The sequence below is a fragment of the Cannabis sativa genome, unplaced genomic scaffold (assembly GCF_029168945.1).
Source record: "Cannabis sativa cultivar Pink pepper isolate KNU-18-1 unplaced genomic scaffold, ASM2916894v1 Contig3, whole genome shotgun sequence".
NCBI lineage: Eukaryota > Viridiplantae > Streptophyta > Magnoliopsida > Rosales > Cannabaceae > Cannabis > Cannabis sativa.
In genome coordinates this window covers 2,612,765-2,684,853 of record NW_026870039.1, presented here as the reverse complement: position 1 = coordinate 2,684,853, position 72,089 = coordinate 2,612,765, and the positions used below count along the sequence as shown (strand labels likewise).

Below are 72,089 nucleotides of genomic sequence, written 5' to 3'. Positions count from 1 at the left end.
ATATATATATGTATCTATATATATACTCATCTGACTGAAACACATTCGAGTTAGCCATTTTTTAATGAATTAATATTTATACAATATATGTCTATGCTTATATATTATATATGTGTGTTGATTTGTTTATCATATTATATTGTTTAATCTTATTATCTTATTCTATATTGTACTACATTTTGTTGTATTTTTTTTTCCCGAAATTTATGTATATGTCTAATAATTTACACTTTATATTGATATAGTTTTCTCCATGACAAACCTTGCAGAACTTGATTTTGTGGCACTTGATATTTCTGGAAAAAACTATTTGTCATGGATTCTTGATGCTGAAATCCATTTAGATGCTATGGGTCTTGGAGATACCATCAAAGATCAAAATACTGAAACAAAACAAAATAAGGCCAAGGCTATGATTTTCCTTCGCCATCATCTCCATGAGGGGTTAAAATCTGAATATTTAACCGTAAAAGATCCTCTTGTGCTTTGGCAAAATTTGAAAGAAAGATATGACCATCAAAAAACTGTCATATTGCCAAAGGCTAAGAATGATTGGTTGCACCTGAGGTTGCAAGATTTTAAATCAGTAAGTGATTATAACTCTGCAATGTTTAATATCACTTCTAAATTAATGTTGTGTGGAGAAAAAGTTACTGACTATGAAATGTTAGAAAAAACATATACTACTTTTCATGCCTCTAATGTGCTCCTGCAGCAGCAATATAGAGAGCGAAATTTTAAAAAAATATTTAGAATTGATTTCATGTCTTCTAGTAGGTGAGCAGAATAATGAACTTTTGATGAAAAATCATGAATCTCGGCCAACTGGGTCTGCTCCATTCCCTGAAGTGAATGCTAAAATTGCTGACAATCATAATCGGAGTCGTAGTCGTGATCATAATCGAAGTAATAGACGTGGTCATGACCATAATCAAAGTCGCGGTCGTGGTCGCGATCGCGGTCGAAGCAATGTTTGGCATCGTAATGGTCAAAATAAAAATTCATATACTCCAATGAAAAGGACAACTACTGAGAACAAGGGAAAATGTCCTCAAAATAATAATCATAGAAATTCTGAAAATTTATGTTCCAGATGTGGAATAAAAGGACACTGGGCACGTGCCTGTCGTACGGCAAAACACCTTACTGATCTTTATCAAGCATCTGTGAAAGGAAAGGAGAAAATAGAAGCAAATTTTGCCTATCAAGATGATATTGGTTTTCTCAAAGAGCCTTTGGATATTATGCACTTAGATGTTGCAGATTTTTTTAATGAAGATCTCATTAATAACAACATGAATATCGATAATGGAGATGGGAATGTCCACAATTAGTCACTTTTCTTTGTTATGTTTTTTTTATTATTATCATTTATTTACTTTAAGGTGTTTATTTTATTTGGCATGTTTATGTAATGAACTTTTATTATTCAAGCATTTATATTTCGAACTTATTATGTTTTTTTTTTGGTTAATGAAGTAATGGACATTTGTCATTCTATACATGATTCTACAAATAATAGTGATGATATGTGTTTGGTGGATAGCGCAACCACTCATACAATACTTAGAAGTGATAAATATTTTTCAAATTTATCAAGAATGAAGGCAAATGTTAATACAATATCAGGCACTGCAAATTTAATTGAAGACTTTGAAAGAGCCATTATATTGATGCCTAGAGGAACAAAAATTATTATAGATGATGCCTTATTATCCACCAAATCAAAAAGGAATCTGTTGAGTTTCAAAGATATACGTCGTAATGGATATCATATTGAGACAATAGATGAAAATAATTTTGAATATCTTTGCATTACATCTATTGTTTCAAGAAAAAAAACGCATATTAGAAAAATTACCTGGTTTGTCTTCAAGTTTGTACGTTACACGTATAAGTACAATAGAAACTCATGTTATTGTGAACGAGAAGTTCACAAACCAGAAAAATTTATTTCTTATTTGGCATGACCAGTTAGGCCATCCCGGTTCAATTATGATGCGTAGAATAATAGAGAACTCACATGGTCATCCATTGAAGAACCAAAAGATTCTTTTATCCAGTGAGTTCTCATGTGCTGCTTGTTCTCAAGGAAAGTTAATCATTAAGCCCTCACCGGTAAAGGTTGGAATTGAATCCCCTTGATTTCTTGAACGAATTCAGGGCGACATATGTGGGCCTATTTGCCCACCATGTGGATCATTCAGATATTTTATGGTATTAATAGATGCATCATCTAGATGGTCACATGTTTGCTTATTATCTACTCGTAATGTAGCATTTGCAAGATTGCTTGCTCAAATAATCCGATTACGAGCACAATTCCCAGACTATGCAATCAAGACAATCCGCCTTGATAATGCTGGTGAATTTACATCACAGGCTTTTAATGATTACTGTATGTCAATAGGGATAAATGTTGAACATCCTGTTGCTCATGTACATACACAAAATGGTCTAGCAGAATCATTTATTAAGTGCCTTTAATTAATCGCAAGACCATTACTTATGAGAACAAAACTCCCAATTATAGCTTGGGGACATGCTATTTTACATGCTGCGGCACTTGTATGCATTAGGACAACATCATATCACAAATTCTCCCCACTACAATTGGCTTTTGGTCAGGAGCCAAATATTTCCCATCTAAGAATCTTTGGTTGTACAATATATGTTCCGATTGCTCCACCACAACGAACAAAGATGGGTCCTCAAAGGAGGCTAGGAATATATGTTGGATATGAATCTCCATCTATCATTAAATATCTCGAACCCACAACTGGAGATGTATTTACAGCATGTTTTGCTGATTGTCATTTTGATGAGACAAGTTTCCCAGCTTTAGGGGGAGGGGAAAAGAAACAGTTAGAAAAAGAAATAATATGGAATGCACAATCATTATCTCAATTCGATCCTCGTACAAATCAATGTGAACTTGAAGTTCAAAGAATAATTTATTTGCAAAATATTGCAAATCAATTACCAAATGCATTCACTGATCCAAAGAAAATTACAAAATCACATATTCCAGCTGAAAATGCTCCAATTCGAATTGAAGTCCCAAAAGGACAATTAATTAATGATTCTAAAGCACGTTTGAAACGTGGTAGACCAGTCGGTTCCAAAGATAAAAATCCTCGAAAAAGAAAAGGAGCAAATAATCAAGATGGCCCTAATGAAGAGGCTGAAAATTTCGAGGGAGATGTTGACATAAACAAATCTCTTGAAGAGATTCAGGTACCTGAAAATATTAGAAATAATGAGATCTCAATAAATTATATCAATACAGGAAAAGAATGGGAACCGACTCGAAGTAATTGTCGACAATATTTTTGCTTATAATGTAGCGCTAGAAATTGTAAATGAAAGCGAGGATCTTGAACCCAAATCTATCAAAGAATGTCAAAATAGAAAAGACTGGCCAAAATGGAAAGAAGCAATTCAAGCAGAATTGAATTCACTTGCTAAACGCAAAGTATTTGGACCTATAGTCCAAACACCTGAAGGTGTGAAACCCGTTGGATACAAATGGGTATGTTTACGTAAAAGAAATGAGAAAAATGAAGTTGTGAGATACAAAGCAAGACTTGTAGCTCAAGGTTTTTCTCAAAGGCCAGGTATTGATTATGAGGAGACATATTCTCCTGTGGTGGATGCCATAACATTAAGATATTTGGTTAGCCTGGCTGTGAGTGAAAAACTCGATATGCGATTAATGGATGTAGTCACAGCTTATTTATATGGATCACTAGATAGTGATATTTACATGAAGATCCCTGAAGGATTTAAGATGCCTGATGCATATAATTCAAGCAATCGAGAAATGTGCTCAATTAAATTACAAAGATCATTATATGGATTAAAACAATCAGGACGCATGTGGTAAAATCGACTTAGTGAATATTTATTAAAAGAAGGATATAAAAATGATCCTATTTGCCCATGTATTTTTATAAAAAGTTCAAGTCCTGAGTTTGTTATCATTGCTGTATATGTTGATGATTTGAATATTATTAGAACTCCTGAAAAACTTTCAGAAGCTGTGGAATATCTAAAGAAAGAGTTCGAAATGAAAGATTTAGGAAAAATAAAATTTTGTCTTGGTCTACAAATTGAGCATTTAAAATGTGGAATTTTCATTCATCAGTCAACTTATACTGAAAGGATTCTGAGACGATTTTATATGGATAAATCACACCCATTGAGTAGCCCAATGGTAGTTAGGTCACTTGATGTAGAAAAAGATCATTTTCGACCTATAGAAGAACATGAAGAGCTCCTTGGTCCAGAATTACCATATCTTAGTGCAATAGGAGCATTGATGTATCTTGCTAATTGTACAAGACCTGATATAGCTTTCTCTGTCAATTTATTAGCAAGATTTAGTTCTGCTCCAACATATAGACATTGGAAAGGGATTAAGCACATACTCCGCTATCTCCAAGGTACTATTGATAAAGGATTATTCTATTCTAATAATTGTGGGTCACAACTTATTGGCTACGCAGATGCAGGATATTTATCTGATCCACATAAAGCCAGATCTCAAACTGGCTATTTGTTCACTTGCGGTGACACTGCTATATCCTGGCGGTCAACAAAGCAAACTCTGGTGGCTACTTCCTCAAATCATGTTGAGATACTTGCAATTCACGAGGCAAGTCGAGAATGTGTTTGGTTAAGATCAATGACACAACATATTCGAGGAACATGTGGATTAACATCTAATAAAGAAGTACCAACAATTCTCTATGAAGATAATGCTGCTTGCATCACTCAACTTAAAGGAGGGTACATTAAAGGAGACAGAACTAAACATATTTCACCAAAATTCTTCTTTACACACAATCTTCAAGAAAATGGTGATATCGATGTTCAACAAATTCGATCAAGCGATAATCTTGCAGACTTATTCACGAAGTCATTACCAACATCAACTTTTGAGAAGATGGTTCACAAGATTGGAATGCGTCGATTAAAGGATCTCCATGAATGCCAAAATGAGGGGGAGTAATTTCATACTGCACTCTTTTTTCCTTGACCGAGTTTTGTCCCACTGGGTTTTCTCGGCGAGGTTTTTAATGAGGCAGTTATTATGGACATCCATGTTGGGTTTTATGCCCTAAATAAAACTCATTTCAATATAATCAGATTTACTTATTAATATAGATCAGAAATAACATTTAATGTTGCATGGTTTACATGATTTATTTCATGATTATATGTACATAATGTATAAATTCATCTGAAACCCTTTTCACATACTTGATCCTGTTTATTGTGCCGTCAACACATTGGAAAGTAAACATGACTATGTGAATAAAGTTTTCCTAGATTTATCAGACACAGGGTTTTACTGATATGATAATCTACAATAAGAGTTTACTTGTATTTGGAGAAATACTATGTTCTTTCCAGAACATTGGTTAAAGTAAAGCTCAGGTTGGATGCATGGAGTATGCATCGGAAGGGACCGATATTGAACTTTGACTTAGATTTATTAAATTTACCGTAATATATATTCAAGTCAATATCGCCTAGTTGATCCTAGATCAAATGATCTTAATCCTGATATGATTAGGCTCAATCTTGAAAGGCTATTCGTGTTCTTTGATTTGTTAGTTAAGCCTACTTTTAGGTCAGGGTGATACGTACATTTTGGGAACACGGTAGTGCAATTGAGTGGGAGCGCTAACATAAACATGGAATCTATAGCTTCTATCTGGCGAATAGTAAGCAAAGGATGATCTCCTTCGAGCTTGACCAAACGAACATAAATGGTGGAGTACTCATTTCACATAAGCTGAAATATCATTTATACGGGGTCAAGTGTTTTAAGGAATAAATACATTGTAGGGTGTAACGGTAATTTAATCCCTTTACAGTGTAGATTCATATAGAGGATCATTGATCACATTAGGATTATAACAATGGATAACTAATGATGTGTCTATATGGTGGAACATATAGAGCATTCTATATACTGAGAGTGCAATTCTAAGTTCTATGCGTGGATTCAACGAAGAATTAATAAGTTAGTGAATTTTAGTGCTAAATTCTTGATCTACTTATTGGAAGCTCGGTTATATAGACCCATGGTCCCCCCACTAGTTGAGATAATATTGCTTGTAAGACTCATGAATTGGTTTTGATTAATCAATTATAATTCTCAAATTAGACTATGTCTATTTGTGAATTCTTCACTAAGTAAGGGCGAAATTGTAAAGAAAGAGTTTATAGGGGCATATTTGTTAATTATGATACTTTGTATGATTCAATTAATAAATATGATAAATGACAATATTATTTAATAATTATTTATAGTTATTAAATAGTTAGAATTGGCATTTAAATGATTGAATTAGGAAATTGGCATTTTTGAGAAAATCAGATACAAAAGGTGGTAAAATTGCAAAATTGCAAAGCCCAAGGCCCAATCCATTAAAGGCATGGCCGGCCACCTATTGTAGCATTTTAAATTGATTTTTTCATTATTTTAATGCCATATAATTCAAATCTAACCCTAGTGGAATGCTATAAATAGATAGTGAAGGCTTCAGAAAAACACACTTTTCTTCTGACTTTTTCTATTCAGAAAACTCGAGCCTTCTCTCTCCCTATCTTTAGCTGACCACTCTCTCTCTTCTTCCTTGATAATTTCGAAATCCTTAGTGTATGAGTAGTGCCCACACACATCAAGTGATACCTCAATCATAGTGAGGAAGATCGTGAAGAAAGATCATCAGCAAAGGAGTTTCAGCATCAAAGATTCAGAGAAAGAGATCCAGGTTCAGATATTGATAATGCTCTGCTACAGAAAGGAATCAAGGGCTAGATATCTGAACGGAAGGAGTCATTATATTCCGCTGCACCCAATGTAAGGTTTCTTAAACTTTATATGTGTTTAATTTATCGTTTTAGAAAGTTCATATTTAGGATGTTAATAAACATACTTGTGAGTAGATCTAAGATCCTGGTAAAATAATTTCCAACAACTGGTATCAGAGCCATGGTAATTGATTTACTTGCAAGAAATTTGGACTTTAAAACGATTGTTTGTATGTTCTTTGGATGGTATCTTGTTGTATTGAGTGTTATTTGATGATTGATTGATGTTTGTGAAATTTTCGTGAAAAATAATTGTGATTTCGTTTCTGGAATTATTTTTATTGGATAGTATGGAAAAAATTAAGCAAGTTAGCCTTTTACAGAACTCAATTTGGATTTTATTTGAATTAGTTATGATTTTTTGAAGATTTGACAAAATCGGGGCTGTGCTGATAGTTTCCTGCGATCAGAACTGTCCGTACAGTTTCGAATTTTTCCTTTTTTCTTCAATTTTTCATACTTTTTCATGGAATTAGCTTCCAATTTTTTGTATGGTTTTGTATATATACTATTACTATTCCTAATTCAATTCTAATTATCATTTTGAATTAATTTAAATTTTTTTTAATTTAATTCAAGATATTAGTGTAATTTGAATTTGAATAGAATTAGTATTTATCCTTTTGCTTAAAAATATATCTTATTTTTAAATTTGATTATATTTTTTTTAAATTTAAGGTCAGATTTTTTAAGATATTTATAATATCTTTTAAGATATTTAAAAATATCTTATCTTTTAAGATATTTATAATATCTTTTAAAGATATTTATAATATCTTTTAAGATATTTTAAAAAATATCTTATCTTTTAAGATATTTTAAAAATATCTTATCTTTTAAGATTTTTTAATTAAATCTTTTTAGATATTTTGACCATATTTAAATTTAAAATAAGATATTTATAATCATGTAATTTTAAATAAGATATTTTGCTAATTTTTTAAATTTTGTTATTTTATTTATTTAAATTACATTTAAAATTTGAAAAAGATATTTATTTATCTTTTCTAATTTTTTATTTAATTTTTATTTATAAAATAATATTTAAAATTTAAAAGTAGTTAGCAAATTTTGAAATGATATTTAGGTTGGTTCAAACCTATTTTTTCAAAATTGTAGGTTTAATTTTAAATTTAAATATTTAATTAATTTTCGAAATTTTTTTTAAATTTTTTTTATTTTTTTTCGAAAATCTTTTTTAATGATATTTCAAAATTAATTATTTAATTTAAAATTAAATAAATCCTACATCCAACTATCCAAACCTAACCACATTGCGGTGAGTATGTGTTTTAGCTTGTTTGTAAGTTTTTAAAACCTATTATTACTTGATTGCAAATAGCCATGGTTACTTTTTGCCGCATCTAATGATCCGATGGCTCCCTTGGTCAAGATAATAATTTGTACTGTATATTTACAAACTTCTTTCATCTGTGTATGACCTAGCAACATGATAGGACCCATCCAAAGTGTGCCTGTGTGAGCCTATGTGTTTAATTTTATTATAGATGCATATAGGTTAATGTTGCTAAAATAAATTATCATAGTTTTTGATAGAATTTATTTAGGCCCATTTAGTTTTTGGGCCTATTCAATTAATAACAGTTGTTCTTATTAAGGTTAAATTCCTCTCTTTTGGGCCTTGTGTGAGAGTTGGGAGCCATAGAAGTGGGTACGACATACTGAACCCAAGACTCCCCTCACACAAACCACCCCAATTGTGAAGGCCCATTTGCCTGATTTGAACAACTGTACTAGGTTAATTACACTAGTTTAACCTAATTAAAATTGATTAGCAACATAATTAATTTCATTTATTTTGAAATTAATTTAAGAAAATTATAGTTTAAAGAATTTTTTATTCTAAGCTAAACTATATGTATTTTCTTGTATTTAATTAAATATAGAATTATAACCATCTAGATTCTTTCTGGAACTTAATTTAAATTTTTCATTAAATATTCCTATTTAAGTTGATATTTAGTTATCTACAACTAACCAACTTAAATCTGAATATCTTTTGAATTTCAAATTTCAAAATTAAGTTGAGGAATTTTAGGCATTGGTTATTAAGATTCTTTAGATATTTTTTAAGTTAATATCTTTTCGAATATTAACTTAAAATGGAATATTTTCAAATTAAGTGGTTACAACTTAATTTTTGATATTTAATTAAATTTAAATTTGAAAAATATTTAAGTTCTAGATTTTATTCTAATAAAACTTAAATTAGATATTTTTTCAAATTTTGTGGAAAAGATACTTAGTTAAATAAGATATTTTCTAGATAGTTATTTCTAGACTACTTATTATTTCTAATATTAAATAGGAAAATATTATAAATTGTGAAATTAATTATTTATTAATTAATTTTGGTACAATTTATTTTAAGTATATTTTTTCCTAGCATTAAACTAGAGATTAATAATTAAGCCTTCTCTACACTTAATTATTTATTTCTTGAATTTAATACATTTAATTAATTTGAAAATTAAATATCTAAGTTGATTTTATCATCATACTTAAATATTTCTTTTTCATGACATTTAATTAAATAGAAAATTATTTTTAGTTGAAATTTAATTTTTCAACTAAATTTAAATAATTTTCAAAATATATTTTTTCTTTATTTTATTAATCAATTTTTCGAAATTGCATTTCTTAAATGCTAGAATTTCGAATTTTATCTTGAAAAATAGATTAAGTTGTAAATTAATTATTTTAATTAATTCTTGGATCAACTTAAATCAATGATTTTTTCATTTATTGATTAATTTAAAATAAATTGAATTAAAGTATATTATTAGAAATTGAATTAATTAGTCAAAGGAAAATCTAGATAGGTGATATTTTTGCTTGAAGTATTTTTCTAGTGTATTTAATTAAATAGAAAATTAATATTTAAGTTGATTTTCATCATCATACTTAAATATTTGAAATTTTTCTTATATATTTAATTAAATAGGAAAATTATATTTTTTGTTGTAAATTAATTTTATTAATTAATTTTAGGCCAACATTAAATTAGAATAATTTTTCCAGGATTTATTCTTTATTTTAATATGCATTTTTCGAAAATTGTATTCTTATATACTTTAATTTTTCGAAATGCAATATATATATTTATAGAAAATTAAATTTGAGTTGTAAATTAATTTATATTAATTTTGTAACAACTTAAATTGAATATTTTTCTAAATATTTATTGGAAATTATTAGTAAGATGGAAATAATTCATATTATTTCATATCCATCTAAGTAAAATTTATAAATATTAAATTAAAATTTATATTTAGAATTTTTCATTCTAAATTGGAAATTTTAATAAAATAAATATATATATTTAAAATAAATAGAATAAATAAAGAGAATAAAAGAAAATACAACTTTTTTTTAAATAATGAGCTTTATTATCAAGAGACATTCGATCTCCATTGTGGGTTTTACACCGCGTTTGTTTTAGTGAGTAATCCTCCCTAATGGAGGAACGTTCATTAGCAATTTCGCACCGTTTAACCTCGCATGATAAGTAGTTTGTAAGTGTTTTGTATGGTATGGATCACCCTAATGGTGGCGACCATACTTGACTTGCAAATTATGAAACAATGGTGGAAGCTCATAAGATAGAATTGCCTTGACTCTCGCCTAAACGGGACAACGCTGAATTCCAATCTTGATCGAATAAAAGGTTGCTAGAATGTTTAACATTTTAGACGAGCTGACAACTCTATTCAATGAATGGTAGCTTTGACTCTCGCCTAAACGGGACACTGATATCAGTTTGTTGAAAACCTTGGAAATTATTTAGGATTGTAAGTTTTAGTATTTTCACTTGTCATTCCTACTTGCTATATGTTTATAATTTCTGAATTGTGTATGAATTTATATTGAACCATGTTATTTTCTGTTATTAAGTTGTAGTTTAATTTCGAATCTTCATTGTTGGTCTAACTTGGCTTGTTTATCTAATGAGATAAATCCCTAGTGGATTTTCACCATTAGACATACATAATAGTGTTAGATCTCGAAAGATAAATATTGTATATGCGACATCTAGCTGTTCATCAATTGATGACACCTTAGACTAGTATTTTTACGATATGAAACAAGAAGATTATATAAATAAGATTACTTTGACTTTCGCTAATCGAAGCATCGTTGGATTCTTATTTTAAACGAAATTATCCTAATTCCTCTTAGCTTATTCATTTCGAATTAGCTCAATAATATATCATTGGATGAATGGTCTATAAATCATTTCATGTCATTATATTTTCTCTTAAGAAATTAAATGACGCATATGATTATAATCCCGAAATTCTATTCCCAATTGATATAAATCCTCAATCTTAGAAATCTCCTACTTGTATGGGCAAATCTGACTTAGAGTTTGTATTAGTAGTGGTGGTCCAAGATAGAATTACTCATAATATTTGGTATAAATTTAAGTCTTTGACTTTAATTTTAGATTCCAAATAGAAATTTTCTTATATTTCTAATTCCAGAATACAATACAGTTACACTTTCTCAAGTGTTTAATATCCATCTTCTATTAATGGATTCAAACTGTATGGAATATGAGTTAGGTATTCTGTGACTGTGATCCACTCTGCGCATTCTAAGAACTCTTTGATGTAACTAAACCTATGTCATCAATAGACACTACCATTTTTTTTAATCTATGGCATTTGTATCTTGTTCATAGTGGATTTGACAAGATCAATATCTGCAAAGAGTTAATATGCCTATATCCACTGAAAGTAGTTCATCTCATTCGCAGATGGATGTACATTCAGGGGTGGATATGAGTTTTTTTGTTGTATTCTTAAAACGATCACTCTAGATTATACCTTATGCAAAGAAATTTGAAATGTTTAAACATTTCATTAATTTCTAGCAATGGTTAATACCATTAAGGTAAGTGGTTAAAGATCTTGCGAACTGATAGGGGTGGAGAAATAGTTAGTAGATATGCAGTTCAAAGATCATTAAATTGATTTTTGAATTATATCCAAACTTACCTCCCCAGAAATTTCGAGTTGCATGTTGATGATTAGTTACTAGTCGTTGCCTAAATCCTTCTATGGTAATACAATTTCAGAATGATGTAATGGTTGGCTACTTAATGTAAATCATTACTAAATTCATGGATGACCTAATCAAAATCTTAAGAAAAGCTAGAACTGTTAACCATGTTTTCTTAGCTATTCTAAGTGATTAGGGGTGGACCATCCCATTGTCAATAGATAAGAAAGTGTTTGTTCAAACAAATACTACTTTTCTAAGAAAATGACTAAGTCTGAAAAACAAGTAGCAAATAAAGGAGATATTTAATTCTTGATTCCAAAAGTGTTCTATCATCTTATTTAACATATGATGATCCCACTGCCTCTGTTGTCTTGTCACAACCGAAGAGATCAATACCATTTAGTTTTCTTCGACATAATCCACGGTACCTTGTTGTAGTGGGAGAGTTTCTAGGAACTCACCTTCTTATGACTTGGGAGACACTAGTGATTAAAATCCATTGTGAGTTTAAACAAGTAATGGATTGTCAAGATAAGAAACTAAGAAGAAAGCCAATAGAACTATGGTTTAATCCATTCACATGGAATGACCTAAAGTTTTCTATTACAAGGACATAAAAGGAAATTTTCGTTAATAAGTCTATTCTATGGACTTAACAAAACTTCCTGTTCCTAGTATTATAGGTTTGAGTTTATCTAAACCTATGGCTTGTGGTATACCTGGTAATTACTTACTCTAATGCAAGTAACTTACTTTAGTAAGATGCTGAAGCATTTTCTTTCTAATGGCAATCTATAGAAGCTTCACAACTTCTTAGGTATAGATTTTATTTATCTAAGGAAAAGTCTTAACTATTCCAGAAAAGATAAAGCCATGAAAGAATTTCTTACATCAACAGTGAGAGGTCTTAGATATGCTTTTGTATGCCTTAGACCAGACACCTGCTGTTGAGTGGGAGTAATGAGTAGGTATCAGATTAATCCAGGAGAAGAACATTGGAAGACAATCAAGTAAATCTTAAGATAAAGAAGAGGAACTATATGTTAGTCTATAAGGGTGTGTTTAAAACACTTAGACTACACCATATCAGATTTCGAAATTTGCCTTTGTGCTAGTAAATCTTTCTGATAAGATGGTGATTACTCTGGGGGTGGAATAGTGATTTTGGAGAAGTGTAAAAACCTATCTGAAGTCTCTAGGTCTACCAGAGAGGGACTGAATGTTAAAGTCGCAGAAAGGTACTTATTCAGTCTAAGGAAAGTTCTATACATCTTTGGCACCATTCCAAATTGCCTTAAACTACTAGTGTTAATTTCCTGATTAACCAAAAGTAGTTGCCAAAGATATAGAATCCAGTATCCCAAGAGAGTAGACATATAGAGAGGAATTTCACATTATCAATGATTTTGTGATTAAGGAAGAGTAATAGTGGAGAAAAGGTTGTGGTTAATTCAACCTTTCAGATCCTATTACGAGGAGTTTACTACTACTAAACTTGATTTGTATATCAAGGTGTTGAGATTATTTGAAACGCACTTTTTGTTTTATATTAGTGCAAGTGGGAGTTTGTTGGGTTTTATGCCCTAAATAAAACTCATTTCAATATAATCAGATTTACTTATTAATATAGATCAGAAATAACATTTAATGTTGCATGGTTTACATGATTTATTTCATGATTATATGTACATAATGTATAAATTCATCTGAAACCCTGTTCACATACTTGATCCTGTTTATTGTGCCGCCAACACATTGGAAAGTAAACATGACTATGTGAATAAAGTTTTCCTAGATTTATCAGACACAGGGTTTTACTGATATGATAATCTACAACAAGAGTTTACTTGTATTTGGAGAAATACTATGTTCTTTCCAGAACATTGGTTAAAGTAAAGCTCAGGTTGGATGCATGGAGTATGCATCGGAAGGGACCGATATTGAACTTTGACTTAGATTTATTAAATTTACCGTAATATCTATTCAAGTCAATATCGCCTAGTTGATCCTAGATCAAATGATCTTAATCCTGATATGATTAGGCTCAATCTTGAAAGGCTATTCGTGTTCTTTGATTTGTTAGTTAAGCCTACTTTTAGGTCAGGGTGATACGTACATTTTGGGAACACGGTAGTGCAATTGAGTGGGAGCGCTAACATAAACATGGAATCTATAGCTTCTATCTAGCGAATAGTAAGCAAAGGATGATCTCCTTCGAGCTTGACCAAACGAACATAAATGGTGGAGTACTCATTTCACATAAGCTGAAATATCATTTATACGGGGTCAAGTGTTTTAAGGAATAAATACATTGTAGGGTGTAACGGTAATTTAATCCCTTTACAGTGTAGATCATTCATATAGAGGATCATTGATCACATTAGGATTATAACAATGGATAACTAATGATGTGTCTATATGGTGGAACATATAGAGCATTCTATATACTGAGAGTGCAATTCTAAATTCTATGCGTGGATTCAACGAAGAATTAATAAGTTAGTGAATTTTAGTGCTAAATTCTTGATCTACTTATTGGAAGCTCGGTTATATAGACCCATGGTCCCCCCACTAGTTGAGATAATATTGCTTGTAAGACTCATGTAATTGGTTTTGATTAATCAATTATAATTCTCAAATTAGACTATGTCTATTTGTGAATTCTTCACTAAGTAAGGGCGAAATTGTAAAGAAAGAGTTTATAGGGGCATATTTGTTAATTATGATACTTTGTATGATTCAATTAATAAATATGATAAATGACAATATTATTTAATAATTATTTATAGTTATTAAATAGTTAGAATTGGCATTTAAATGATTGAATTAGGAAATTGGCATTTTTGAGAAAATCAGATACAAAAGGTGGTAAAATTGCAAAATTGCAAAGCCCAAGGCCCAATCCATTAAAGGCATGGCCGGTCACCTATTGTAGCATTTTAAATTGATTTTTTCATTATTTTAATGCCATATAATTCAAATCTAACCCTAGTGGAATGCTATAAATAGATAGTGAAGGCTTCAGAAAAAACACACTTTTTTCTTCTGACTTTTTCTATTCAGAAAAACTGAGCCTTCTCTCTCCCTATCTTTAGCTGACCACTCTCTCTCTTCTTCCTTGATAATTTCGAAATCCTTAGTGTATGAGTAGTGCCCACACACATCAAGTGATACCTCAATCATAGTGAGGAAGATCGTGAAGAAAGATCATCAGCAAAGGAGTTTCAGCATCAAAGATTCAGAGAAAGAGATCCAGGTTCAGATATTGATAATGCTCTGCTACAGAAAGGAATCAAGGGCTAGATATCTGAACGGAAGGAGTCATTATATTCCGCTGCACCCAATGTAAGGTTTCTTAAACTTTATATGTGTTTAATTTATCGTTTTAGAAAGTTCATATTTAGGATGTTAATAAACATACTTGTGAGTAGATCTAAGATCCTGGTAAAATAATTTCCAACAATCTAAGGGGGAGTGTTATAAATATTATTAATTATGTGGATGTCCAAATCTTTTATTTATTACCATTAATGTAATCAACATTTCCTTTTTCTTAGTTTCTCTTTCTCTTAGTTTCTTAATATTTGACTCTTGTATGTGTATAAATAGGAGATCACCTATTGGAATAAAACACTCAGAAAATTCTCATCTCTTCTCTATTTTCTTTCTCTAAATTATAATATTACATAATACTAATATTTCATAATAAATACTACTATTTTTTATGCACTAAAACAACAATTATTTTTACATAGATATACACACATTGATATTCATAGTCACTTATACATATAAATTATTTCTAAAATATATTTATATATAATACTCATTTAATCCATAATTTCATTGTAAATAATTGATTAGAATGTTCTATTATATATGTTTATCATATTTTCAAGTTATATAATCATTGTATAGGAGTATGTATGTATGCATAAATTTTTTACGTTTTCGATCGTAAAATATTTAACTTTTAGTTTTCAATTTTTGGTGTTTATTTTGAATAATTTAAACTTTATCACATTCATGTTATGGTATATATTGAAATCGTGCAAGAAAAGATTTGAAAAACTATGAAAACTTGATTTTTTTTTTAGAAATACACGTTCAGACCCGTAGATGTTTTGTGAAATTAAAGCCTGATTTTCACGTGTTTTCGATGTATAAAATCTACATGGATCTCTTAATTATTGCATTTAGATTATTTTAAAATTAAAAACATGTATTTTGGTCGTTGAAAATGGTATTTCTGTCTGGGTTTTGTTGTCAGGTCCGTGTGAGCCGCAAACCAGGGATCCAGGTCTTCATGCAGGAGGTTGAAGACAATTTTTTCACATAATTTTCATTTATTTTTTATTATTAATTTATTTTTCTATTTTTGTTAATTTGATCAATAAATTTCATTTATTTATTTTATTTTATATTTTTATTGAAAACATATATTAAAAATTTATATGTTATTTAGTATAAATTAAAATTAAAAAAAAAATTATTTATTAACTACATGATTTCATTTAGGTATGTAATAATTGTGCTAATGTGAATAAATGTTGTTTTACGATTAATTAGTGTGTAATTAAATATTTATTACCAAATTTAAGTAGTTTATCATCTAAATTAATTAGTATTTGAGAAATTTGTCATTAATTACATATTATGAAAACTTATAGGAGGGATTCGATTGAGGATCCACACTTTGCACGGCTCTTTGCAATTGCTGGTGTAGAACATGCTAAATATCCTAGGGTGGATGTTGAAATGATTGTTGGGGACGAAAAAATCCAAGAAGTCGACGATCAGGGCGAGGTCCGTGTTGCTTCTTCTCTTGATGGTGAAGATGAAGATGATGATCACAATACAAACAACAACAAAACAATAGATAAAAAAACTTACAGAAGAGAAAAGGAAGCAATTAGGATAGCTAAGGTTGTGGAACTACATCTTGCTGCTGACTTCCTCAACACTAAAACGAAATGGCGGAGATATTTTATCCTTACCCTTACAATACACATTAGTTGTTGTGCTAAAATGATGACAAAAAAATACATCACATAACAAAATAAAAAGCAAATGAACACACAAAAAAAAAAAAAACAAAGATTACATTAAAAAACACCTTTACGTTGATTTTTGCTTTCTAAGCCCTTTACCAAGCCAAATGTCAAACTCAGACTCCAATTAGTGATCAACAGGCTCACCAATCTTGTCATCCAAGGGGCACAAACCACCAACATACTTAACCACTTTAAAAAGAGACTCATCAGGTGAAACAGAAGTAGAACCTGATTTGGAATCACCAAAAGTAAGCTACATGAATGGAGACTTCAAGACTGCTCCTTTCTTCTGATCCCTCTTCTGAGGACTTAATAAATGAGTCTCTTGAAAAACAACCATTTCAAGATTATTCTTTTCAGAAATCTCTTCAGAGCCAGAACCAGCAACAACAGGATTTGAGGAAACCATCTGCAAAAAATAAAACATGAATTTTTTAATTTTAAAAAATCAAGGCAAAACACTAATAAAACAACACCACAACAAAACAAAAACACACAAAAAGAGACTAAAGAAAAAATATACTATTTTTTTTCTACAGCATCAACAGCAGATGCAATAGTTGCAGCAACATTAACTTTGTCATCATCAACAGTAGGGTCTGCTTGTTGAGACTGACAACAAAAATAACAGTAGAAAAATATTAAAACTACACAAAAACCTATCATACAACAAAAAACAAAAAAGTGGAAAATAAAAAAATAAATAAAAGAAACTTGGTTAACATCTGCAATAGTTTCCAATTTTTTAGACTTCTTGGCATCATCAATGGTGGCATCTTTGTAAGTAGAACTCATTTTGCCAGTATCATCATCCTTTAAAACACCTTCAACAACAACAACAGCATCATCATTCCTCACATCTCCAATTCCAGCCTCACCTTGCCCAATACCAACTCCAGCATCATCGAGATCATCATCATCATCATCACTACCATCCCCATAATCATCATCAGCAATATCATCTCCTTTGTCATCCTCATCCTCTAAAATAGACTCTTCATCATCATCATTTTTAGAAGTGCGGAGAGCATCATCAGACTGAGTTCCAGTTTGAGTATGAGCAGCATGGGAAAACTGAAAAAAAAAAAAAAACCAAAATTATAATTCATAACTAACTTAAAAAAAATAGTAAAAAACTATTAAAATAATATAAAAACAAACCACAAAAAAAACATAAACATCACCTCAATAAGAATGTCCAGCTTCTTGATCATTTCAGCAAAAGAATTTATAAGAATATGCTGCTGACTGAGAACAACAGACATATTTTTTTTTTCAATTCCTCATACTCAAGACGGGTGACATGCTCATGAGCATTCGATAAAGATGCACCCATAAAATTAGCTTGACCAAAAGACTTGGAGACACATTTAACTTTAAATTTACTAAAGTCCGGAGTAGTGTCACCGGAAAAGTAGTCATCAAGATTCAAACTTACTCTCTCATCAGATGTTGGAGAGATATTTCTATGTTTTAATTGCAACAAAAAAGAAACAACAAATTATAGACAAACATCAGAAAGTGAATTGAAATAAAAATGAAAACAAATAATAAAATACAAATATAGAAAAAAAAAACCGTAAAACAACAATAAAAAAAGTTTAAAAAACCAAACAAGTATCTCTTTCAATGACCGCTTAAATACGAGGTTGTTCATGTTATCCATCTTCATCTAAGGAGTCTTTGGCTTTGGCAATTTAAGCCAAATCAGAAGCCTTGGAATGCCAATATTTGAATACAATGACAGTTTCCCAATAACATATGGACAACACTTAAAAAACTATAATTGCAACGCCAATAGAAAACCTAATAACCTATAGTACCCACACTCTTCTTCTTTCTGCATAACCTTCCTAATACCAGAATCAATCTTACCCTTCAAAGATTGAATTGTCATATCAAAACACTCCTTACCCCAACCATATTCATTGTAACGACCACTATTAACAACATCTATATCCTTAATTGAAACAACTTTCCCAGAGGAACCACCCAACAAGTAATACTGAACAAAATATAACACAACCAACTTGACTGCAAGATCATCATTATCCTTAAGATTGTCAGCAAAAAAAGCAGTTTGGATAGCACTCTTGGTAATTTTTTTGTAGCCCTTTAAACAGTGTTTTACATGTATATTATCATCTTGCTTGAACTGAAAAAATGTCAGAATCAATATGACAATCCAACCTAGTAATTAAAGAAAACTCCTTAACACTAAACTTAAGATATTTTCCTTGCAAACAAACCCAAATTCCAACTCATTTAGTTGTTGAACCTCCCTTAACAACAAACCATGAATCAGTCGGTAATGAATACTATAGTCTAGCTTTCGAAGAAAATGACCAAACACAGTGCAGACTTTTTCTTCTTATTATTCGAGGACCCGTTGCAAAGCAACGGCGTAGAGAGGGGGAGCGACCACCTAGCTGTCAATGCATCTTCTATCTGGCAGTCAGCACAAACTAAAGAATGAAAAGTTGGGTGATGTAGTCAACCTATTGGTATACTCAGGGTTCAGGCTCTTCAAGAGCATAGCAATTGGATCTTCCTCCGAGGTTTTGAAAACATTTTTAATTGGGTTTCAGTAAGAATTTTTTTAATATCTTCAATAACAGAGTAATAACCAGAGGTTATAACTCTGGAATGGTAGTATTCCGATCGGATGTACTTGGAATCTCAATCCTATAAAAAAAAAAAACAAAAGAAAACACCAATAAAAAAAAACTAAAACAACACTAAAAAAATAAAAAAATAACAAAAACAAGCATAAAAAACATTAGAACTAAAATAATGAAATTACACACCTCTACAACCCTTTTCCCAATTATGTCCTCAAACAGATAAGTTGATTGAACAATCTTCACTGGAGATTTACCCTTTCCCTAAAGTTTAACAAAACAAAACCAAAACAACAACAAGACACACATTCAAACAAATAGAAAACCATAAAATAGGAGAACCGACAAAAAAGAACATGCAAAAAGAAGAAAAAAAAAATATACAGACAAATGAAAAATATGATCAACATGCAAAAAATCCTAAAACAACACAAGATCAATAGAAAAATACCTTATCGGATTTGGGAGACTTTACAAACTCTTGCTCTAACTCAAAATCAGAGTCAGAGTTCTCCACCACAGGTCGAGGGCGTTTTGATCTGGTGTTCTTCGAAGTACCAACACCTAGCTTTCTTTTAGCGAGAACTGGGAAAGAAGGGCTAGGAGGATTATCTTAATTTCAAACTCTTCTTGCCCATCGATGCTCGAGTTTTATTTTTCTGGGGTTGTTTTGGGGGCTTTTTAGCTACAGGGGAGGAAGATGATCGGGTAACAACTATTGTTAATGAAAAAAAAAATAATATTTATAGAAGAATACTAACAAAAGTGGGAGGGAAATGTAGAGGGAAATTTAAGATTAAACCATAATAACTGAACAAATTTGAAAAAAAAAATGATATTACCCACAACACAATAACTGCCTGAAAAAAGAAAAAAAGAATTAGAAGAAGAAGATGAGCACTAGGACATTCGGGAGTGGGATTTATGTAATAATTATTTAAAATTTAAAAATAATAAATAATAATTTTTAAATACATTTAAAACAAAAAAAAATGTCTCAAAAAGTGACATACAACGTCCAATCATATTTTTTTTAAAAAAGAATTATTTTAATTATTGATGTGGCAAAATCCTGTAAAAACACATGTAAGCTACAAAAAAATTAAAAAAAAAATATACGAAAAAGGCAGTATACTGCCGTATAAAACCCAAACATTATACACTGAAAATGAAAGAAAAAAAAAGGGGGTAAGTTGAAAAATGCCTCTTTTATTCATCAATTAATCAAATTTACCTCTAATTTTATATTTATTTGAAACATACCTCTTTTTATATGTATTGTACCCAAAATACCCTTACATAAGAGAATCACATATAGAGTATCTTGAAGTGATAGGGGCAAAATTGGTACAATGTTTAAAAAAAGAGGCAAAAATGATAGATTTTAAAAAAGAAGGTAAAAATAAAAGAGGACAATATAAAAAGGGTATAGAGTGTAATTTTCTCAAAAAAAAGACTACCTGACAATATTCAAAAGTGATGTAAATTTCAATAGGTATGGGCCTATATTAATTGTGGCCCATGACACTTCAATAGGTATGGGCCTGAATCGTTGTTGCCCGATCCAATGGGAGACACACAGGGAGAGTTTTATTTCTCTGACCCACCTGTACGCATTGTCGTTTATTAGATATTGACTTGTTCCTGCTACTTATATTTTGTCTAACAAATGGGATATTTTCAAAAATATGGGAAAAATAAACCATTTTATGATAAATATGGCAAGAAAACTAAATGCCACAAAATATGGCATTAACTAACCAACCAAACTACAAATATGGTTTTTTTTTAAAAAAAAAACATAAAATACCTTAAAAACAGAATTTGATTTTAAATCAAGCAAATTTATTATTTTTAACCATATATAAACAAAATTCTCTCTCTCTCTCTCTCTCTCTCTCTCTCTCTCTCTCTCTCTCTCTCTCTCTCTCTCTCTCTCTCTCTCTCTCTCTCTCTCCTGCGATTCTCTCTCTCTCCAGTGATTCTCTCTCACCTGCGATTCTCTTCTCCATCTTCTCTGATTCACTTTCTCTCTTCTCCATGGGGCAATTCTTCCTCTGATTCAACCTACGCTGACCTGAAAAACTCAAAAAAGTATAAAATTCAACAATTCTGATATCGACAGAAGCAACCAGCAACATCGGTACCTGAAAAACAATGAAGCTCTCACCTTAAAGCAGAAAACGAAAGCTTAAGCTCAAAGCACCGATCAACCTGCACACACAAAATTCAATCAACAATCAAGCCAACTCCGATCGTCCCTGTCAACACCGATCAAAAGAAATACAGGTACATTTATATATATTATGCTATGAATATTATATGTATATATATAAACTATAAAAGAAAAATACACTGAATATGTGCATTTGCAATTTAAACTTTAAAAATAAAAATAAATCTAGATTGAAATAAATTTCATCCCAAAACTATATCATCTTGCATTGCTTCATAACGAAATTTTCATAATCAATCTAGATTGAGACTATGAAGTTTCACAAACAAAAGACAAAAAGAAACTGAAAATGAAAATTATGATAATTTTAGTTTTAGACATACACGCTTGAAAATGAAAAAATTACTGAATATTATGAATATAAAACCTAAGCATTATAAATTATCTGTTACACATAAACAAAATATAAAGAAATGTTGGAAACCAGTTTCTCAAATATATTGTGAAAAAAACACATATAATTTGAAAACAAAATAAAAAAAAATAACCGGTTTCTTAATACATTATGATTTTTAACTAACAGTTTTCAAATATTATACAGGAATGGACTCAATAATGTGTGTGGTCAAATATGGAGGGCAATGGAAAGAGGATAAAAAGTATGAAGACTACATAATGACTGGACTACTAATACCAACAAACTGTGATCTAAAAAGTTTGTTGGAATTAGTAAAGAAAAAAAAAGAAAAAAGGATTGTAAAGTTATAACTCACTGATATCATCAATGACATTATAAGGATTGTAAAGTTGAGGTTTCCCAGCAAACCTCTTCTTAACATCAATTTTAAAATAATATTTCTGTGAGAGAAAAAAGAATATAAACAATCGAAATTAAAATTACACAACAACAACAAAAAAAATATTCAAAAACTGGTTACCCAAAACAAAGAGAAAAACTAAAAACTAAAAATAAAAACATATAGATTATAGAAACCACATTCAAATAAAACTGTAAACAGAAAACCTGAAAACATGAAAAATAAAAAAGCAAGAAACCGGTTTCTTTAGAAAATAAAAATTACCAATGGAGCGTCAATAGCAGGAGCCTCGCTCTTCTTCTTGCCAAGGGATTTGGAAACTGGTTTCTTTTTAACTTTCTTATCAACATTAGCCATCTTCTCATCATCAAAAAAACAACAAAACAACAAAAAATCAGTTTCATCTCAAAAATATAAATAAACAAAAACATGAATAAACAGCAAAAAAACATATTAAAAAAAACATAGAGCACACTTTGAATTTACGCGGAGATTTCCTCGTTTCAACTTCAACAGGTTTTTCTTCTTCAATAGAAGGATCTTAATAAAAAATAAATAAAACCAGTTTCATAGTAACAAAAAAAAAAAAAACAACAAACACAAGTATTAAAAACTGGTTTCAATACAAACATAAAAACATACTTTAGCTTTACGTGAAGTTTTTTTTGGTCGGCCTTTAGCCTTCGTAGTCGGCTCAACCTTTTCAACAACAGATGGGACCTTCGAGTCTGATTCAGTCTCCATCTGATAAAAAAATAAAACACAAAATAAACATTAGACACAAACAACAAATCGATCCTGATAATTAACATGAAAACCAGTTTCACACAAAATCGAAACAAAACAACAAAAAAAAAAAACAAACAAAAAATCGTAGCAACAATTTCCTCAACAGTAATTAACTAAACAATAAAACTAATAATCCAGCCAAAAGGAAACCCACTCAAAAATCCAAGCATTTTGCAACATCAACCTTAAAACCACCCACACACCCAATATCACAGAATGCACAAATAACACATATCTAGAACATAAATCAAACTCCAGAAACTGGTTTTTGACATGTTTCAAAATTAGGTATCTGAGGATCCCAAACAACACCTGCATCATTTCTAACCCATTTTTAAAACTGTAATCATGATCTAGAAACTGGTTTTCCATATGAGATTTATTTTGAAACCTCAAACCTCAAAACCACCCATACACATCAAAAACCAGTTTCTATAAATTAAACAAAGATTATAACTGCTCAAACACAACAATAATTTCTTCATGCAAAATAAAATCCCTACAAGTTTATAACTAATACAATATTTTCAACAGAAACTACATAGCTTTTCAGATTACACAATAAACTCACAATTTATTACAACACATTGACTCTAAAACCCGAAATTACTAAAATCATCATAAAAATCATACCCAAAAACCAGTTTTTAAAAAATGAAAGAAAATTTATCACTAAAACCAACAAAAATCATACCCAAAAACCAACATTTTTTTTTTTAAAAAAAACACAACAACAACAACACCGAATATCAACAAAAATTAAAAAAATTAAACTAAACAACCAAATTCTAAAGCATAAAACAAAACCCAAAACACAAAATACTCAAATAATCCAATATGAATATATACAACAACACACTAATCACTTCGAATGAAACATTTTTTAAAAAAGAAGAACAACAACACACTAGTAATCTTAAAACAGAAATAAAAAAAATAAAAACGAAAAAAGTAAGAATGTAAGAATGATTAAGAAAAAATGCAACTTCAACAAACCCACAAAATGAAAAGGAACAAAAAACCCTAAAATCAGAGAAAAAAAAAGGCAAAAACTCATGCGTACCTTGAAGAACACACGAACAATGGAAGCTCTTACCCGAAGAACAATGGCGGCAATGTCCTCCAAAAATCGAGAGCAAAAAAAAAAAAAACAAAGGACGAAAACTAAAGAGGAAAAGAAGAAAGAGGAAAATGAAGAAATGGTGAAATGAAAAAAGAGAGGGAGAGAAATAATGGCATAGGCAGTTTAGGGAAAATAGGTCTGAATTGAAAACTACAAAAGTAAATTAAAATGTAGAAACAACCATCAAAACCTGATGATTACATGCAAAACTCTACAAAAAAAAAAAAATGGTTATGTTAAAAAAAAACTGAACTAAAATTATTAAAATAACCTAAATAAACTACAATACACATACTATGGGCTTTTGACAAATAAATTCCAACCGTGTGGGCTTTAAAATCCCATAAACTATGGTTAAACTATAAAAAAAGCCATATAAAATGTCCATAATCAATTATGCCATATTTATCATAAAAGGTTTAAAAAACTCATACCCCACGTAAATTCTACTATAAAAAGGGTATAGAGTGTAATTTTCTAAAAAAAAAAAAGACTACCTGACAATATTCAAAAGTGATGTAAATTTCAATAGGTATGGGCCTATATTAATTGTGGCCCATGACACTACAATAGGTATGGGCCTGAATCTTTGTTGCCCGATCCAATGGGAGACACACAGGGAGAGTTTTATTTCTCTGACCCACCTGTACGCATTGTCGTTTATAAGATATTGACTTGTTCCTGCTACTTATATTTTGTCTAACAAATGGCCACCTTCTCGAACTAGTGCTCCGCCGGCACACCAGCTTAAACGAATTGCATTAATTTAGTAATTATATTATAGTGGATTTATACAAAACCATCTCACTCTATGTGCATTAATACATATATAAGTATAAGGCATGTGTCTGTATTATATGTATGAATAATTATGGGTAATCACAATCCTAATAATAACAGCACTAATTATAGTATCTTATTCTATTTATTCAAAATAATATTAATATGGTGTGCATCACCAACGTTGTTGTCCCAAGCCCAACCCCAGCAAACACCATCTTCTAGTAAGTGCAATGGTGTTTTCTTATCGTACGCCTACACTGGAGGCCGTCCCATCCCACCAACAGTAGTGGACCAAATAATAGACCAGCCGTACAGGTTCGAATCCACGTTGACGCTACTAAACAACGGCCTTGATGAGCTCAAATCATGGAAGGTGTTCTTGGGTTTTCAGCACCGCGAAGTTCTGGTCTCTGCTTCTGACTCTGTAATAATATTACAATTGGACGAGGGAGGAGAAGCTTCATCATCATCAGTACTCTTCCCTGCTCAAGTTGGAAACGGTGTCGTTCTTGGTGGCTCAGTATTGAAGGACCTCAAGTCAGCTGTTGACACTGCCGGTGATGGTAAACAGACAGGTGTCGTGATCCAATTGGTTGGTACTCAATTTGGAGTTGGGACCCCTGATGTTCCCATGCCACTCAATATCTCCCTTGCCAATCACGGTTATTTCTGTCCGACTCCCACTACCCAAGGTATATATGTCTATATACACGTGCATGGATTTTTTTTTTCTTACAATATACTGAAACAAACATTACATAATCAGAAGGAATAGAAAAAATCTCCAATCTTTCGAGAACCCATTTAGCATTACCGACATCTGCATGGATTTAATTATATACAAAATATATAAACCAATCATTCGATGAGAGAACATACATAATATTGAGATTTTTATTCAGTATAGACAATAGCCAGTAACATTTGAATCTCTAAAACAAATTAGCATTTGAATATTTACTAGGAATGTATTTGTTTGTTGTAAAATAAATTAAAATTAAAATAAAGAACTTATTAGAAATTTATGCATAAGTTAATTAACATTAGAATAAGCCGTACAACTTAACTTCATTTTGTAATAAGTAAATATAAAGGTCGCCGGCTTAGAATTTCTTAATGCCTTAGCTAGTAGAAGCTTTTTTAAACCTTATTTTAGTGATTATTTTTAAATGCTTTATTTGTTAAAGCATTTTTAATAGTTATTAGTCTTTGTGAATAATAATTTGCAATTATTTATATAATAATTATTAAATTAAAATAAAAAATATGTGAAAATTAATATTCAATTATAACAGTAACGGTATAAATTTTTATTGAACATGTTTCTCTATTTCTTATATACAACAATAAAGAAAAATATTTTGATGAGTATTGCATAATTTTCCAAGCTAACCCTATTGAAAATGAGAAATGTTAAGGACACCTTAAGGTATTAAACATTATAAGAGATGACATATTTTTATTGGTGCAATTTAATATTTAATTCCACATATATTTTAATTTAATCAATAATATGACAAACCGCTAATCACTTACAACACACCACATCAATATAGGTGCCTAATAGCAATGTTCATATAAAATACACAAGTTGGTTTTCTCTTCTTTTTTGAATAAATCATCGAATTTTATTAATAGCAAATAGCTAAAATAATAGCTTGCAATCCAATCGGGATATCTTTCTCGTTGGAGACACGACTAAAATTAGAATTAGAAAAACGAACCAAATGACCAGTCGCCTGATTTCCAGATCGTTTGACAAAAAAATTAAAATAAAATCAGATGAAAAAAAATTGTAGCATCACATTAATCTTAAGAACACCTATATTCTGTTTAATCCACCGCTCAAAAGATACAACAGTAGATAATATTGTGTAAGGTACGTAACTGCATTACTAACAACCCTTTCAATCGCAAAAAGCTTGTTATTTCTAACTACTAACAACGATTTGATGGCGATCCATTGAAGAACAAAGAAGAATCAACAACGAAATAAAATAAAACAAAATCATGTCACATAGACAAGACTAAAACAATCAAAATCATGTCACACAAACAAGACTAAAATACTTAAAATCATGTCACAGAAATAAGACTAATCGTGGTAGTAAAAATCAAATGGCAATAACAAAATACAATCCCGAACAAGCCGCACCTAAGCTCAAAAAAAAACCGGCGAGCCTAACTTGAGAAAAAAGACAACCTTTGATATAGCTATAGATTTGGAAATGAAAGATCTTAATTTTTTTTTTTTTTCATTTAGAATATTTTGATGGTTTAAAAAAACAAAATGCAATTTTTACGACGTAATTCAATTTATTACTTTCGATAAGGGAGAGTGGTTTTCTCTCTTTTAATTTCAAATAAATGATATTATTTCTTTACATTACATGATAAAAATTAAAGTATATATAAATGTAAAGGTAAATAATTTATAAGTACCTAAAGTTTTATATTTGTAAGTTGTATAGATTTAATATTTATTTTTAGCGGCGGTATAATTACTCAATATTTATAAAATTGTAATTTTTCTCCAGTTCTGTCTGTACTGATCCCATTTTAAATTTATTAAAAGAATATTTAGAAGTAATTAACACTACATATTTTTATCTAGACCAATGATCTAGAATCTGAGCCTTATATGTTCTATGTTTAAAATAATAACATAGTATGTACTGACAGAATTAGAGAAAAATTACAATATTTAAGTAAAACTCAACTTTTACTTATCTTTTTTTTTTTTGCTAAACTTTTTTTAATTTTTTTTTTCAACCGATGGAACAATCTCAGCCCATATAATGTAAAAGTGAGAGATTTTTCTAATTAGATAGAAAAATTAAGCATAAAAATTCAATTTTTTCTAATTTTACCCATTCATGGGTAATACCCATTAAGAATGCACCCATAACTTTATATATAAAAAATATTAGCGTGGAAAAAAAATAAAAATAGAGAAAGATAGAGAATTGAAAAAGAAGAAAGATGAAAAAGAGAAAAAGAAATGTCAGCCAACCGAATCAAGATGGCTTATTAAAAATTGGTGTCTCATATTGTGTTAAACCAAACAAAATTTTACACATCAACTAACAGAGTATGGAACACCACTTTTTAACAGGATATCTTGATTCCGGCCAACAATGACATTCGAAAAAGAATGAGAAAAAAAATCAACCAAGAAAAAAAAAATCATTGAAAAAAGGCAAAGAGATATGAGGGAGGAAATTTTTTATTTTTTTTTTAATAAATAAAAAATAAAAAACAAAATAAGTAGAGGAAATATGTGTAATAAAAATTAAACTATATTTTACAATATAATAATAACTACTTCCTATATAAATAAATGTGTTTATTATTATATAATTGTTTTTAGAAATTATTATGATATATAATTTTGAAATCAAAATTAAGATTTTATATTAATTATTGTGTACGTAGGGAACAATGAGATGCATTTATGTTGCACCAGAGATCCAATTAAAGAGAAAGATACTAATTTTGAAGAGGAAATTCAAACTAATGGTGAAAAGGGTGATGTTGTTATTACATACGACGTAATTGGTTCATACGACACAAATTATTTGGCACAAGTCACAATCTCAAACCACAACCCACTCAGTCGTTTAGAGAATTGGAAACTGAGTTGGGAATGGACAAAGGGCGAGTTCATTTACTCCATGAAAGGAGCTTATCCCATACTTATCGACTCAAGAGACTGTATATTCGGACCACAAGGTCAGTACTACAAAGATATGGATTTTTCTACTGTCTTGAGCTGCAACAGAAGACCCACTATCATCGATCTCCCACCAACAAGAGCAAACGATTCAACACTCGGAATGATTCCCTTCTGTTGCCGGAATGGAACAATTCTCTCACCGCTAATGGATTCAACCAAATCCATTTCTGCTTTTCAAATGGAAGTCTACAAAATGCCACCGGACTTGAACCGAACTCAGCTCAACCCACCTCAGAATTGGAAGATCAATGGCACTTGGGGACCCGAATTCCAATGCGGTTCGCCGATTAAAGTGAGCCCAACTCGATTCCCTGAACCATCTGGTTTACCAACGGAATCGACATCTATTGCTACTTGGCAAGTTGTTTGTAGTATCAAAAAGATTAGAGAAGTAAACCCAAAATGTTGTGTTTCCTTCTCAGCTTTCTCCAATGATTCAGTTGTCCCTTGTAGAACTTGCGCTTGTGGTTGTAATCGAAACCCCACAAAGACTTGTAACCCAACTGAGCCATCTTTACTTCTTCGGCCCAAAACTCTGCTTCTGCCATCGGAGAATCGAACCGAAGAAGCCTTGGAATGGGCCAAGATCAAAGGCTTGGATGTCCCGGAATTATTACCCTGCGTCGACAATTGTGGGATCAACATAAACTGGCATTTGGATTCGGATTTCAAGGGTGGCTGGACGGCGAGAATGACTCTGCTCAACTGGGATAAAACAGAGCATGTGGATTGGTTTGCAGCGGTGGAGTTGGGGGAATCTGGACCTGGGTTTGAAAAGGCTTATTCCTTCAATGCAACCTTCGTTCCAGGCTCAAACGACAATATTATCTTCATGAAAGCTTTAAAGGGACTGAATTATCTTCATGGAGCTGACAATGGTGCCAATCAAAAGAAAGGTTTGAAGGTGGCTGGTAAACAACAGTCGGTTATTATGTTCAGCAAGAAGAAGACTCCAGATTTGGATTTGGGTGGCGTACATGGGTTTCCGACAAGGGTTTTGTTTAACGGCGAGGAATGTGTACTTCCGACAACTTTTCCCACAAACGATAATCAAAGGAAAGGTATGGTTGTGAAGAAGAGCATCTTTTTTAGCCTTTTGTTTGTTATGGCTTATTTGTTATTGTAGTTTTAATTTTTTAGTTTGGTATAATAATATTGATTGATTGTTTTTTTTTTCTTGCCTTTGAATTTGGATTAATGTAATTTTATAATTCTATGTAAACTAAATCATTCCTCTTTTCAATAATTATTATTTAGTTTCATTTTATATATTTACCAAAAAGATAAATAATACACCTAAATTTGTTTATGTCTAAATTGTTTGGGATACAATGATATCTAAAGCTTATGCAGAGGTAATAAAAAAATATTTCTTTTTTAATAATTAAAGTTGAAACTTAACAGCATAAAAGGGATATAAAATACAGTGTCTCCTCTCCTATATGCAGAAGCCTAGCTATTGTAGATGTTCTTCCTTATAATTGTAAAGGTAATTGTTGGATTGAACCCCATCACAAACAAGAACACCTTATCATGAAACCCTGCACACTTGATCACTCGAGACACAACTAAAGACACTTCAGTTATAACTAAACAAATCCTATAATCTATATGACATAACTAACTTAAGAGACTCTGCTGCCACTTAATTTTCCTCACCTGACTTCAACAAAAGAATATAAATGAATCTAATCTCATTGATCATATCAGAGCAAGATGTTCTCTTCAAGTTAGTGAGAGAAGCTCCAAAATTGTTAGAGAGAGAGAAAAAAGAAAGAGAGATAGTCAAGTGGGTTTCTGCAAGAAAAGAGAGAAACCAAATCAGATTGTATTCGAGAGCTGACCTTCCACCATTGTTGTAACTATCCAAGCTTGGATCATAATGGAAAAGAGCTGACCTTCCAGAGAAGAGCTCACAAGGATGCAGCCCAAAGTTTAGGGTGAACCTTGCCAAAATTCTTGTGTTTGATCTATACTTTTCTGATTAATTCATCTTTTAATTTCTGTTTTATTACATTACATGTTTATGTCAAACATTGATTGTTTGCGTCTTTATTATATTAGTATAGTTTGAATTACTATTAACAAGTTAATAACTCAATTGACATGGTTTATGCAATTTGATAATCAGTTTCGTAAAATCCATTGCTGGAAGATCAAGTTGGATCTAACAGTATGTGTCTTCACGTAGGAAATTTATTTTACCAATATCTAGATTTACTAACATACATGTTGATTATAATTCTATAATCTAACATCCTCAATATGAAAGGAAAATGTGAATTTCTATGTATTATTTAAGGGATAATTGGTTAGGAAAACCAATAATTAGGGTAATTTTAAAAATAGGATACTTTTACAAAAATACCTAAAATACCCTCCTCATAATTTCTAACCCTTTCTCTCTCCATCTCAACCAAATCTCTCCCTTCTCTCTGCCCACTTCGCATGAACTGAACCCCCCACCGCCCACCACGAGTCGAGCCCCACCTCCGATCGAGACGAGTCCGACAGAGACCCACAGCCGCACCACTACGACGGAGACGCCGACGGAGACCCAAAGCACCATCCGCGAACTGAAGCCACTCCCATCCATACCCATCTTGACCGAACCCACGCACGCACGCCGGCCGAACACCACCGGAGAAGAAGAAGGTTCGATGTTGCGCAAAAATTTCAATTTTTTGGGTATTTAAGGTCGGGTCCGATGGGCCCATCGGACCACATCGGACGGGCATCGGGCCCCGACTTCAAAAAACGAAATAAACCCATTGGACCCAAAAAAAAAATTGGCATCGGACCCGACTTCAAAAACCCAAAAAAATGCCCCATCGGATGGGCATCGGGCCCCATCGGACCCGACCCCATAAAAGCCCAGAAAAATTGAAAAAAAAAAAGAAGAGTTTTTGAGAGGGGTATTTTTGGAGTTTTGGAAAAGTGGTTATATATTTTCAATGCAGAAAAGTATTAGTTTAGGGAAAAAAATATTAAGTATATATAAGTATAGAAAATCAAATTTCCCATATGAAATTCCTAAAAACAATAAATAAACACATAAGAGATTAAGGAATCCTTACAATGATGGCAGCGGAATAATATGACTCTTTCCGTTCAGATTTTTAATCCTTGATCCTTTCTGTTGTATAGTATGATCAAGATCTGAACTTGGATTCTTCTTCTGATGATGATTAAACTACATAGTCTTCCTCACTACGTTGAGTATTGCTTTGACAAGTGTGGACACATTCTCAACACTAAGGAGCACGAAATTTTATGAAGAAATCCAACAGAAAAGAGCCTCTAAATTTTTGAAAATTAAAGAGAAAGAAAAAGTGAGTCTTTTAGGGTTTTCTAGGTTACATTGAATAGAGACTAAATTATCGTTTTACCCTTCAATATATTTTATTCTTAAAACAATTAGCTACGTGTAAATAATATTTCGAAAAATATAATATTACCAAAATGAGACCTCAATCACTTAAAAATGTTTAGGCAAGCTCTAAGGAAAATATCGTTTAATTTACTTCTATTAGTTATAGAAGCTATATATATTCCATATCTATAATTAACGCTCTCACTCAATTGAACTACCGAGTTCCAAAGATGTAAGTATTGGAACGATCTTTTTGGTCAGCTTTAACGAACAAGTTAAAGAACTCATTGTTATGGTATTTTCAACACGCAAGTATACATATCGTTTTACACAAGTATTACTCACAAAAGTGAGGTCGATCCCACGAGAATTGTAGTTAAGTACTTTAAAATTAAATTTTTACTTCTATTTGGCTAAATAAAACTAAGAGAGAAAATTAAAATTAGAAAAACAAGAAAAATAGCTAAAGTAAGAAGCAAGGAAATTAATAAAGGAAATTAACAGTGAATAAAAGCTAGGGCTTTCGATTTCAAGTGTATCTATTGATTATGGCCTAATATGATTATCTTCCTATTACCAATTTCTATACAATAGCAGGTTTACTAAGGTAATTTATAGTCTTCTCATAAATATAAATCTCAATTACATGTAAATTTTCTACTCTCATGATAAATTAAATATGCAACAGGCATTAAACACAGAAACCCTATAAGCTATCTAAACTATATAGGTACTCTCGTCCTATATCGAAATTCAGTTATATTTCACTATAGCATAATTGACACTCACTTCTCAGATCTCGCATCAAAATCATAAAGCAATTAATTGATGGCTAAACAATTAAAAGTAATTAAGTACAAATGAAATAGAATACATAGAAATTGAGGGAAGATAAAATCATATTAAAACCATAGAACAATGTCAACAATATCCATCTAAACCCTAATCAAGTGTTAGCTACTCATGTTCATGAAAGCAAAATCACACATATTAATTTAAGAAAAGAGAAGAAAATTGAGAAGAAAAGAATGTTGAAAACCCTCTGAAGAATGCCTCCAGTATTGCAGTTGATCTCTGAAATTTGTACTCCGTATCCGGTTGAAGTGATAAAGATGGTGGTGGAAAAGATTTATTGATAGAAACTTAATATCAACCAATTAATGATAATTTCTTTTCTCTTTCTATTTTATTGTAATATATTGATGAATATAGTAAATTAAAGTTGTACTCATACATGTATATTCTTATTATAATAGTCATCAATTGATATATTGATATATTATTTATTGAATTGTTGTTGTGTTATGTTTTTGTTATTGGAATTACCATGTCTCTAAATTTTTCCTTCGTATATATTATGCATGTAAACTTTATAAACTTTATCTAATATTTCATGAAAAAAAATATTTTATTTATAAATTTGATAGTTAGGGTTTCACATTCTAATATTAAGTTTATAATATTAGGGTGTCTAATTATTATTATTAAATAAAGTGTCGTTTGGTAACACTTTTGTTTTTAAATTTTTTAATCACAAAAATAAAAGTAAAATTTTTGTTTTTAAAATTTTGTTTTTGAAAGACAAAAATGTGTTCTATAACTACTTTTATTTTTTAATTTTAAAAACAAAAAACAAAAATGTGTTCTGTAAAATATATTTTCATTTTTATTGGTTGATTTTATTTAAGTCGGATCCGAGGCTTGGTCCGAGATCGACACTAGGGGCGGGTCCAAGTCTGGGGCTAGGTCCAGATTCAGTTTCCAAGGTCTAAGTTGGAGTCGAAATCCATAATATTGATTAAAAAAAAATTAAAATTTTGAAAGTGATTTTTTTTAAAAAAAAAAATTTAGATTCTCAATTAAAAAAATTTAAAAGTAAAAACAGTTTTATAAAACATGATTTTAGAAAATATTTTTACTTTTCTAATTTTAAAAATAAAAAAAAATGTTAAAATAGTGTTACCAAACACACCTTAAGTTTATTGTTTAATTTTAAAGTGTTATTAATTAAGATTTAGGAAAAAAAATTGAATAAGAGTAAAGAGATAAAAAAAAATAAGTATAGTATTATATTAATAAAAAATACTAGAAATCTTAGAAAAAAAAAAAAAAAAGGATGATATTATATTGTAGCAAATAAGTATGGTTTAGATATTTTTTGAAAAATCATATGCTTAAAAAAAATCTTCTAACTATAAAATTGTTTCCAAATAATAATTTATAGTTATTTTTTTTATGAATGAATTGTAATTTATAATTATTTATTATTTAAAAAAATGCTACACCATTAATAATTATTTAATTTTTTTTAAAAAAAAAAAAACTACAAAGATATCTACCAACCTAATAATATAATAAGTTCATTCACTTTAATTCAGCCAATTAGAAAATAAAATCAAAATTAGGATGAAAGAGAACAAGTTTGCCCCATTGACATTCATATTTTTCTTTTATTTAAAGATTGTAAAATTTAATTTTTATCTATCTTATCTTATTATTAATATATATGTATACATTTCTGTTGTTGTATCATTCTTAATATTTCTGAAGGAAAATCCATAAACGTAGATTTATGGTAAAAAAAAAAAAAATTACTTATTGATTATTAACGTTATTTTTTTTCAGTTGTTATGAATTTTGTTACTATTATTAAATTTACTTTCGGAATATAAAAAAAATAATTACTTATATTATTAAAAAATATTAAAAAAGAATTAAAAATTGATATCTCACTAAACAAAATACAATCGCACGTGAAGCGCAATTTGTTTCGTAATTATTACAGTTGATGATACAGTATATTTATTTATTGTAATTACAATAAATTAATATCTAATACTAATGAAAATTATATAATTTAATTTTATTATTATATATATATTTTTCAAAAAATTAACTATTTCATGTATTTTTATATTTGATCATTTTATTAGTATATTAAAAAAAAGATAACATTTCTCTAATTAATCTATTTATTGGACACTTTCATAAAAGAAAGTGAAGAAATTATATTGTATACTTATTTTTTATTTTTTATTTTTATTTTTATTTTTATTTTATTACTCTTTAATTTATATCCACAGTTATTGTAACGCCCTAATGCTAAGGTATGTTACAGTGCTTTTTCAATTATAGTGTTATCTTTGCTAATTAAAGATTTTTCTTGAAAAATGTGTCAAATTAAAACTTTTTATAAATAAATACTAAACTTTATAATTAACGTAACTATTTACAAACATCGAGATCCCGTTTCTAAACTTTTATACAAAACATGTCAAAATATAATATCCAGGTCGCACAGCGACTACAAAATATAACCCCAGATGTCCCGAGACCAAACACTCCAGGTCACGCTGCCACGACATGAACAACCTCATCCCAGCTCAGGCTCACTCCTGTTCAACTTTCGCATTTCCTTTACCTACACATGGAAGCAGAATTGTGAGTCGACAGACTCAGTAAGAAAAGCATATAACATATCATATAATATCGACTTGTATCTAGACGCCCATACACCTATTTACAAGGCTGAACAGATGCGTAAGAACGTTCTAACTAGGATACGACCATGTACCATGTACCACATGCACCCAGTACACCTTCGTACTAATGTAGGTAGGGTATGGATCGCACCTTGAGTACTGTTAAGTGTTGTACCACAGACACCTTGTACCTTCCCGTACAAGTGCTGGTAACACCACAATGTACTTTCAAACCTCATACACCTTACCAATGCACTATGTACCGCAACCGTACAAGTGTTGGTAGTGTATGAATCACAACATATAAGCATGCATATACACTTAACATATACACACATTCGCATATTCATACTATACATTATATATAGTTCTTACCTTCTTTCTAGATTCAAGTGTGCTGGCCGACCTGAACGGAAAGTCTCGTGCTAGATGGATGCCCTAATCACATAATGAAACCAGGTAAATCACATGACTAAAACCCTAATCCAGGGAAACCCGAACCTACAACTCTAAGTTCTGTTATACACTCTAGGGATTACACTAACTCAGGAAATAGGGAAACACCCAACAACGGCACTGGAATAGATGAGAGTTGAGAAAATGGAGCATTCGGGAACCCTGCCAAAACCGGCTAGCCGGTTTACACCAGTTCACCCAAAAACCCCATTTCTTGCTCAAAACTCCTCCAAATGCCACCAAACCTTCCAGAGTACCTTATTAGGGCATACACAATACAATCCAACCAGTAGAACTCGGGAAAACACATCAAACAAAAACATGCCATGGATGAACCAAGCTTGAGTTTTCAAACTCAAACTTGTTCATCCACAAACCCACAACTCAAAACTAGCAGCTAGATCATCATTCTAACTCAAATCAAACTTACAAAACAAAATATAAAACATCCTAACCCTAACACCCATCAAAACATAAAATCATAAACCAAAAGCAAGCTTATAACACAAGAATCCTCAAAATAAAGGTAATTAGGGTTACCTTAAGCTACAAATCAATCCCACACCTTGAAAAAGATCCTTAAATCTTGTTGAAATGAAGAATTCAGCAACAACTCCTCTTGGATCTTGTTGGGTTCAAAGAGAGAGAAGGGAAAAGAGAGATAATTCCCTAATTTTTGATTTTTCTCTTAAATTCTTATTTTCTTAATTTTCAGCATAACACACACATTAAACATTAAAAATGGCAGTTATCAACACCCAAGGCAGCCAACAAAACCCCCTTGACAAAAAAGACTAAAATACCCCCTTGGTGCATAACTTAGGCAAAATAAAGTCTAGGGGTAAAATAGTCAAAAACCATAATCCCGCTCAAACTCGGTATTCTATTTTCTCCAATATATATCCCACTAAGAACTAAGGTTCTAAACTTACACATGTGATCAATCTAGCTATCCATCGCATTTTCCGTTGTCGCCGAGCAAAAATTACAAAAATAGCATAATTCACATATAAATCAAATAATACTCCTAGAGTTTAATAAAATCTCCAGAATTGAGAAATTATAACTCTAATGCCCATTTCTAATAATGGAACCCATAAATAATTATAAAAAATATCAGAAATTAGTGTTAATTTCCTTTACTAATCCAAATTACTAAAGCGGTCATTACAATTATCCCCCCGTTAAAAGAATTTCGTCCTCAAAATCTAACCTGATTGTGACAGTCAGTAGTCCCGTGATCCGTAAGGGGAAATACCAAGTAAGATGTGCAATCCCACATCGCCTGGGGAAAGTCAAGTGTGATGATTCTAAGACTATGTAGGTATGCGACTACACAGTTGAAGAGAGCTTAAATGGATTGATTGGTACTACCTATATCAACAAGGTGCATCTTGTTTTGCGGTAGTCCATCATGAAAGAACTCCAAGGTTAAGCGTGTTTGACCTAGGGCAATTTCAGGATGGGTGACCTCCTACGAAGTTTTCCCAGGAAGCGTGCGAGTGAGGACAAAGCATACTGGAAACACTCGTGTTGGTCTGTAGGTTCAGTCATCAATCCAGGAAGCAGTCAGAGTGGCGTACTCGTGTATAAGAGTCATTCATTCTATGTGTGTAAGGACCCAATGAAGGCTTGAAGCGGGGACGTTACAGTTATATTCTCATTATGTGCATTAAGAACTCTAATTTTAAAAGGTTATGTAACGTTATATTTAGTATTTTGATTATGAAAAAAATATTTATCAATTAAAATTATTTTAAAATTATATTTAATTAATGTATAATAAAAAGACTTATCCTAAAAGAAAAAGTTAAGCAGAAAATTAGCTTTTTATTTTTCCAGGGAGAGAGAGAAAGTGAGAGTATACTATGCTTTGGAAATTTTTTAGGTGGGGCAAATTACAAATGAAGTCATTCAGCAAAAGAAAAGAAAAGAAAAGAAAAAAGTAATAATTAAGTTGGCAACTCTCTTCATTATATAAGAAACAAAAAATTGATCAGTATAAAATTCCAACAAGAAACTCAAAATTTCAAATTAATACAACACCTAAATATAATGTAGACAGGTTTTCTAAAAATAAATAAATATATATGTAGACAATACGTGGTCCGGACAAATAAATAAATATAATTGAACACTGTCCCAGTAAATAAACTACAATAAATTAATAATAATTAATACAAGTTAAATTACAATAGCACTAGCTAACTATATGTAGTTCACTCGTTTAATTATATTCGTAATATGTATGTATATTGAAGAGATTGTGAATAGTGCACATTAGAACTCAATATGTATGTATATTCAAAAGAAAAAATTAGAACACAAACACTAAATATTTAAGTAATGATGATTTATTACATCATGGGAGCCAATGCTAGCTAGAGAGAAGAAATGGAGAAATAAAGAGGGCACAAGTAGATGATACTAGCACAAGCCAATGGTAGATAGGAATATTTATTATATACAAGGCTATCATATTTTTTTTTTTTTTGATACTTTGAGTTTTTTTTCTCTTTTGGAATATTCCCAGAGTTCATAAATAGTGTTCATCAACTTTCTTTTCCACAAATAATAAAATCAGATTAATAATAGTCACTTAAAATGCCAAACACCATAAAGTAATATATCGCTATTAATTTATTTTAAGATTGAGTTCCACACATTTTAATTTAACAAAATAATATAAAAAAATGTTAACTATAAGGTGCTACATAGTATAATACTGAACATCTTAATGTGTCAAATAATAATACTCATTTATAATATGAGGAGTGTTATCGTCATCCTCTTATTATAACCTTTTAGTCAACCTCCGTATTTAAAAACATATATTGGAATATTTTTTTCAATTTTTTTTATAGCTTTGTTCGTTATAGTTACACATCATTCTTGTAAATTTTTGAATTTTTTTTTTGAATAATTTACAATGTCAAAAATAGGTTTGAAGTTTTTTGAACACGTTAGAATGTCAGGAACTCTATTTTTAGTACTGTAAATTATTCAGAATTTTTTAAAAATTTATAGGGACGATATTATAACTATAATGAATAACACTATGAAAAAAAATATTTTCACACGTGATTTCACATTGAGATTGACTAAGAGGTTGTAATAGGAGATTGTAATTATCACTCTTTGTTATACCTAGTTTTCGCAAAAAAATAAAATAAAATGGCTACTCTTGCACAAGGTCCCACATGCCAAGAGTGCCTTGAAGACACTAAAGTTAACCTTGCGACTTTGACCAAGACTTATAAATGTCAAATAAGTTAAGACATCCTTCTTGAGGGTCCCGTGGCACTTCTAGAGGATTCAAAACTATTAACCAACCATTCGGTGTCGGGACTCACACACCCAAGTGTGCCCAAACTAGGATTCATGGGCCTGCGCAAGCGTTTTCACCCTAGAACCTCAATCCACCAAGGAAACCAAAAAGGACTTGACTTATTTGGGCATAAAATTACTTAGGTTTGTGCATAAAGTTAATATGGCATCAAACCCTCAAGGAAAAGGCAGATGCGCCCATTGTCATATGGAAATGGCAGTGCCCATCAAAATTGATGGGCACTGCCACAAGGAAATGGCAGTGCTCTTCATTTTTTATGGGCACTGCCATGAGGGAATGGCAGCGGTCGCTCCTTACAAACAATGAAGGGAAAATTGTTCAAATATGCTCCTTCAACATTAAAGAATGCAAAACAAATGAGAGAAATTATTTCCCACCTATGGCTAACTCTAGCCGACCACTACCATATGAAAATGGCAGTGCTCTTCAATTTTGATGGGCACTGCCACAAGGAAATGGCAGTGGTCGGCCATGAAGAGGGAAAATGAGATTTTTTGCCAACAATATATTTTCACCAATAATATGTCAAAACCAAGTGGTATAGAAACCACTTGGCCAACCACTGCCATAAAGAAATGGCAATGCTCTTCAATTTTGATGGGCACTGGCACAAGGGAATGACATGTTGGAATTATTCTACCAGGATCTAGATTTACTACCATGTATGTTGTTTAACATCTTAATATGAATTTCTAAAACAATGTAAATAAACACATAAAAGGTATGAGAAACCTTACAGTGGGTGCAGCGAAATTAAATGACTCCTTCCGCTCAGATCTCTAACCCTTGTATCCTTTCTGTAGCAGTATCACCAAGATCTGAGCCTGATTCTCCTTCTTGTTGATTGGATTCTTCACAGTCTTACATACTATGATTGAGGACCAACTTGATGTGTGTGGGCACTTACTCTATCACTCAAGGTATGAAAATATGAAGAGAAGAAGAAGGGAATGTGGTTCGAAATTAATAGAAAAGAAGGCTCAGGAAAATTTGACTGAAGGTGAATTTTTCATCATCTTTTAGTGTGAGTCATCACTATCTATTTATAGGCAACCACCTAGGTTTAGGTTAAGATTTATTATGCATTAAAATAATGAAAAAAATTAAATGGAAAATACCCTATAAGTGGCCGGCCATAGGATGTTTGGGTCCCACTTGGAATTTTTTCATTTTATCACAATCTTTCCTTATTTTCTCAAAAATACCATTTTTTCAATTCTAACCATTTAAATGTCAAAATTATTTATTTAATAATTAAAATAACTATCAAATAAAATTTTCATTTAATATATTTATTAATTAGACTTAATAAAGTCTCTTAATTAATAAATAAGACCTAGGATCCCTTTTCTTCACATTTAAGACCTTGCTTAGTGAAAAATTCATAAACTAGACATAGTCTAATTTTAGAATTAACTAAAATCAATTAATTGAGTCTTACAAGCATTTTGTCTCAACTAGTATGGGGACCATGGGCCTATATAACCGAGCTTCTAATAAGCAGACCTAGAATTTACCAAGTAAATCTACTAACTTATTAATTCCTCATTGCATCCACCATAGAACTTGGAATTGCACTCTCAGTTACATAGAACGCTCTATATGTTCCACGATATAGATACGTTATTAATTATCCATTGTTATAATCCCAATAATCAATGATCCTTTATAGATGACCTACATTGCATAGGGATGAAATTACCGTTACACCCTTTCAATGTATTTTATCCTTAAAACACTTGGCCACCTATAAATGATATTATCGTGAACTAATATAATCACTAAAATGAGGGCTCTATCATTTATCTCTATTTAGCAAGCTCGAAGGATATCATCGTTTCACTTCTATGTCCGGAAAGAAGCTATAGATTCCATATCTATGATTAGCGCTCCCACTCAATTGCACTATCATGTTCCCAAAATGTACGTATCACCCTGACCAAAAAGTAGGCTTAACTAACAAATCAAAGAACATGAATAACACTCTTGAGATCGAACCTAACCATGTCAGGATTAAGATCATTTGATCTAGGATCAACTAGGTGATATTGAATTGAATAGATATTACGGTAAATTTATCATATCTAATCAAAGTTCAATATCGGTCTCTTCCAATGTATACTCCATACATCCGATACTGGTAAACTTTGCCAATGCCCTGGATCCGATACTGGTAAACTTTACCAATACCCTGGATCCGATACTGGTAAACTTTGCCAATGCCCTGGAAAGGACATAACACTTATCCAAGGTGTAAGTATACCTATCGCTGATTATCATGTCAATCTAAATCCAGTGAACTGATAAATCAGGGAATTAAACTTTTGAACATATAATCATGATTATATTCCACTGTGTTGACAACACTATAATCATGAACAAATACATATGTTCTGGACTTAATAGAATTTATACATTAAAAATAAACATGAAATAAATCATGTGAACCATGCAACATAAAATGTGATTTCTGATCTTTATTAATTAGTAAATTTGATTATATTGAAATGGATTTTATTTAGGGCACAAAACCCAACATGGCAGTGGTCGGCCCTTGCATAAGGAAAAGGGTTTCGTTGGCCAAATTAGATTTTCAACATCTATGTATCAGATACAAGTGAGAAAAGTCACCCAAGGCTTCATAAAGCCCTTATCCGACCACTGCCATAAAGAAATGGCAGTGCCCATCAATTTTGATGAGCGCTGCCACAATAGAGTGGCAATGGTTGGCTACTACACAAGGAAAGGAGTTTCATTGGTGAAGTAGTATTTTTAACATCCATGTATCAAATGCAAGTGAGAAACACCACCCATGGCTTCCCACAAGCCATGGCCGACCACTACCACTATTCGGCTCCAACTGGTGGCTATGACCTCCCGTTAGGGTTTCGGACATCGATATTATGTTTTTGGGTCTCGAGACCTCCAAAATATGAATCACCATCAAAAAATAAGTCAAAACACACCCCTAGGAGTCCAAGACCACTCTTCTCAAGTGGGGTTTCCATCAATCCAAATTCTTTGTTTCTGTTTGAATCGGGTTCTAACCTTATTCTACTTCTTGTTTATGTTGATGACTTTCTCATTACAGGACCAAACAAATCTCTAATTTAGAAGCTTCTTTATGATATGCACTCTAGTTTTTCATTCAAGGATCTTGGTGATGTCCACTATTTCCTTCGAGTGGAAATTCATCGCAACTCAGTGGGCCCGTACTTATGTCAAATAAAGTATATCACATATTTGCTTGTCAAATTCAATATGAAGGGTGTTAACCAAGTTCTAGTCCCACAAGTTCAGTTCAAAAGCTTGCATTAACTGAAGGAGCACAACTGGAAGATGTTCATTTGTATCGAATTGCTCTTAGGGCTCTCCAATATCTCACACTTACTAGACTTGAAGTTTCTTTCATCATCAACAAACTTAACCAATTCATTCATGCACCTACCATTGCTCATTAAGATGCCACAAAGAAACTCCTCAGATATTTAGAGACACTATATTTGAATGTCTCCTCCTCAAAATAGCTCTCACAATGGAGTTATATGGCTACTCATATGCGAATTGGGCCAGTTGTCCCAATGATAGAAAATCTACTGGTTGATATATCATTTTCTTAGGAGGAAATTTACTGTTTTGGTCTGCCAAGAAATAATATCTTGTGGCTCGATTGAGCATAGAAAGTGAATTTTGCCCTTAGCTAATGCTGCCTCAAAAATCAAGTGGATTTGCTCTTTATTATATGAACTTCAAGTCTCCCCTCATGGCACTCCTATTCTTTGGATGGATAACCAAAGTGTTGTAGTTCTTGCTGCAAATCTAGTCTTTCACGTTTGCTGCAAGCATATTAAAATTAACATGCACTTTGTTCGGGACCAAATCCTTGCACATCAACTTTATGTTCGATATGTACCATCCGTTTGATCAAGTAGTTGATGCTCTTACCAAAACTCTCCTTGTTGATTAGTTTCACTACTTAAAGTCAAAACTCAAAGTTGTTATACAACTCATAACTAATTGTGATATGTTAGTTTTTCAGTTGTTAGTTAAAATAGCTAGGCCCTTCTCTGCTTTGGTTGAATAAGTTATTAGTGTTTTTAGTTTGTTAATTTTATGTTACAAAAACTCTTCTTTACTTTGTGTATTCAGTCTACACATAAATAAAGGATTTTAATCTCAGTTTGTGAGGTTAAGCTTTTATTGCCATCATTGTTTCTTTTTAAGATTATATGATTAAGAGCTTAGAATTCTACATAGATCATGAAAAAATAATAAATTAAAAAACTCTCCTTCATACTAAAACAGATAGGGTATCAATCAAAACACCTTATTTGAAGAGTTTTAATAGATTTTTCGTACGTTATATATACCACAAAATTATTATAAAATAATTATAGATTGGGGGTGCCGCGTAAAAGCACCTAAAGCACTACCCATTTGACTCATCTGATTTAATCTGCATTATTTCATATTTTAGATCCAATCCAATCCGCATAATAACTCAAATCCAATCCAATCAAATTTGTAAAATTGCGAATTGAATTGGTTACTTTTAAATACTGAATTATTTAATATTTAGTTTAAAAAAAATTATCACATAACTAACAACAAAATAAAATAAATCATTATTGATGCATGTCTTCAATAAAAAATTAAAAAAATAAATAAAAAATAAATAACAAATTCAAAGCAAGAAAAAAAATATATGTATAAAAAATATTTAATTTAATTTTAAAATTTATTTTTCTTATAAATAATAATGAAACATACATTTGATCTACTATGTTTTTAAATATATTAGTTTTTTAAAATTATTTTACAATAAAATATTATTTTTATATATAATATTTTAAAATATGTATAAATATGTGTGGATTGAATTTTATGGATTACTTTTACATGTCAATCAACATTTAATTTATAAGTGCGAATTTTAAATTTTCCAATCCAATCTATATATATTATGAACACCTCTAAATTGTGAATTTTTTTTTCTACATAATAATGTTCACTCTATTCAAATAATAATAACAATAATAATAATAATTATAATAATGTTCGTTGAAAACTAGAAATCAAAGATAGGAATCTCAGGATTCTCTTCTATTGGCATCATGGCTAGCTAGCAACTCGAGCAGTCCTTACCAAACTATCAATCTAGCACTCCTTAGCCCTTATCAAACTATCAGCAACTAATATAAATTAATTAACTGAACGATTAATGAAAATAAAACTACAAACTTCAAACAAAAATGGCACCTTTGAAAATTTTAATGATAAGAGTTTATACCATTTTGATCTAATATATTTTGACGAATAATTAGTTTGGATCCTATATTTTTAATAATTTAATTTCTTTTTGATCCTGTATTTTTCTAAAAAATTACAATTAAGATCCTAATAATGTCAAAATATTTTTCAATATGACTAAATTACCCTTAATTATTGTAAGAGTTATACCATATTAGATCTTATATATTTTAGTATAATATCATTTTCTTTTTAAAAATTTAATTAAGAATAATAACAAGAATCTTATATTTTCTCTTGTTCATTTTGTTGCCTAACTACACAATAAAGAAATTACAACGTGAAAAATACTAGTAAAATTTTACAGTCAGGGAAGGAGCTACATATATAGAAGCCTAGAAGGGGTGAGGGGACCTCTCTCCCCACACTTTGGAAAAAAAAAATATCGATGTAGTGTTTTTTTTAAATTTTGTCAAAAAAAAAAAAAAAATAGGCATGATGATCTCTCTCTCTTTTAATTATTTGACACCTTAACAAAAACTATTTTTGTCTCTGCTTTGTTTACGCTCATCATTTTCTGAAAATAAATTGTATATATATACATGCAGGGAACATATTTTTGTCCCATTTGGTTATGTATATTAATAATTAATTGAGTTTCTTTTTTTTTTTTAAAAATTAATATGGAGAATTATTTCATATATTATTTTTTTTGAACTTTTTTTTTAAATTTACGGTTTGGGTTTCTAAAGTGGTTGCAGAGCTAGTTACAATAGGGAGTTTTATACGATTTTTTGTTGCAATTTAGGTTGCAGCGCTAGTTGCAATAAGGATTTCTATGTAAAATTTCACAAAAATGCAAAGAAAATTATTTTGAAGTGTAAAAATGAAAAAACTCCAATTAATATTTAGTTGAATTATTCTCTATAAATAATAAAAAAAAAATGAGTAACTCGATGGATTTAAAAATTTGAAAAAAAAAAAATTAAAAAAATGATGATATCACTTACCTATATGGCTATATATACATCAAATAAATATAATACGATATTGTTGGACATGTGCTAGCAATCTCTAAGTTATGTATTCTATTAACATTTAATTGTATTAAAATAAGGTGTGGAATATCACATACATATGTATATATAGGAGAGAAAATTCAACGAGCAAGGTGTTCCTTTGGCATTTGGTGGAGATATATATTGAGCTTGATAAGGTACATATTTATTAGTATAGGGAACCAAAAAGGTCATGACAGCTTGACAATACGAGAGAGAGAGAGAGAGTTGTGTTTGTAAGAGGGGCAATGAACGTGGGAGATTGATGCCCCGTCAGAAGCGTCTCGACGGTCATTAAGCCACGCCAGCTTAGTTCTGGGCTAGCCCTCGTGGCCAAATTTTTAGCCACAAAAACTAATTTCTCTATCATCACTACTTACTTGGACCCCACTCTACTTCTACTTCTACTACTTACTCTCTACTCTTCCCACTCTTGATCTCTCTCTAGCTCTTCCTAGCTATGTTATATATAACATCGCGCCCCGTTACTTTTTGTTTGCCTTTAATATTTTAAAATATATTGAGAGAGAGAGAAAGAGTGAGAGATCAGATGGGTAGGGCTCCTTGCTGTGAGAAAATTGGATTGAAGAAAGGGAGGTGGACTTCAGAAGAGGATGAGATCTTGACCAAGTATATACAGTCTAATGGAGAAGGGTCTTGGAGATCATTACCCAAAAATGCAGGTACATATGTATGTACATACAAATTATTATAATCTTCTATTGCATTGCATGGCATTGCCGATGTTCCTGTATATATATATATATATTTAAGATTACCTTGTTAATTATAAATTTGTAACTTTTTATACTATGATATAATGTAGGATTACTGAGGTGTGGGAAGAGTTGTAGATTGAGATGGATAAACTACTTGAGAGCTGACTTGAAGAGAGGTAACATCTCTTCTGAGGAAGAAGATATCATCATCAACCTGCATTCTACATTAGGCAACAGGTTAGTTAATGTAATTATTATTATTTATTATTGTATATATATATTAAAATTCTATATCTTCTTAATTAGTTTAATCTTGTTACATGCACGCATAAATTAAACATAAAATTGTCAAATATATGTGATAAGTCAAGTAGCTATAGGACATATTTTAAATAAATACAATTTGTTAAAAAAAATTGTCACATAAATATGTCACTACAACAAAATTTGCGACTAAAAATAAAAAAGTTGTGACTAATTGTAAAATATAATTCATATGTTGTGATTAAAAAATTCGTGGCTAAATATATTAGTCACAAAAATTACAATTTATTGTGATTAAATTTGTTTTTAGTCACAATACTTATTATGACTAACTAAATTAGTAATAACTTAAATTTAAATATTATTCTTTAATCACAAGAAACTTTTTATACATATTTAATCACAAAAAATTTATTTTATTACTAAAAATATTTTTTTATAGTGTGTGTTAAATTTATGTATTGTAAGTGCACGTATTATCACTTTCTACAAATTAAAAATTCTATCGACAATTAATTTTAGTTTGTCTCTGAATATAATTTTTTTTATAAAAAAATTGGGGTCATTAAAACTTCTTGAGTAAATTCTGTAGAAAAAACCTCAAAAGAAAATAAAATAAATGTAATGGTAAAAAATATAACGTATTTTTTTAATTGAGTACATTTGTTGTTACTAATGACACATTCATTGCTATTGATAATACATAATAATATTTGGTGTGGAAAGAATATTTAATATTTTCAATAAATAGCTTTATCTTTTCAAAAAAAAATAGCTTTATTCTTTTAAAAATATATATAAATAAATAAATATATAGCCTTATTCATAACAGGTTTCTTATTTTTTTTTTCATAATATCGATTTATATAATTGTTGTCTGTTTAGAGAAAAAGTTGACATTTTTCAAAATTGGTTTTTTTGTGCTCAATATATTTTGAGAGGCTATCTTAATATCTTTTAGTTTGAAAATAGTAACATCATTCTGTTATTTCGCATTTATTGGGTAAAACTCTTAATTTCTCGCCCCAGAGCAGTTGGAAATGTATTAAATCATCATTGATTGATTATGTTGTCACTCTCAAAATTGTCATATTTTGTCTTCTTTTGATATTTAGAATCACTAGTGATTATGATAACACACTAAATTATACACATGTTTATATAATTGAATTGTTTATTAAATAATTGAATCTTGTAATATATTCAATGTCATCTGTTCAAACAATTAGACACTCACGAATTGATTAAAAAAATTGATAGATGAACTTTACTCAATTTTAAAGTTTAAAAGGTAATTAATAATAGAAAAATGTTAAAGGGTATACATAGGGCTTTACACTTTTATGAAATATGATATGATATATAATTTAATATTAAATTTAACTTACTTTACTTTAATATTAATTATAAAAATTAGTATAACTTGCCTATACAACCCTCTTAATAAAAATATAACAACAAATTCCCTGAAAAAGAGGTAAAATAGCTCTTTACTATTTTAGTTAAAATTTTAAATAATTAGGTAAAACTGTACTTCCATTATGTGAAATGGTGAGCTAAAATAATTTATAGATATATTTTTTTTTTTTTTTTTGAAATGATTTATAGATATTCTTTTAGTTACAGGTAACTCGATGGATAGTAGTAAGGTAAAAAAATACTATAAATTATTTTATTTTTTTTAATTTTTTTAATTATTATTTTTTATTTTAATTAATAAAATATATAAAAGATATATAATATTTAAATGATAAAGAAAAAAATTTTAAAAAATTGATGTATGATGTAAAATTTTAGTAATACATGAATGGAGTAGAGAAACTAATAAAGAGTGGTCTCATGAATTGGAAAAACGGGAAAGAAAAGAAAATTATGAAAACTAATTAAAAATGAAAAAGGAAAAAACATAGTATTAATTACATCTAGAAGTACAGTACTTATTATATTTTACCTAGGGAGAACGTTAAGCCACTTGGTACTATTTTGGCCACTCGTTGAGGGTCGATCATAACGTGCCTTGTTCATATGTACAAATTTTATTTTGAATAGTTTATGAAATATATATATAAACGTAAAAATGGAATTAACGTATTAATGAGCTATAACATGTCGGCCGACAAACTTGTTAGACGAGCATTACTATTAGGAACCAGTATTGCTTAGCATCTTCTCGACATATCGCTTTGCGATTGGCTAGCGATACTCTCTAAAAACTATTATATTAAATTATATAAGATCCAATACTTAATTAGACCAATACCGATATTGACACATAAGAGGATGTTAAGCAATACTAGTGCCCTTTAACATTTCTCTTTCTTCCTTTTGTAATATAAAATTATAGCGTAATCTCCTATACATGATTTGCCAAAAAATTTTTTTATATATATTGTAATTGACCCTAGGCCTTAAAAAATTATTTTGGTTTTTGGACTACCCTATTAGGAGAAATATTTTTAGTGCATCCAAAATTTTAAAAATATGTCATACAAATGTAGAATATTATTATTATGATAAAAAATTACAAATTTATTTATTTGTAATTGTAGGTGGTCCTTGATAGCTAGTCACTTGCCAGGAAGAACAGACAACGAGATAAAGAACTATTGGAATTCTCATTTGAGCCGAAAAATTCACACATTCAGAAGATGTAATACTACTCATCATATTCATCGTGATCAAGCTCCTACTACTCTCCCAAATCTGGTGGCTATAACCAAAGTAAACCTTCCAACCCCAAAGCGAAAGGGTGGTCGAACTAGTCGTTTAGCCATGAAGAAGAACAAATCAACTAGTAATAATAAGAACAACAACAGTAATAATATCATCAAAAACGACATCGTATCATCATCATCATCAACAACAACAACATCATCAACAACTACAGCAACATCATCATTTCATAATGAGAAAGTTACTGTCAGTACTGATCATATTACTAATCTTGATGATAAGCAGAAACGACAATTATGTCGTTGTCGTTTAGAAAAAGAAGAAGAAGAAGAAGGAAGTGGTGGTTGTGGTGAGACAGTAGTAATGATGCTAGGGTCAGTATCTCCTGTTCCTGCTACTGCTACTGCTGCTGCTGCAGCTGGGGGCTCATCAAGTTGTGATGAAGACATGTTGGGTGGTCATGATCAACTGTTGTTGTTGTGTTGTTCTGAGAAAAAAACGACAGAAATTTCATCAGTGGTGAACTTTAATAATAATAATAATAAGGAAAATGGTGACGAAGTTTCAGGACCGTACGATTATCATCATCATAAAGAAGAGGAAGAAGAAGAAGAAGAAGATGAAGCATCTGCATCAGTAGCAGCTGTTGATGAAGGGATGTTGTTGTGCTTTGATGACATAATAGATAGCCACTTGCTAAATCCAAATGAGGTTTTGACTTTAAGAGAAAATAGCCTTAATGAAGGTGGGGCAGCTGATCAGATTGACAAGACTACTTGTAATAATACTACTATTACTACTAATGATGATTATAACAATAACTTGATGATGTTGAGCTGCAATAATAACGGAGATTATGTTATTAGTGATGATCATGATGATCAGTACTGGATAGACGACGTCGTTGGAGTTGACTTTTGGAGTTGGGAGAGTTCGACTACTACTGTTATTACCCAAGAACAAGAACAAGAACAAGATCAAGTTCAAGAACAGAAGAATATGTGGGATAATGAGAAAGAGAAACTGTTGTCTTTGCTATGGGATAATAGTGATCATAACAGTAGCAGTTGGGAGTTACAAGATAAAAGCAATAATAATGATAATGTTCCTAACAAATGTCAAGAGATTACCTCTGATAAAGAAAATGCTATGGTTGCATGGCTTCTATCCTGATCATTCGTGATATCATGCATCAAAATTTAGATATTAATTATGTATTAATATATGTAATAAAATGGTCTTTCCTTAATTAAAAAAATTATAAGGAGAAGATCAATTAATAGGTGAGGGTAGAAGCTTGAAGTCTTGTTCTAATAGCTTAGTTTGCGAAGGTAAATAAATAATAATAATAAAAGTAATAAAAGTTTTGTGGTCATGGATTAGCAATTTGGTCACTCACATAATATGTGTGATTTGAATGCTCAGAGACAACTAATGAGCAAATAATGTTGTATATATTTGTCTGTAAATATGATAAATGATTAATTCTGGTGTCAATAATATAATAGTGGAATTAAATATGGAGTTTTATATAATTTAATTTAATAATTTTTAATTAATTGTAATCTTAAAATAACACATTTAGAAAGTATTATGTATATGAAATTATTACATTATTTTTGTAATTTTAAAATTTTAACACAATATTTTTAAGAACCTTATACAATAAAAATATATAAAAAAAATGTGTAACAATAAAAATATAAAAATAACAAAAAAATAAGTATTGTTATAAGATTTCCTTATGAAAAATGAAATGGTAAATTGTGGTATAAATACCTAATGTTTTAGATTTTATACACTTAAATACTTTATCTTTATTTTTAAAGGCAAAAATATCTAATGTTATGATTCTTTTACATCTGTTACTACCACTTCTGTTAACTCATAAATATAGACACATGGAGAGTTCAGATGCATTACATTTATTTTTTTATTTTAAAACTTAATATTCTTAATATCAGAACTAAATGCTACTTGTTTTTGGAAAAAAAAAAAAAACTAGTTCCCATAATAATTTTCACATTGATATTGACACTTCAATTCGATAATCATGTTTTCATATACTGCATTGGTACTCAACTATGGTATTGCATCTCTCTTATTTTTTTTTTTTTTTGAAACTAGTAGAATTTAGTTTTTGATATTAGAAATATTAAATTTTAAAATAATAAATAAATGTAATGTATCTGGACCCTCCACGTGTTCATATTTATAAGTTAACGGAGGTAGTAACGGTGTAGAAAATTGTAACATTAAGTATTTTTGTCTCTAAAAATAAATAAAATATTTAAGTATATAAAATCTAAAATATTAAGTATTTATATCACAATTTAACTAAAATTAAATTTCCCATGTATATGCCAACTCTTTTAAATTACTTGTTAATGAGAAGAGTTGTGGCCCTCCCATAATGGCCATGTATATTCAATACATAATTAATGTGTGGGCACACATGTATTTAATACAGCCGTGATGTAATTAATAAATACATTTATATATGGCACAGCATAAAAAAAAGGAAGAGAAATGCTAAAGGGCACCAGTGGTGCCTAGCACTCTTCTATGTGTCAATATCGCTATTGGTCCAATTTAGTATCGGGTCCCATATAATTTAATATAATCGTTTTTAGGGAGTATCGCTAGCCAATCGCAACACGACATGTCGAGAAGGTGCTAGGCACCACTAATGCCTAATAACAATGTTCAAAAAGGAATATTATGTGTTTCAATAAAATAAAAAAATAATTAAAAAAAAAACTCTAAAACAACTTAACAAACCACATAAAAAATAACTGTAAAATAACAAAAAATAACTACAAGCAACCAAAAATAACAAAATAATGACCCAATTGCAATATGCAAAACAAAATCAACTCATCAATATACTTTTGTATTATGAAATTTTTTTACTTAGTTTTAACAACTTGATTTATCTTTTTATACTATATTATTTTTCTTTTCATAGAATTTGTTGTTACAACTTAATACTTTCAACTTTTCTTTTTCTATTTTCTTTTTTGAGTTAGTGACAGTTAAAATGATAATTAATTTTTTAAAAATTAAATAAATAATTACATTAATAATAGAAATAATAAAATTTTATGATTTTAAAATGGGATATATAATTAATAGGTGAATAATTAATATGTCAATATCTACTACTGCACATTGTGTCAATTGAAAAATAAAAAACCTTATCATTGTATTTTAATAAAAAAAATGTGTCAAAAAAAAAAAACTAAATATATGTATCTAAACTACAAAGCAACACACATGCAACTAAAAAAAATTATCAAGAAGAAACAAAAAATATATGCCATAAAAAAATACACATGAATTCAAAACAACTAAAAATTAACTTTTGAACAAAAAATATTCTAAAAAACCACTTAAAAATAACATAAAACTAACAAAATAAATGCACAAATATACAACAAAAAAATTAGGTGGAATAAACTATTAATATACACCATAATTGTTTGTATTTTTTTTAAAAAAAATAATATAAAATAAAATTTTGTAAGAGAATAAAAAAGTGTTAGAATATAAAAATGTACATTTATTATATATAAACACAAAAATTTAGTATGGAGAGAGAGAGAGAGAGAGAGAGAGAGAGAGAGAGAGAGAGAGAGAGAGAGAGAGAGAGAGAGAGAGAGAGAGAGAGAGAGAGAGAGAGAGAGAGAGAGAGAGAGAGAGAGAGAGAGAATTGGAAAAGAAAAAAAGATAAATAAAAAAAGAAGAGAAAAAAAAAGGTAAAAATAAAGAAGTCAGCTAAGAAAAAAAAAAGTTAACTTCAATTTCCAAATCATAACGAGTTGGGTTCTATGAAACTCTTCCACTACGATGTAGTATTGTGGGTTTCTGATGAGAACAAGAGTGGTACTCTCCTCTTTGTTTTAATACGAATTACACTGATTCAACAAAGAGAGTGACTTCATCATCTACACTCGTAGAAGATGATGAAATACATACTAGAATCAATTTTGAAAGTTTATCTTCTACTACAACATTTCTGAGTTATTTGGGATTTGAGGATATAGCCATATTCTATAAAATCAAAATTTTTAGAAGCAAACAAGAAATTGTTTGCTTGACTATTACATAGTGTTCGAAATTATTTTACCAGGATCTTAGATCTACTCACAAGTATGTTGATTAACACCCTAAATATGAACTTTCTAAAACGATGAAATAAACACATATAAAGTTTAGGAAACCTTACATTGGCTGCAGCGGAATATAATGACTCCTTCCATTCAGATATCTAGCCCTTGATTCCTTTCTGTAGCAGAGCATTATCAATATCTGAACCTGGATCTCTTTCTCTGAATCTTTGATACTGAAACTCCTTCTTGCTGAAAGTCTTTCTTCACGATCTTCCTCACTATGATTGAGGTATCACTTGCTGTGTGTGGGCACTACTCTTACACTAAGAATTTCGAAATCTCAATGAGGAAGAGAGAGAGATAGTGGGTTCAGCCAAAGATAGGGAGAGAGAAGGCTCAGTTTTTTCTGAATGAAAAAGTAGAAAATTTAAGTATAATTTTCCTGAAGCCTTCACTATCTATTTATAGCATTCCACTAGGGTTAGGTTTGAATTATTTGGCATTAAAATAATGAAAATATCAGTTTAAATTTCCTACAAAAGTGGTTGGCCCTATACTAGTGGATTTGGACCTCACTTTTTGCAATTTTGCAGTTTTACCTTTTCTGCATCTGATTTTCTCAAAAACTCCAATTTTCTAATTCAACCATTTAAATGCCAATTCTAACTATTTAATAACTATAAATAATTATTAAATAATATTTTCATTTATCATATTTATTAATTGAACCATACAAAGTATCATAATTAACAAATATGCCCCTAAAACTCTTTCTTTACAATTTCGCCCTTACTTAGTGAAAAATTCACAAATATACATAGTCTAATTTGAGAATTATAATTGATTAATCAAAACCAATTATATGAGTCTTACAAGCAATATTATCTCAACTAGTGCGGGGACCATGGGTCTACATAACCGAGCTTCCAATAAGTAGATCAAGAATTTAGCACTAAAATTCACTAACTTATTAATTCTTCGTTGAATCCACGCATAGAACTTAGAATTGCACTCTCAGTTATATAGAATGCTCTATATGTTCCACCATATAGACGCATCATCAGTTATCCATTGTTATAATCCTAATGTGATCAATGATCCTCTATATGAATGATCTACACTGCAAAGGGATTAGATTACCGTAACACCCTACAATGTATTTTATCCTTAAAACACTTGACCCCGTATAAATGATATTTCATCTTATGTGAAATGAGTACTCCACCATTTATGTTCGTTTGGTCAAGCTCAAAGGAGATCATCCTTTGCTTACTATTCGCCAGATAGAAGCTATAGATTCCATGTTTATGCTAGCGCTCCCACTCAATTGCACTACCGTGTTCCCAAAATGTACGTATCACCCTGACCTAAAAGTAGGCTTAACTAACAAAATAAAGAACACAAATAGCCTTTCAAGATTGAGCCTAATCATATCAGGATTAAGAACATTTGATCTAGGATCAACTAGGCGATATTGAATTGAATAGATATTACGGTAAGTTTAATAAATCTAAGTCAAAGTTCAATATCGGTCCCTTCCGATGCATACTCCATGCATCCAACCTGAGCTTTACTTTAACTAATGCTCTGGAAAGAACATAGCACTTCCCCAAATGCAAGTAAACTCTGTTGTAGATTATCATATTAGTAAAACCCTATATCTGATAAATCTAGGAAACTTTATTCACATAGTCATGTTTACTTTCTAATGTGTTGATAGCACAATAAACAGGATCAAGTATGTGAAAAGGGTTTCAGACGAATTCATACATTATGTACATATAATCATGAAATAAATCATGTGAACCATGCAACTTTAAATGTTATTTCTGATCTATATTAATAAGTAAATCTGATTATATTGAAATAAGTTTTATTTAGGGCATAAAACCCAACACATAGTGCATCTCAAATCTAATTAGAATAGCTAATAGGCATGCAAATCATAGTTTTATGTTCTTAGCTTTCATTCCATATTTCTAAGGACATGAGTAAGTCACCCTTAGATTTTGTTAATGACATAAACTAATAGAATTAAAATTGTTTAAACATTCTAAAAGTGTTTAGGGAATAGACTATGGGATGATATTGAAAATATCATTTGATCTCTCTAAGGCATAATCAAGACTCTGGAAATGGAGTAACTAATCATTAACCCTACCATAAATATGCAATACTAACGTTTACCAGGGGTATAATGTACATAATTGTCAATCTAAAAAAAGTTTCCTGATGACGTGGGCATTAATATTTGACATGTGGCAAAAAAGATAGCATTTCAAAGTTGAGTAGTCTCGAGTCATAGTAGTCGACCTGGGAGGGATCCCTAGCCCTGTGCCTAGGTTGACTCTAGGAACTCTAGAATGTGTGTTCAGATCCCCCTAAGTTGTTTCTAACTCACCATCTTTTAGTATTTTGTACCATAAAGACATGAAGCATCGAATTCCAGGCATTAGGAGCTAAAAACACGCAAAATATAACCTCAGAAATCAACATGGGCGCCTAGGGTTTCACCCAGCGCCTAGGTTGGCAACCTAACTAGGGTTTCAATTTCTGAGACCATCTTAAATGGGTCAAACTTTGCATTCGGTCATGAACTAAACATACCACGAAATATTTGAGGCATTAGAATATGATTTGCAGAACTTTCATTTTTGAGCACCTGAAACACCTTGTGCTTGGGCCCTTAGCGCCCAGGTTTACAATTTTCCAACCTGGGCAACTTTCAAGCATCAAACCTGAAATCCGACGCATGAATCTTCTTCATCTTCCTCAAAAAAGGGGAAATAAATGTTTTCAAGGAAGAAACAGACCAACTTGGGGGGCCAAAATAAGGGACAATGCAAATGTTAACCTGGGCCAATTTCGAGGAGTTTTTTCAAAAATTCTTCCAGACATATTCTCCTTTTTAATCAAAGATTAATATTCAAATATTTCTAGGGAACAAACAGAACTTCCAAGAGGCCTGAAACTGGACCCAGCGCCTAGGTTGACATATTGTCAACTTGAGTTGTTCCCAATCAGTTTTTCCCTAAAGTGTTATGGGAATTTTTTCCATCATCATTAATGATGAAGATACATGTAAACTCGGGAGAAAACCACAATTGCATGGGCCTAAAAACTAAGCCCAACACCCAGGTTAATAATCAACCCGGTGCCCTAGTTTTGATCACTCAAATGTAAATTCTCCTCCGAGTATTGTCTCCAAAATGGTCAAAAATAGGGTAGGAGACCTCATCGTGAAGTTCAAGAACCTTTTAAGTGTCAAAACAACATACCAAAAGCTCCAAAAAGAACACCCAACACCAGGTTAACATATGGCCTGGTGCGCTGGGTTTAGCTTTGTTCCATTTTGATTCTGTATCGATGGTTCGTTAAGTTTTTCATAATAATTGAAAGCTATGAAGTTAGAAGAGTCAAATTCACAACTTCATATTTTTACTTTTCTAGCAAAGTGACTGTACTCGAAAACTGGGTAGTTCCGAGGCTCTCATTTGCGTAAAACATATATCTCTGAGAACTGGTGACCAGCTTCACCAAAACACAGAATTAGGCTAAGTATTATTTATTATTTAGATAACCTTATAATATTATTTATTTATGCCATAAAAAATAAACTCTTAAAATTTTCCCTTATATTGTATAATTTAGAGGAAATTGCACTCTATACCCTTTTTATATTGTCCTTTTTTATTTTTACCCTCTTTTTTAAAGTCTATCATGTTTACCTCTTTTTTTAAACATTGTACTAATTTTTCTCCTGTTACTTTAAGATACTCTCCATGTGACTTTCTTATATCAGGGTATTTTGGGTACAATAAATATAAAAAGAGGTATGTTTCAATTAAATATAAAATTAAAGGTAAATTTGATCAATTGATTAATAAAAGTTGTATTTTTCAACTTACACCTTCGAAAAGGGTATGTTGGGCCAATACTACTACGAAGTTACAGGCCCAAGAGTCGAAGAAGAGAGAAGAGTAAACCTCGCGGTCTAGAGTTGACTCACATCCCCACAGCTCGTTCGTCTTCGCATCTTGGGCCACATACCAAAGGAAACAGAATAAAAAGCGCATGTGTACGTGGCAATCTTTAATTGGACGAAGCAACCGTAGTCTCCCTGTGATTGGCCAGTGTATACAAAAACCACGTTGCATATCGTAGTCACGAAACAAAGTCCGTCAGTTTCCACTTCGGACCCCATTTTTATAACTGAACAAACTTTCACGCCCAGCTCCCCCGGAGAAAGGAAGGAAGTAAGGAAAGGAAAGTGCTTTTGATTTTCCTAGAAAACATTTTCTAGGTAACCAAACAAACATAACAAAGATCAACTTTATTACTCTTCTCAGACAGATCCTCTTCCATTTTAACATTTTTCGGATCTGAGCTCGCACGTCTTCGATGATGGCGCGTCGAAGCTCGAAGCTACTTTTCTTATTCTGCGCTCTCTGCTACGTTCTCGCCGTCATTGCCGGGTTCGCTTTCTCTTATCCTAGTTTCCTTTTCTCTCTTTTGAACTTTTATGCGCAGATTGAATTATACTGATACGTGTTAGTTATGCGTTTATTGCTGTAGAAAGAGTTATTATGATATACTTCAAGTGCCGAAGGGGGCATCAGACGATCAGATCAAGAGAGCTTATAGGAAGCTTGCGTTGAAGTACCATCCTGATAAGAATCCGGGCAACGAAGAGGCTAACAAGCGATTCGCTGAGATTAACAATGGTAATTTTGTTGTTTAATTGTGGAATTGTTTTGTAGATTTGTGATCGTTTAGGGTTAATTAATGTAGATTGTTTTTGGTTTTTGATTGGTTAGCATACGAGGTTTTGAGTGATAGCGAGAAGAGGGGTATATATGATAGGTATGGAGAAGAGGGTCTAAAACAACATGCTGCTAGTGGAGGAGGAAGAGGTGGAGGAATGGGTGTGAACATCAATGACATATTTTCCAAGTAAGTTTCTTTTCTTTGGGGCTTGAATGTTTATTACATGGAAATTATTTAAGTGGGAAGTAATAAAGTATACCATTAGCAATTGGAAGTAGGAGTTGTTTTTGTTTGTTTTGTTGTTAATGCACTAAACTCAATTGCTCAGTTAGTTTCCTGAGCTGCTTCCCTTAGATATTGTAATGTCTCCACTTTGCCATCTTTGTATCTTATGGTTTTGTGGTGTGGATATTTTTTCTAGTTTCTTTGGTGGAGGCGGCGGTGGTGAAGAGGAAGATAGAGTTGTGAAAGGTGATGATGTGATTGTAGATTTGGAAGCTACACTAGAAGATTTATACATGGGAGGATCACTGAAGGTGAGAAGCGAATGTAATTAAGAGATTTGTGATTTTACCTGCTTAGTAATTAGTATGCTATTGCCTTGCTATATTTCCACTTTGTCATGTGTTGTGTCTTCATCATTTATGTGAGGCTAAGTCATTGAGTTGAATGTTAGGTTTGGAGGGAGAAGAATGTGATAAAGCCGGCACCTGGAAAGAGACGTTGTAACTGTAGAAATGAAGTCTACCACAGGCAAATTGGTCCGGGAATGTTCCAGCAGATGACAGAACAGGTATGCATAATTATTTAGAAAAGTATAGTTAGAACTTGGTGAAATTTATGCTGTTTTGTTTTAGATGTCCAATAGATCCTATTCTAGAAGAAAGCTTTTATCCATCAGTAAAACTTGAACTTTCTATGAGTTGTTTTATTCTATTGCAATACTTCATCAGCTAATGTATTGCAATTCTCTATAATGTCCACTTTCAGGTCTGCGAGCAATGCCAAAATGTCAAATTTGAGCGAGAAGGATATTTCGTTACTGTTGATATTGAAAAAGGGATGCAAGATGGTCAAGTAAGCCTTCAAACTTCATTTTGCAATTTGTGCTGGATACTTCGCTTTCTTTGCATTTATTATCTATCATCAATGTATGGCATGTTACCTTGTTAGAGTAGTTCACCCTTTTTTCTCATTTATCTGTCTTCTGTACTCGTCATAGTACTTTAACTCCAAAACATATTCTCACTAGGAAATTGTTGTGTTTTGTTCCCTTTTTTCATGTAAAACTGTATATGAATAGAGTAATGTATACACATAAAATTACACCTAAAAGTTACACACTAATGTGGCATAATTTCTGACCATTTTAAATATAGTATAGTGCTACTTTGAAAAAATACTAGTGTCTGTAATTCTGTGTCCGTCATATAAGATCAATACTTTGTGAAAATTAGAGCATTAAAAACAGACTATTGTGTAGTGTGTAAAAGGTTTCTTTTATGTGGTGAACATTCACACCCAGTATTTTCTTGAGTTAATTCACTGACCTAAAGTGAATAATAAAGAAATAACGGGTGATATGCTTTCCCCAGGAGGTACTCTTCTATGAAGATGGTGAGCCTATAATAGATGGAGAAGCTGGAGATCTAAAGGTTGGTTCATTTGATGGTAGCTCTACTTTTGTGATGCTAGAGTGTTATAAGCTTTTAGTTTGTACTGACAGTAAAACACCTCATTTTTATGGCAGTTCCGCATCCACACTGCGAAACATGACCGCTTCAAAAGAGTGGGCAACGACTTACACGCAACTGTCACTATAACACTGGTAATTAGAACATTAATGCTACCTTCGTGCTGGTTAATATTAATAAGTTTTGTGATGAATCTAAGACCGAAGTACTGTCTCTTGGCAATTTGTTTCTTTTGGCTGTTTGGATTTATAAGTAGCCAACAATGATCTTTTGTTATTACTTGTGTATCAGTTAGCCTTGTTTTTCAACGAAGAGTTCATTTTTAAACCCTTTTTTTTTTCCAGGTTCAAGCACTCGTTGGTTTTGAAAAGACCCTTAAACACCTCGACGACCATTTGGTGAATATCAGCTCAAAGGTAAACAAAAATTCAAATTTTCTTACCTGCTAGAGGCCTCTTTTTTGGCTTTTTTCCCCACCCTCTTAAATTAAGATAACACATTTTTCCTACATGACTACTTTTCAGGGAATTACAAAACCAAAAGAGGTGAAGAAGTTTAAAGGGGAAGGTATGCCTCTACATTTTAGCACAAAGAAAGGAGATCTCTTTGTCACATTTGAGGTTTTATTCCCCACTTCTCTAACGGAGGACCAAAAGACTAAGATCAAGGAAATTTTCGGTTAGGTCATATAGTTTAACTTTTTCACTTTTTTTCTTTCTTATGGGTTAACATTTCCCATTGTAATATGAGGTTCGCATTACATAAATTTTATGGAGGTCAGAGGCTTTTCTCCCATTTTTTGTTGATGAGGAAGAAATAGTGGTATTAATTAATATATGAAGAAAAAGAAATGATAATTGTTTTGTTCTGTAATACTTTCAATACCTTTCTTCTGGCTTTCTCTTACTTGTTTAGGCATATGGTTCCTTCTCTTGCTTTTTCTTCTTGAGAATCAAGAAAGAACCCACGCTTGGAATTGACCATAATTAATCAAATACTACTTGTTTGGATCAAAAGTTACTTATTGTGCCTATAATTTTTTATTTCCTTTCCTCGTTCAATTCAATCAAATCCCCAAATGCCTCTAAACATGATTACCTTTCTCTTACACTTTCATTTCAATTTTCATGTGTGTTTGCTTAGGATATTTTATATTTACAGTTTTTGGACACTTTTTATTACATAATATACAAATGGCTAATTAGGATTTTTGCCCCCTGAACTTTGACATGTACCAAATTATGTCCTTTAAACTTTTAAGATCGTTGAAAATGCTTCCTGAACTATTTAGATTGTTGGATTTAAGGATTTTTTTTTTCAATTTTAGTAAAAAAATCTAACATGGATGAAAGTCCAGAGGCCATGATTTAGTACATGTCAAAGTTCGAGGGACATGATTTGGTAGATATCAAGTCTGAGGAGCATAATTTAATATATAAACAATCACTGAAGTAGTAAAATTGAATGAAATTAGACAAAAATTCTTAAATTTAACAATCTCAATAGTTCAGGGGCATTTTTAACGACCTTAAAAGTTTAGGGGCATGATTTGGTACATGTCAAAGTTGGGGCAAAAATCCTAATTAGCCTATACAAATTCACTATTTAACCAAATAATTATTTCACTGTAATTAATTATCTTTAATATTCCGTATTTTCTTTTTGTGTATTTGCGTGGATTTATTTTTTTTGTTCTTTTCCTAATATTTTCTTATTATGATTTTTATAAAGGTTGTTCATATTTTTTGGTAAGAATTTTTGCCCGTTAAACTCTCAATTATCATTTTACTTTTACTTAATTTTTTAAATTCAAATTTTGGTGGTGAAATTTATCAAACTACTGAATCCTTAATAAATTCAAAATGTCATTTATTTACCACAATTAACAGCTAATGTGATTGTTTATGTATACATTTTTATCCACGTGATATATTTATATTGGTACATTTAATATAATTATTTCAAAATTTATTTTAAAACTGAAAAAGTTATAAAATTTAATAAAATAAATAACAAAATTAAAAAAAAAAAATTGTTGACGATGACCACCATCGTACACCGCCACTGTATACTACGACCACTTCCACCATCACCATTGCCACCTCCACCATCACTATTGTCATCGCTCACTACTACTATAATAACTGCATAATTATACATAGAAATTGGTAGATCATTAACAGTATAATTAATTAATTAATTATGAATATATATGTGCATTATTATGGAACTAGGAAGCTAACCGCGCTTCGTGTACAGTTGTTTAATATTTTTTCTTCTAATATTAATAAATATTCTATAAAAAATAAAATAAATGTAAGTTACCAATCGTAATCTTAATAATCACTGAGTTTACTTTAGTATATATTTGTATATATATATTATCAAAGTATATACACGATTAGATTCACAATATAATCTAAAATTAAAGATTTATTATTATGCAATCCAAGTAAAGTAAGAAGAAATATTCAAACCAATAAAATGATTTGACAAAGCTCCGCATATTTTAAAATATTTCTTTTACACATTATTTAAAGATTTAAAAATGATTATAATAATATTTTCAAAATCATCTAACTAAATAATTAATTAAAAAATACTTTTGAATAAAATAACAATTCTACCTTTAAGTGGAGAGTAGTAACAATCTAGTATAATCTACTTCATTACATGATATGATTACGATTAAATTTTTTACGACAATCAAAGTGCGGTGTAGTTAAACAAAATAATTAAATATTTAAAAAACCATAATATTCGTATTGCACCTTATATAAACTATTAATATTTTATGTATAATCATAGATTAACAGAAAAATGTTTAATTAAAATTTTTCTATGATGAAGATAATCCCTCTCTTTTGATTTTTTTTTTTTTTTTATATATATATATATATATTATTAGCAATAGACAAATAACTTTTATAAGTAAGAAAATTAATAAAATAGATAAATAGGCTTGTAGCGATTTTAGGTTACTATCATTTAAAGTCGTTGCTATCACTGTATTCTTACTTGTAATGTGACTATATTTATAGGCAGTCGATTTTGTGCCTGTATATGCAAAACACGGATTGGAATCCGTTGTACGGCAGGGGGGTCCCACCGTACTTTTAAATGTTTTTTAATTTTTGAAATGTAAGTGGTAACCGGTTGTTGTAGGTGTGGTTACCGGTTGGGAGTTTATTTTTTTAATTAAAAAATAATTAGGTACGGAAAAAGTACAAAATGGTACTGTTTGTGTTAGTTAGAGTACAAAAAGGTACATCAGTCTTCACTGTTCCTGGCAGTTGATGGTACGAAAATACTGTAGGCAGTGGGTCCATGTTGTCGGATTAAGGCTATTTTGGTATTTTCCTTCATTCATAAGATCATATGTATTTGTGGGATGGTAGTTAAGTACATTATATAGAGTACCGTGTACATTACTTGTTTCTGCGTGATGTTTAGTAAAATTAGGGTACATAATATCACGTACCGAGTACAAAATTTCACGTACCGAGTACGTTCATTTACGTTTCGTAGTATATTGTTTAGAAATTTTTTTTTAGTGATGAAATTATTTGTTGTTATACATTGAGTTTTTAGTTGGTGTAATTTTGTAATTTTAAATATTTCGTATATTAAAAATTACCAGAAAAATATATTTTTTCACCTTATAAGATTCAGTTTTTTTTCCTAGGCATAATTTAGTTGTTCGTCAATAATAATTTTGAGATTTGGTGAAGATGAGAGAATTACCTTAAACACAGCAAACATAACAAGAAGTATATAAATGTAGAATTTTTGAAGCAATAAGTAGAGTCATAAACGTTAAAACAACAATGGCTAAAAGTAGCTAGTTATAAGAATGACCATAGTAAGACTCTTGTGTGGAGGAAGGCGGTTCCGGGAAATACGCGTTGGAGTGGTCATTGAATGAGTCAGATGCTGGTTGATTGTTTGGAGGTTGTTGCCCCTGAGATCCAGTGTTATGTTGACGATTTGGGCACCGTCGATAATCATGGTCTGATGAGCGACAAATGCGACAATGTCTTGAGTTTCTTGGGATCCGCTCCCGTTTGGTCCTTCCCTTGTATTTCCCGTACCCTTTGTTCTCACAACTTCGGGGTCTTTAATAATGTTGGGGTTGCTACGATATCTTCCAGGTTGTGGCGTCTCTCCTTCCGGATTGGAATTCAAGTCAAATTCTTCCTTGAACATTAGAGTTAGCCGTTCAAGCTCTTCCTTTGCACGGTTGTACGAGTCCTCTGATTTTGCTGCATAGAAAGTGAAGTTATAAGTCAGTGAACTGAGAGATCCAAACCTAGCCATCTCGTAAATGTGCTGTTGTGGTTGTGCTGGCGGGTTAAAATGTAGGTGGAGATTTATCTTTGCGGATTTGCTCCATCGCTTCATGAGAAGAGAATTAGGTATTCTTCTCATGTTTAATCTTTTCATTGTAGCCCATAAATGTCTACAAGGGTACCCTTGACTTTCATAGAGCAAGCAACTACAGTGTAGTGCTCGTCGGCCTTCACAGTAACGAACTCGGTATTGGATGTCGGATGCCGGAACTTTCCAATGGTGAATATCCGCCACTCTCCTTCTTGCTCTCGAGTTAGGACAAAATAGTTATTCTCTAAATCAAGCTGCTCGGCAACAACTCCGTGGTACATAGTTCTTGTGTAGAATTCGGCACATTGGTTGTAGTAAGTGGTCAAGCATGTAGGATTAGGTGGGTGAGGTCGAGTGCATCTACTTTTGAAGTCATTTGCGAGTCTCGTTGTGTCCGAGCTTTGAGACTTGTCATATCTATGGTTGTTACAAATTCACGCAAGCAATAATTCTTCTCTAAAAATTTTTTTAGAGCGGAGTTGATGGATTCGCAACGTTGTGTGGTTCTCATTCCTGCAACGAATGAACCCCTTAAATACGTTTCTGCCCATTGTTGTCTTGACTCGAATGTTGTTTGACACCATTCATTATCTGTTAGTTGTTGGGTTTGGATGACGTCTAACCATCTTGCTTCAAATTCTTCCTCCTCGTAGTAGTTGTACATGAGATCCTTAAATGTTTTTAAGAAGATCGGATCTTTAACCTTTTTCGAAGCATTTGTATTGAGATGCCAAGCGCGAGACGGTGCGTAACATCGGGCATGTGTTCAACGATAGCTTTGTTTCATGGCCGCATCTTGGTCGGTAACTACAACACTTGGCTTCTTATCTCCATGGCATTCTAGAAATTTTTGAAGTAGCCAAGAATATGATGGAAGCTTCTCGTGGAGGAGGAGAGCAAATCCGAAGATGCATGTGTTGAAATGGTGGTTGACGCCAATGAGAACAGTGAGGGGCTTATTGTACTCATTCGTCATGTAGGTTGTGTCAAATCCTAGTACATCCCCAAAAGCTACATAGTCCACGCATGAGTTTCCATCTGCCTGAATAAGTTAGCCAAGCGATTCTCGTCGTCAACCCGATAGACAACGAAGAAATTAGGATCCTTCTCTCGCGAGACAATCAAGAAATCCCGCAGCCCCTTCGAGTCCGTCTCTATCTTCTCTTCTCGCTTCGCACCGGCAACCCCGTTGTACACATCTCGAAGTTGACATGGCATTTTCTCGTAACCTCCACTTTGCAAAGCAACATGAGACATTATGTTGGCAGTTTTAATTCCTACGGAGTTCATCGACCTAACTTGGGCAAGCAACCCATTGGAGACAACTCTATATGATCTCAAAAATTGTACCTCACTTGATGAATCCAGCTCGTGATTGTGCATTGTGCTGAACTCTTTGCATTTCCAAGTGTTACACGGTTGTGTGAGTAAAATACGCAATGCTGCCTGACATCCGGTTCTAGTGACATCATGAGGTCTTTTTTTTCTTGGTGTGTCCGGTGATGCGATTTTTTTCGAACCCTCTGAACAACAAACCCACCTCCGCATTACAATGACCCCATGAGAACGTCGTACATCGTCTTTCCTTGTGCCGAAACCCATCCGTTTCGCATACATTTCGTAGAATGCTTCCCATTTTTCCAGTTTGTCGAGACTCTTGCCTAGCACGTCCTGTATCTCAATCTCATTCACTGGTTTTATGATGTTTAGCTCTGCTGTGATGGTTTCCCATTCATAAGTGTGTTCGTCATTCATGTTGGCTTGTTATTGATTTGTAAGAATTGTAGATGAGGAGTAAGGTGTAGAGGGTGCTGAGGGGATTGAAATTAGATTTTGTGAGTTTAAAAGGCTGAGATAATAGGGTTGTGTGGAGTTGGTGATCACATTTAAAGCTGTTGGGCTGATATTAATGGGCCTCTTCAATATTACAATCTGAACTCAACTCCTCTCGTACGTCATAACAGTATAATAGTACAAATTGTTTTAATTTCATTCCACATGTAATTGTGAAATAAGGTTATTTGACGAAAAATTTGAAGGGTTGATGTTATTGAGTTGAAAGGTTTGGTGGTGGGATTTAAATAGATTGGGGTTATGTTAATGGGCCTTCACCTAAGTTTTTCAATGAGTTGAACCATATTCGTACGTCCGAAATAAAACATTGTACTTTTATTGTTTTTGAAAAAAAATATGTTAAGAAAAGAAGAAAATTTTAATAAATGGTTAGTTGTTCACATTTAAATCCATTGGGCTTATATTAATGGGCCTATACCAACATCTTTTAATGAATTCAACCATTCCTGTACTTTACAAAGATAACGCAGTACTATTATGAAAACCCCATGCGTGTACACGTGTATTAAAGTGATGACTTTTTTTAGTAGAATGGGTAGTTTTACTGATTTATATATGTTGGGGATTTATTTATGTTGGGCTGATATTAATGGGCCCTTCACCTACATCTTCTTATAAGTTAAACCATCGTCGTACGTTAGAACAGTACCGTAGGACATTAGGTTTTTTGGAAAAACGGGATTGATGAATAATGTTGACATTTGACCATACTACGTACGCCTACACGTGTATTTAATTGTGTAATTCAGAGATTTAAGCACCCCTCTTTTGACACATCACATTTGCCCAATGGAGTACATCCCAATGGAGTACAGCTAACTAAAAAACGTACTATAGGGTTATTCTCCACGACTTATATAAGACACTTGAGACGTTTTCCAATCCAGCATCAAGTTTATAGAGAAATTAACTTGTAACTTAGTTATTAGCATTACAATATATCAAGTATGAGTTCAGGTCCACACTGGGTTATTTTCAATGGACCAAATGAAGGTATCTATAGTACGTACAAAGATGCTGTAAGCAAAAACACTACTTCTGATGCGTCCATAAAAATAATTCGTTATGAATCTTTCATAGAAGCTTTTTCTGCTTTATGTCTACATGGAGAGACGGGAGAATGCTTCACTGGGCAGAAAGTTAGAGAACTTTGCTGTGTTAATGAGTTTCCCTGCATGTGGGATTCTGATGATGGTAATGATGAAGAGGCTATCCTTAATTCTGTTTGCTCACTGTTTGATGAGGGTGAATGTTCTGGTGCAAATAAATCACCCGAACAGGACAATGTGAAAGATTCGACTGAGAAAGGTGAGGACCGAAATGGAGATGATATAGAAGTTGGGGACAAAGGAGGAGTGGATACTTCTCCCAAAAACAGTAAATGATGCACTGTGTTAGTGTCCAAGTTATGTTATTTTATATTTTAAGCTATAATGTTGTACGATCAGTATTTGTTATGAAATATGTACTTTGGTTTATTTTGGAGTATTAATGTCACTTTCCTCATTAATTAATTGTGGAAGTAAAAGTGAAGTGAATCATTGTGAAATCACAACTGCAAACAGAAAGCAAAAAAACTTAAAATAATATAGTAAAGTTACAAACAAGTAGATATATAATAGAAGTGCTTCAATCTCATTAAATGGCCTAACAAAAAGTTGATTCAACGGCCATATGAGATGAGTTGTAACAAAAGTACAGTATATATATATGAAAAATACCACGACTGAAACCGAACGGATGTTGAATCAAGTTCTATAACTTGAGGGAACTTCCTTTGAGACGGAGGGCTATTGTCTCTGAACGGGGACTTTGGTCGTGAAGGGCTTTCTCTTGGAGTAGTGCTTGGTGATTCTTGTTTCACATGAAGTGGGTAGTGGGGAATGGACACCTCGGTGTAGTCGAGAATGTCATCCATGATACCCTCTAATTTTTCTCTTGAAGTGTTGGCTTCTTGCATGGCGTGGGCTGAATGGTACAGATGTTCCACGAGTTTGTATGACTCTTGCTTGGCCTCCGTGGCTCGTGAATGAGCCTTCTTTATAATTTTTTCGTGTTCGTGGAGAACAGACTCGAGCCTTGCACAGTTAGGACATCCTGACATGGACGCTGAACGGAGTCTTGGACTCCGTGACAGTGTACCTACGGGTCTTGTGGAAGAAAAAGGATGCGGTGGGGATTATTGAGGACTTGTTTCAAAAGGGTTGAAGTTTTGGTAAGGGTCCATTTGATGTAGGTAACAGTAAAACGGGGTTTGATAAAATTGCTTAGTAAATAGACATAACCTTTACTTATATAGTGGGTTGGTGGGTTGATGTACACGTGATTGGGTTGATGTAATAATATTGGTTTTCTTTTTCCGAATTTAACCATTTAATAGTTAATAAATTTTGACAATGGTAATATTTACCCATTTATTAGTTAACCAATTTTAATAGAAGGAGAAGGTGAATCAAATCCCACAAACAAAATCTAAGCAATATCGGGAAAGTACTAAGTGATGTGACATGTTTATATTAAAAATAAATATACGTACGGTTTTATGAATTAAATAATAATTTCCAGAATTAAAGTAAAAATAAAATGCTTTTAAGTATTAGTACAGATGGAAGACATAGAGAATGATGTGAATTGATTTATTACAGCCGTATAAAAATGTCACATCACCATCTTTAAATAATAAGTACATGGTTTGAAACATAAAAAATAGTGTTTTTATTTTTCAATCTAAAATTCAAAATAATACCCAGATTTTGTTTTTGAAAATATTTAACTAAATCCAGAATTTTTATGTAGACCCACCTTTTGAGTTTATAAAAACATAAAATTGTTTTCAAATCTTAAATAATAAGAGGAGTCACTCTCAATTTTTCTGGTTTTGTTTTTATTTTTTTTAAAATTGTTTAAAATAATGATAATATAAAACATACTTTGAAGTTTTCAAAAAATAAAAAATATTTGTTTGATGTAATTTTCTAAAAACAGAAATTATTTATTTATTCTTTCTTTTTTTCTTAGAAAATAAACTTCAATAAAAAAATTAATAAATATATTCATAAAAAAGAAATGCATTTTAAAAGTTTTTTCAATAATAATGAGATAAAGTAATTTGGAAAAAAAAATTGATGAAATTAAACTACGACAAATAACTTTTTGGTGTTCTCAAAATTTTATATTTTTTTTATTTTTTTTTTAAAAAAAAAATCTTCTGAAAATATTGTCAAACACTTATAATTGTATTATTAAAAAAAAAAAATTAGTTGTTAAGAATAAAATTTATTTTTTAATTATAGTGCCAAAACACCATCTAAATAATTTGTCAAAATGAGTGTTTGCCTTCTTTTTTGTTAAATGTTGTATTAATATAAATTTACTAGCCTAAATTTAAATAAGAAAACAAAATGTTTCTAAATAAAATAATATATATAAAAAAAAAATCAATATTAATTGAACATAAAGATCAAATGTGAGGTCCCATGCACCATATGCATTAAAATTTAGAATTATAAAATTAATTTTGAGAAAAAGAAAAAAAAATGAAACTGTATTATATGTATTAAAATAAAATGTTATAATATATTGATATCAAATCATGGTGCTCTTAATTGTATTAATCCTAATTATTTTATTAGAAATAAAGTAACTATATGTAGGATGTTTGTCTATTTATAGAGATCAAAATATAAGGTACATAGAATAGAACATTCCCTACAATTATAATAAATAATAAAAACAAGTTTTTTTTTATAATATTTGGCACAATACTCGAAGAATTCACGTGACATGTATGACTTTTTTTTTTAATATTTTGGTCGGATCCCACAGAAGGAGTAATTATTTAATGAATACTTTGTCACCTAAATATTTAAATGTTATGGTAATAATAAGTACATGGTTTAAATGGTGAAATTTAAAAAGGTGATGTGACATCTACTCATTTCAGTAGTGAATAATTTATTAAAATTTGACATCATAATCGTTGTTGGTACTACTATCATAATTTATTAAATCTGACCTAATTGATTTGTCCAAATTTTAATAAGAAAAATATCATATTAGTATATTAGAGCCCAACAAATATTAAATCTCCTTAAGTAATTACTGGTAGGTTTCGTGTTTTGAAATAGTATATTAATTAACTCAAATCAGGGAATCCCATGAGATGCGCATGTCGAATGTAGTCGATTTGATTTGATGTTACACTGTGAAATCGCTGACGTACGTTATTTAAAGTGTAGGAAATACTCCATTTAACGTCAGTGAGTACACTGTGGGACGTACACAGAAAATTAAATATTGATAAGACAACTATTGATTTTTTCAGTTAGTATCTACAAATTAAAGAGGAAATAGTCCATACTTGGTTAAGAAGATTACAATATTTAGACAATTTTTAAATAATTCCCAACAACTTAAAAACGTGGTCCTAAATAGGAAATGGTTCAAAATGTATTAAAATAAGTAATGTACGAATAAATATGTTCGAAATTATAGTTTACATTTGAAAAAAAATCTTATTATCTCATTAAATTCAAATATTGAGTAAACATAATTGCACCGTACTGTATTTTCGATTTAAGGTACTCTGCACGTATATTGATGTACGTTATTTTCAAACTTGAACTTATTGAGATATGGGAGATCCAGCTTCTGACGTACATTGAAATACGTTCCAAACATATTTTCATATAATTTATTTCTGTGACTGTTGAAAATTGATTTTAGGGTTGGAAAGACATACGTAGAAATACGTTATTAGAATAAAGAAATCTTTTATATATGCTAATTAATTTGTAGTAACCACATTACAATTTCTCACTTCTTGATTACAATAAAGTATTCAACATTACAATTTTCAAATAATAAAAGTGAACAACCAACTAATGGATTAACATTTGGATTAACCCAACAAAATGGATTAATTTTTGTCTTTTGTTAATAAAAACTCCTACAGTACATATGATGTGACATATATATTTAAAACTCACCCAAGTACGGTTTTATAATAAAATAATAATTTTACCTAAAAATGTAAAAACGCTGACATTTGCCTCCCGCGTATCATTTTACCTAAAAATGTAAAAATGTAAAATAATAACACTCATCCCTCGGTGGCCTTATTGGAGGTTTAGGTTCGGTTGGATGGCATATTTGGGTGCCCGTATTGGAAGTTGTTCGGGCCACCCTACTCCACCCATCCGAAACCTTCGTCAACGTTTCCTGAATATACATATACCACATACATAAAATTTTTAAGAAACAATTCGTAATAATATAATTTTTAAAAAAATAGACGTAAATAGTTGAGTTATTACCGAAATTTCTAATGAGATGATTGATTGAATTGCTGAAATTCCCTTGATGCACCTACAACACACGGTTGTAGTGCATACCAATCCTTTTGTTTACACATCTTCACTTCGGTGCAACAACAATACATAATTTACTTTTTTTTTTATATATATTATCCCTATACATACGTCTACAGATAGGGAGTGAGTTTTCTAGGAAAGAAAACAATACTAAATTGAGAGGTGAAGGAGTAAGGAGAGGTAGAGGGGTATATATAGTACTTGTGGATGTGATTGTTGAGTGTAGTCTTGTCAAATATTACAAAATAATAATTAATATAACCCTAGGTA

At 31.1% G+C, this 72,089-nt stretch overlaps 3 protein-coding genes across 3 annotated transcripts; all 3 read left to right on the top strand.

The window, feature by feature from the left end:
• The first annotated feature begins 25,348 nt into the window (after nucleotides 1-25,348).
• On the top strand, nucleotides 25,349-30,285 carry LOC133033169 (COBRA-like protein 7). The gene is made up of 2 exons (XM_061107790.1): nucleotides 25,349-25,972; nucleotides 28,716-30,285. Exons 1-2 carry the CDS (start codon nucleotides 25,369-25,371, stop codon nucleotides 30,140-30,142), a joined length of 2,031 nt encoding a protein of 676 aa, XP_060963773.1. The 5' UTR covers nucleotides 25,349-25,368; the 3' UTR covers nucleotides 30,143-30,285.
• Nucleotides 30,286-45,983: 15,698 nt separating this feature from the next.
• LOC115704163 (uncharacterized) lies at nucleotides 45,984-51,175 on the top strand. The gene is made up of 3 exons (XM_030631399.2): nucleotides 45,984-46,667; nucleotides 46,811-46,940; nucleotides 49,517-51,175. The coding sequence occupies exons 1-3, from the start codon at nucleotides 46,535-46,537 to the stop codon at nucleotides 50,811-50,813; spliced, it is 1,560 nt and encodes a 519-aa protein (XP_030487259.1). The 5' UTR covers nucleotides 45,984-46,534; the 3' UTR covers nucleotides 50,814-51,175.
• A 6,751-nt stretch (nucleotides 51,176-57,926) lies between these two features.
• Nucleotides 57,927-61,088, top strand: LOC133033182 (dnaJ protein ERDJ3B-like). Its single transcript, XM_061107809.1, has 10 exons — nucleotides 57,927-58,227; nucleotides 58,328-58,476; nucleotides 58,570-58,705; nucleotides 58,941-59,055; nucleotides 59,196-59,312; nucleotides 59,510-59,596; nucleotides 60,115-60,174; nucleotides 60,270-60,347; nucleotides 60,558-60,629; nucleotides 60,738-61,088. Exons 1-10 carry the CDS (start codon nucleotides 58,154-58,156, stop codon nucleotides 60,894-60,896), a joined length of 1,047 nt encoding a protein of 348 aa, XP_060963792.1. The 5' UTR covers nucleotides 57,927-58,153; the 3' UTR covers nucleotides 60,897-61,088.
• Nucleotides 61,089-72,089: the final 11,001 nt, after the last annotated feature.

Coding starts and splice junctions, on each gene's coding strand:
- LOC115704163 (XM_030631399.2), top strand. CDS start 46,535: ATGGGTAGGGCTCCTTGCTGTGAGAAAATTGGATTGAAGAAAGGGAGG. Junction 46,668..46,810: donor ATCATTACCCAAAAATGCAG/GTACATATGTAT, acceptor GATATAATGTAG/GATTACTGAGGTGTGGGAAG. Junction 46,941..49,516: donor CATTCTACATTAGGCAACAG/GTTAGTTAATGT, acceptor TTGTAATTGTAG/GTGGTCCTTGATAGCTAGTC.
- LOC133033169 (XM_061107790.1), top strand. CDS start 25,369: ATGGGTAATCACAATCCTAATAATAACAGCACTAATTATAGTATCTTA. Junction 25,973..28,715: donor TCCGACTCCCACTACCCAAG/GTATATATGTCT, acceptor TTGTGTACGTAG/GGAACAATGAGATGCATTTA.
- LOC133033182 (XM_061107809.1), top strand. CDS start 58,154: ATGATGGCGCGTCGAAGCTCGAAGCTACTTTTCTTATTCTGCGCTCTC. Junction 58,706..58,940: donor ATCAATGACATATTTTCCAA/GTAAGTTTCTTT, acceptor TATTTTTTCTAG/TTTCTTTGGTGGAGGCGGCG. Junction 59,597..60,114: donor AAGGGATGCAAGATGGTCAA/GTAAGCCTTCAA, acceptor TGCTTTCCCCAG/GAGGTACTCTTCTATGAAGA.